General features: G+C 42.4%; 4 protein-coding genes across 4 annotated transcripts; 1 reads left to right on the forward strand and 3 right to left on the reverse strand.

The window, feature by feature from the left end:
• The first annotated feature begins 4,407 nt into the window (after positions 1 to 4,407).
• Positions 4,408 to 20,802, forward strand: ywhaba (tyrosine 3-monooxygenase/tryptophan 5-monooxygenase activation protein, beta polypeptide a). Its single transcript, XM_076745136.1, has 7 exons — positions 4,408 to 4,540; positions 9,746 to 9,905; positions 11,877 to 12,017; positions 15,359 to 15,482; positions 16,717 to 16,880; positions 17,412 to 17,507; positions 17,967 to 20,802. Exons 2-7 carry the CDS (start codon positions 9,753 to 9,755, stop codon positions 18,021 to 18,023), a joined length of 735 nt encoding a protein of 244 aa, XP_076601251.1. The 5' UTR covers positions 4,408 to 4,540; positions 9,746 to 9,752; the 3' UTR covers positions 18,024 to 20,802.
• Positions 20,803 to 21,832: 1,030 nt separating this feature from the next.
• tomm34 (translocase of outer mitochondrial membrane 34) lies at positions 21,833 to 28,758 on the reverse strand. Its single transcript, XM_076745125.1, has 8 exons — positions 28,454 to 28,758; positions 26,918 to 27,067; positions 26,438 to 26,537; positions 26,078 to 26,230; positions 25,761 to 25,933; positions 25,276 to 25,423; positions 24,777 to 24,903; positions 21,833 to 23,824 (listed from the first exon to the last, which is right to left on the reverse strand). The coding sequence occupies exons 2-8, from the start codon at positions 27,045 to 27,047 to the stop codon at positions 23,723 to 23,725; spliced, it is 933 nt and encodes a 310-aa protein (XP_076601240.1). The 5' UTR covers positions 27,048 to 27,067; positions 28,454 to 28,758; the 3' UTR covers positions 21,833 to 23,722.
• A 1,280-nt stretch (positions 28,759 to 30,038) lies between these two features.
• LOC143331653 (protein-glutamine gamma-glutamyltransferase 5-like) lies at positions 30,039 to 45,314 on the reverse strand. The gene is made up of 15 exons (XM_076748750.1): positions 45,231 to 45,314; positions 43,044 to 43,214; positions 42,328 to 42,582; positions 42,002 to 42,120; positions 40,917 to 41,045; positions 40,200 to 40,377; positions 39,157 to 39,292; positions 36,296 to 36,405; positions 35,458 to 35,573; positions 35,191 to 35,317; positions 34,801 to 35,096; positions 33,735 to 33,909; positions 33,413 to 33,576; positions 31,894 to 32,027; positions 30,039 to 31,506 (listed from the first exon to the last, which is right to left on the reverse strand). Exons 1-15 carry the CDS (start codon positions 45,253 to 45,255, stop codon positions 31,338 to 31,340), a joined length of 2,304 nt encoding a protein of 767 aa, XP_076604865.1. The 5' UTR covers positions 45,256 to 45,314; the 3' UTR covers positions 30,039 to 31,337.
• Positions 45,315 to 47,710: 2,396 nt separating this feature from the next.
• Positions 47,711 to 56,317, reverse strand: ccndbp1 (cyclin D-type binding-protein 1). The gene is made up of 11 exons (XM_076745147.1): positions 56,157 to 56,317; positions 55,325 to 55,384; positions 54,829 to 54,908; positions 54,618 to 54,699; positions 54,158 to 54,254; positions 53,785 to 53,858; positions 52,693 to 52,769; positions 52,354 to 52,613; positions 51,912 to 51,972; positions 50,685 to 50,731; positions 47,711 to 50,216 (listed from the first exon to the last, which is right to left on the reverse strand). The coding sequence occupies exons 1-11, from the start codon at positions 56,242 to 56,244 to the stop codon at positions 50,108 to 50,110; spliced, it is 1,035 nt and encodes a 344-aa protein (XP_076601262.1). The 5' UTR covers positions 56,245 to 56,317; the 3' UTR covers positions 47,711 to 50,107.
• Positions 56,318 to 71,089: the final 14,772 nt, after the last annotated feature.

The raw sequence follows: 71,089 nt of genomic DNA on the forward strand, positions 1-71,089 counted from the left end.
AAAACGGCAACATCTTTAAGGGCAGGAAGTATTTTTTTTAAATAGACCGCTGATGAATAAATTCAGACCAACCTTTCCAAAATGAATGTAGAACATCTTGAGATTAAACACTTCCTGCGGAGGACGATGATAATCTAAATTTAATACACTTCTAGGTCACAGCAAACTGGCTAAGCTGTCAGAAGAATGACAACCAGAACATGCATTTAGCATCTGCGGGGTTTTTGACAAAAGGGACGATCTAAAGGCTTATTTCCCAAATGTCATATTGTGAAAAAATAGGATGAATGCAAAGAAGCTGATCCGTCACCTCCAAACTACCCAAAAGTTTAAGTGTGGATGTGTTTACAGAGACAACGTACGACTCCTGCAGCAGGTGTGAACTAAAGGTTTTCCCTCACTTCCCTTCAGTTCTATAAAACATTATCGTGACAGTATTGCCCTAATTTTGATTTATTCACTTCTGTTTTGTCTGACTTTGATCTTACATATTTAATCTCTTCGCATTCTATTTTGTTTCTCTTAATCTTTGTACTTTTAACTGCCTGATCCTACCTGTCTCATCGCTACATTTGTAGATTTGAAATGACAAAAGCACCTTATAACTATGCATTGAGAGGTTCTATGAACTAAGTGGAAAAATAATAATAATAAAAGAAAAAGTAACTGAATGAGAGAAAGCTTGTATGATTGCAATTGTATGTTTTTACAAAGAAACTTCTTTTTTTCTTTTTTTTTGTTATTGTATAGCCTAAAATGAGTAACTAATCCATACGGAACTACAAGAGCCACCACGGATCAGACTGAGCGGCTTTACAACTAGCAGCAGTCTTTACTGCCATCTAGTGTCTGTCATCATGAGGTGCAGCATGAGGATGATTACGCAGGTATCAGCTGGTTTACTTGTTTTTTATTGAGTTTATTTCTGGATGAATACTAAAAACTCATGCATTCATTTTTGTTTATATTTGTGTTATTGTTTACAGTACTTAACACAGCTGCACTAAACACACACACACACACGCACACACACACACACACACACACACACACACACACACACACCCACACACTCTTTGCACTGCTTGGATAATAAACTGCACGTTGTTATACAGGATCTTTGCTGTGACACTAAAGTCTATTAAATTGAATGAATAACATTCATCCTTCCACAGAAAAAGTTTTAGACTTTATCACTGCTGGTTTCATTATTGAACTGCTGTTCAGTTGTACTATAGATGGATTCATAGATATTTGTCTTGGGCTTTGTTGCCCTGTAAATCTGCAGTGACTCAACAAATAAAGCATACAAATCACTAACAGTTGACAGTAATTATAATGAACAATTAATACAACACAGCCCTGTGAAACACATGTATGCACACACATGCACAACACTAAACAATCTCATCTCATCCATTCGTCCCAAACGCCTGCATACCGACAGGTGCATGGAAGACGTTTTGGACGACCCTGGTGACAAACAGAAACATTAACCTGTGGCGTTAAGTGGCCTGACTGCAGTAGATACAAAATGACTGCTTATATCGGTTTAGCTTACACTTCTAGAAGCTGAAGAAAAGGATGAGTCAGATCTGCCAGGAGTATCTGGATGTTCACTCGCTCCCAGCATTTTCAATGCAGACTGCAGCAGACGAGCAATCTGAGTTTATCTGTGCTTATAAATGACCATACCACGGTGTCATAAGGCCATATTTTTGTGTACTTCTCAGCAGTATAAATCTAAAGTCTACATGCAGCGTCAGATCCTTCCACCGTTCTATACAAGACTTCGATCAGAAATATGTGGAGCTTTAATAATATATTCTACTGGGGGCTTCTGCAGCTGCATTACAGGGGAAACAACCAAACTGGTGCTTGGGTCAAATCTCCAGTTATTCATTTATGATGTATAAAATTTTCAGCCACACATGCACGTGGACGGGTTATGAAACAGTAGGCCCCCGTAAAACAGCCCCAACACACAACACACAGAGGAGCAACAGCCCCGACTGGAAAAGACACAAGACGTCCCTCTGTGCTCATTTTACAACACTGTGTGTCTCACTGTAGTCTTTTGTGTGTCATTGTAGCATTTTTGCATATTTTTGTAGCTGTTTTATGTCTCTTTGTAGTCATTTTGTGTCTCTTTGTAGTCGTTCAGCATGTCGTTTTAGTTTCTTTGCATCTTTTTCTCATCATTTTGTGTCTCTGTGGTCATTTTGTGTGTGTGTGTTTGTTTTATATATTTTTGTACTTGTTTTGTCTCTTTGTCATCATTTTCTTTCGATCTTCCTTGTATTTTTGTGGTTGTTGTGCATCTTTTTCTAGTCGTTTCTACATGAGTCATTTTGTGTCTTTTTTTAGTCATTTCGGGTATCTTGGTAGTCATTTTGTATGTTTTTGTAGTCGTCACTTGCATATTTTTGCAGCCATTTAGTCTCTTTATGGTCTTTTTGTGTCTCTTTGTCATCGTTTTGTGTCTCTGTGTAGTCATTTTGTGGGTCTTTGTAGTCGTCTTGATCAAACAGGCTCTGGGCCTGTGCCAGGTGAGCCGGTTCACTAATCCACCCATGCATGCACGGAGAAAAACAATATAAATGTAGAAAAGCAGATACACACACTCACTGGGCTAAGCAGTAAATACAGATCTAACCCTAACCCTTTTTAATTTTCCTTTAACTGTATTTTATTTTTATTTTCTTATTCTCTTCTAATCTCTTTCTTTCTTTCTTTCTTTTTCTTTCTTTGAAATGTATGATTTTAATGTACTTTTCTGCTTCTGTAAAGCACTTTGAATTGCCTGGTGTATGAATTGTGCGATACAAATAAATTTGCCTTGCCTTGCCTTACCTCCACACACACACACACACACACACACACACACACACATACTGAGCACAGGAAAAACAAAAGGTTTTAAGCAGGTAATCTATCAGCTGCTGTCCACTTGCACATTCTGCTCTCAGTCAATAACTTCTGACGTCACTGACTGATTGGATTTATCGATTTATTGATTTATTGATTGTTGGACTGATTAATAATTTCCAGGTTGCCTGCTGACTTTAGCTGATTGTCTTTTTTGTGCCAGCTTTCACTGCGTCTTGCTTTTCTTGCTGATTTGATCAACTAATTATTTGATTCTTATTATTGATAATTTTCTTTTAGATTTAATATTGTTTTTTAAAATTCGCTCAAATTGGTAAATCAGTGTCTGGTTGATCGATTGACAGACACTTGTTCACTCTGGTCCAGACTTAAATATCATATCAACTACTGGATGGATTGGCACAGAGTTTGGTGCAGACATTCATGGTTTCCACACAACGAATCTGAATGGCTTTGTGGTGGACAATTTGGGCTCAAAGTGAAACGACTGGACAAATATTGATCAGTGCAGACCTCAATGTTCCACAAAGAATTCAGTGTAATTTTAGGTCATGTTTAAAATGGCTCCTGATTTACTATATCGTCCTCTGAAAAGCAGGAATAACACTGCAGCTGTCAGCGATGACGTGAAATGTTGATGATTCACTCAATTTACTGCTCACTAGAACAAGGCTCTCAAACTCAAATTATGTGAGGGTCACTGACCAAATTGTAGGGGGCCAAGGGCCCCGCTTGAACACTCAGCTATCAAAGTAGATAAATGAATCATGAATGAATGAATGTTTGAATGAATGTTACAGTCAAGTCAGGTCAACTTTGTCTGTATAGCACATTTCATACACAGGAAAACTCAATGTGCCGTACAATAAAACGTTGAAAATGTTCAATAAATGAGACCGAAATCACATATGAATACTGATATATAATATATAAATCCAAAAGAAGAAATGTTTTAGGACTGCTTTTGATAGAAGATACAGTAGCTGCAGATCTCAAGTCAGCACCATAACACCTAAACACACCTTCACCTGATTCTGTTTTAATTCTAGGCACATTCAAGAGACACATGCTTGATGATCGGAGGGATCTGATTGGGTTATAAACAGCAAGATGCTAAAAAATATCTACAGTTGCATAGCTGCCATTTTCTTTTAATGTTTTGCATGACAAACATCGACCAAACGGTCAGAAAAAGGTCTGTAGGAAACATATCGTGAAGCTGGAGTAATGACTGCTGGTGGACAGTGAGCTCCAGGGTTTGCAGTGGTTGTGTAGGTGGCGTGGTGGGAAGAACAGGCCTGCTTGTTGTAAAAGAAACCCACACAAAGCTGGATCAGCTGACACGACGCTGGACTCAGATACGGCAGCAGCGGCTTCGTGGAGACAGTTGCCATGGAGATCGGCGCACGTCATCCCGTCGCGGTTGCCATGGTCCTCCTGACGTCAAAGCCCCTCGCAAGATGCTCAGGAAACCCCCTGGCGCGGTCGCCATGGATACTGGCGGGGGAAGGGGTGGGGTTTGGAGGAAGCGGAAGTGTCAGAGCAGGCGGAAGTGGTACTGCCCTGAATACCTTGAGCAGCGAGCGGAGGACGGCTTGATAAATTCCCATCGTTCAGAGAATAAAATCGGGATACCTAGTACGCTCGAAATGTGAGTTCACTTGCTTATCACTCGATTATTGACTTCTGTACAGGATAAAGAGGGTCTTTCGGGGTGGACAGCAGCCCCAGCGGTGGCCCCATTCCCTGCCTCTGCGGCGGAAGGTGCCTATTGTGGTTAGGGGCTGGGTGTGAGGATTTAGGCCGAGTCTTGTGGCCAAATGGCGAGTAATAACCCACAAAACACCTGCTATGACATTGCATGTGCTTTTTGTGCTGTCGAATGTGCTTTAAATCGTTGATTTTGAAGGCCCAGACTCCGGTCGATGCCATGCGCGGTGCGCGTTGACCGTGTCGGGGGGGAGAAGCAGCACCCAAGTTTGGCCATTTTGACAGCTTAGCAGCCGTGGCCAGGCCGTCGTAAGAGCAGCCCAGACATGTTAGCAGCCAGTGCTAAGTACATGACACGATAGAAAACTTAAGGCTACTGCTGAGCTGCTGCCATACCCGAACTACCGACATATCTGGCCTCATTATTTGCAGAACCGACAGCACAGCGTGTTTGGCGATGTCTTTAGCTCAGATCCGTCATGGCGTGATGTTAGTGAAACGATAGAGATGCTAACACACCCTCCCTATTTCCCGGGAGTTTCCCCGCAAATGCGACTGCATTTTTAAAAACGCTAACTTTCGGTATCATTTAGCTGCTATGGGACAGTTGTGAAATTGAACAGATGCCGTATTTAATCCTCTATGATTCCGCTCACAGCTCGGTGTTTGCCAATGTTGGATCGCCATTCAGATTGAACTGGGTCAGGTCCCGTTAGCGGCTAAGCTAACCGTTAACGGCCGTGCAGTGACGTTCTGTTAGCATGCTAGCTGGCGGTAATCTATCTCTCCATCTTAAAATTCCGCAGGGGAATGCGACAAGGAGGGCGTAGCTGTTCGCAGGCTGACTAAACGCCAAACCCTAATAATCATGGCCTGGAGCCTCTTTTTAGCACTCATGTCAAAACGTTTCCTGGGGCGCTGGTTTTTTGAGCTGCTCGGTGCGTCTCGGCCGGGTTGCTGCTGAAAATGGTGTTCACAATTTTTCTCTGTGCGCATAAGCCTGTTAACCTCAATAGTTAGCTCGGCGGTTGGGTAACAGCATTGCTAATGTTATGTTGGTGGTGTGCCACACGATGGGAGCTGATCGAAGAGGCCAATTTGGATTAATTTTAACCGATGTGCAAGCCGCTGCGGCAGTCGAGTCAACAAACGCTTCCTAAATGCGCATGTAACCGCAATAAGCGGCACTGTACCAAATGCTAAATGCTAACATTGGGATGCTAAAATGTGCTAAAATCAGACAGATTAGCCTCGAAGGCGTAACACGGTTGTCGAAATGACAGCACTGCGTGAATGCCACATGCAGCCTGAGCATTTTCAGGATTCACGGTCCATATAACTCACTATTTCTTTCTTTTATTTCTCTCCCCTGCACATACTTTGCTGTCTGTGCTTATTAGTATCCTGTCAAATTCCGTGTTCGATTGAAAAACCCGAGTGAAGTCCACTACCGCATTAAAGGCACGTCAATAAAAATATATCTTCTTTTGTAGGAATTTAGTCCATTTAATGGTGACAGAGCAGAATGTGAACCTGAGACCACTGACAGATGAAAATAAGATTAGAAGAAAATGCTTGAAAAGGGCAGCTAATATTAAATGCTTGTCAGTGTAGTACAATACAATAAATTACATTCTACAGTCAATCATTGTAATTGCTTCTTCATAAACATGATGTTTTCATACAGAATTAAACAGTGTCTTGTCTATGGTTATATCATCATCATTATTATTATTATCATCAAAAGTGTAGCACATAATAACCTTTTAAAAGTACACATCAGGTTGATTTTGTAAACAGAAAATAAACCACCATTCACCAATACCTCCAGTTTACTAGAATAATACAATGTGATTGAAAAGCACTGCTGACAGATAGTCCTTCACCTCCAAGAGCAGAGGCTGTCGACATATTTGAGCTGCAGTGAGCAGTTATTTTCATCACTGATTAACTGGCTGGTTATTATCTTGATTAATCAGTTAATAGTTTGGTCTGTGAAATGTCAGAAACTGTTGATATACTCATTGTTTTGTGCTGCTGAAGCCAAATACAGAGCTTTGGTAAACTGTCATGAGGCATGGAAAGCCAGCACATGTTCTAGCTTTTGGCATTTTGTGTGAAAAGTGACTTAAATGATGTATTGGTCATCAAAAACTAGCTGAATTTTCTGCTAATCAATGAACTTATGTTTGAGATCTAAGTTACATGAGGATGTCAGATATTTAAAGTAATGCTTGGCTCAGTGTACTATTATTTTGGGGTTAAAAATTCCATGAAGTAAATGCCGCCTTTCCCATAATCATTATTATAACTGGTTTGGTGTTTCAATACAAAATCAGCTCTTGTATGTACAGTTGTCAGTGTGGAATGTGATTAAGATCCCTCACAATCTCTAATCAAGAACTGAAACTGACCTCTTAGTGATGCCCCTTTGAGGATTTGGTCAGTACAGAACAACCAGATTTGCCTTAAATCAACCTCAACACGACACCGTGGACTTCCGTCTTCTTCTCAGTGAGTGTTGTGATAATGGAGGAAATGGGTGTCTGAATTTATAATGATCCCATGCACTAATGGTTTCACCATTTTGGTTTTTTGGTAAACAAATGGAACGGCACTCAGTATCAGCAGATAATTGATTTTGAGATTCAGCCTTTAAATCAGCACTGGAAATGTGCCATCGTTGAGAGGCTAATAATTACTCTGAGGACCACAGGAAGTACATAAGAGGGTCAAACTTTGAATGATAAAAGTTTAACCCCTACTATCTTTTCTCTCATGAGGTCTGCGCTCACGTTGTTGATTCACACTTGACTGTTTGTTTTGCAACAACTTTTATTAAATATGAATTACATTGAGAAAATGTGGTTAAATTCAATCTGTCATTTAGTTCAATAAAATATTTGATAATCATCTTTCAAACAGAACATTCCTTATCATACCAACTGAGACAATTTCTTTTTTTTAATGCTATACACTATACTAATAAAAACAGTGATTGTTGCTCAAGAGCACTTCCAACGTTGAAGTTCATTGGATGTAAAATACAGTTATTTTGATTTCAACGCTGATCATCACAAAGCAACTGCAATTTTTACAAATTCACCAACATTTAGAACAAATACCAATTTTCACAAGTCTGCTAAAATGGAAGGTGCTTGGGTAAAATCAAGTTGTGGCAAAAATCATTAAAATGTTAATTGATAAGTTAAATAAATTAACACAAAAGTCCAGTAACTCTGTAAAGTGCTCCTGCTCCGTGGTTCACAACATTACACATAAACTTCAATCAAAGCAGGAGCTACCACGGAATGGCAACCTCTGTGATGGTTGACGTGTTTATATCGAGTGGTGGTCAGTATTGACTGACGATTGGTTTTTGAGTCGGGCTGGAACCAGTGATTGATTAATCGTTTATCCGTTGATTATCTTTAAACAGTTAAATTGACTGACTGGTATTTTTACACATGGAGAAAAAGACTCTTCTCTGACACCATTAATTCAATGAAAGATAACATTTAAGCCACAATTGAAGCACCTCTTTTGAACGTCATGATGGGTACGCTTAACCTTGGCGCACCAGATGCTTTGTTCCACAGAGCCACCATAGAACACACTGTGTACACAACAACTATTGACAGGCGTTTTAACCGGTTGCAACTTAACAGCAGAGAGGGCCTAAAGGAGAGAAAGCTGCTGTTGGGGAAACACATTTCTTGATACCTCATCTAGTGTTTTGCAAGAAGATATATTGAAACAGACACGAGAAAGGATCTTTGTGACCGTTGTGCTTGAACCAAGCAGTGCACAGCAGCATGAAGCCTGGTGGTGGCATGTCGTGCTGTGTAGATGCTGCTTGTGAAGGTGGCAACATGACCATCAATGCAATAAAGCAAAAATCCAAGAAGAAAGTCTGCTGCTGCCTCTCTTTTTAGAGGACTGCAATCTAAGAGACTTATTTTACAGCAAGAGAGTGGTTCACACAAACAAACGTTAATGTACTACAGTGGACATCTGAGGTATCTGGTATCTGAGGCAACATTAGTAATCAGGGTCAGACTGGAAACTGATCTGATATCTGCCACCAACATATCCAGGTGAAAATGCAAATCCCAAAAGAATTACCAAATGATACAACTTCAGTTGAAAATCAAGATCTAACTGATACAGAAAAAAGTATTTGAACTACACTCAGTACTTCATTGTTGTTTTAACTGTCATAGCTTATACCTCTTTTGCCCTCCATAGGGAAACCCCATCCTCACCCCTCTGCTTCCACAGGGAGGCCAGAGGTCAGGTAAGCTTCAAGGACACTTGGACACAACAAGGTGGTGGTTGAATTTCCCTGTGGTGGAAGGGTGACACTCAGCTCAGCATCCAGACCGACGGGTGCAGATGTGAGGGGAAAGACGGATTGTGGTGGAGGTGTATTAACATATTTTTCCTCCCATGTGATCATGTGTTAGTTTATTCCTTAGCAGCTTGAAAATAGAAATAAAGGATTTGCAAGTTATTGAAGGAAATTGAATATGCAAGCGTAGACGCTTAAAGCCCAGTGTGAAGAGTCTGTAGTGTCATGTGTAGATATAAAGGAGATGCAGGCGAGGCTGTGGCCTACTTAGACCTACAGATTCATCTGGAGAGTAGAAAGTCCTCTGGGATGAAGTAACCGGGAGCAGCCACTTTGCTGGAATTGAATTGGGTTTTTGACAGTGTATGAAGTAAAGTAAGGTCTTTGCTGGTGTATTTTATGTTTTTTTTTTTTTTCTTGTATGTGATACCATCCAACAGTTTATTAAACCTAACCAGTACTAATGGTTTCATTGATGGAACAGTTCAGCATCTTTATACATGTGTCATCTTTTAAAACATGACCAAAGCCCAACTCTGTACCTTTCCTACTGTCGTGGTTTTCCCCTGCTGTTGTTTCTTTCCCCTCCTCCATCATGCTAATTCTGTACCTCCGGCCCTCAGATCTTGCACACTCGTACTTCTCTCACGTCTTTCTGTCTTTCTCAGTGGTTCTCCCTACTTTTCCCCCGTCCGTCCTCCTTTCTTGCCTGCCCCAGCTGGTAAATGGAGAGTCTCGATGCTTAAGTCCAAACACTAACTCTGTCTTGCTGTCCCTTGTTCTTCTCCCCTGCAGCCTAAAAATGGATAAGAACGACCTGGTGCAGAAAGCCAAGCTGGCAGAGCAGGCTGAGCGCTACGACGACATGGCGGCTGCCATGAAGTCCGTGACGGAGCAGGGCCTGGAGCTCAGCAACGAGGAGCGCAACCTGCTCTCTGTCGCCTACAAGAACGTGGTATGGCATCTATCTCGAGGCTTTGGTTTTTTTGTCGTGCTGTACAGTCAGTCGTGATTTGGTTCAACTTGCATTCAGTAGAATTTTAGGTTTTATCTCTTAAAACTAAGCTGAAGAATAAAAATGGCTAAATAAGAAAATACATGTATTGAGTGATATCAGTGGTTAATGCTGCTGCTGAGTTGGATTTACAACACAAAAGTCCACAGTGTCCTTGGAGACAGAGACAACACAGAAGCAGACTGACTCTAGAGAGCAAAGATACCCCTGATTATATGCAGTCAAACGTTTCAACTTGAATAAAGAGTTGTTTCTTTGAGCTGTATGGCGCTGTGAATGAATACACATGAGGAAGGACAGGAAATCAAGACTGAAACTCCAGGGAAGTTTGCTGTTGTCACAATAAATATCATCGGAGGGATTTGGCCATTGACTGCTCGCGACTCGAAAAAATGAGAAAAAAAGTGATTTTTCAGCTCCGCCATGCACATTAGCACAGTTTTGTTTTCCCAAACATTGTGCCACGATGCGTTGTTACACCCATAACAAACACCCGTGGTGCATATCAGGATAATGATTGAACACCTATGGCAGCGAGGACCGTCTCCCTCTGAAGTCTGGTCTTTCTGAAATAACTGCCAGATTTGTCTATGGAAACATTTCCTGTGGTGGTTTTAGGGCGACCGCACATCAGGCACCAGCTGCAGCGTTTGACTGTATGCTTTAATTTATCCTCTCTTGGCTCATCACTTGCTAAAACGCCATTTTTGAAGGCAGAGCTGCACTCCAGTATGTGTTCTTATGGGAGGCACAGATTTTTAATACATAACAATCTGCTGTCGCCTGATGTTTATTCATAGAATTTACAATCTTTGCATTTAGCTTCTTTTCAAGTCATACATAGTCTGTCACTTGCTGACCTGCTGTAAAGATTTTTTAGTCTTAACTAGAAAAGCACACATTATGTAAGAGCAGCCCGAGGTTTTCCAGCACTGCTGCTCTATTTCTCATTGAGTTTTTCTGATTTTTTTTTTTTTTTTAAAGCTTGCCAGCATTGGGTACCACTCAATACTTCTTTTGTTGTATTTTTCACTGTAACCCAACCAGGAGGACAGACACTCTGTGGCTATGTTTAGTGAAGACAGGGAAACGGCATAAACCGCAGAGATCTCACATGATAAGGAAGCAGGCTGTTATGCTCGATCACATTCTAATGCTCGAATGAACAAGGTGCGGTTTGTGTTTAGTCGACGATGATCTTTAAATGCATCCGCAAGCAGCAATTCTGGGTTCAAACCTTTAATGGTCAACAGAAGCAAATAGTTTTATAGACACAGAATTAAAAAGCAGAGATATGTGTTTTTGGCATGTGTGGCGCCCCCTGTGGGTCAGACACAGTGCTTTGGTATGCATATGTCCAAATAATGTCACCATATCAACAAGATCAGTGATGATGGGACAAATGATCAAAAAACAGAAAGGTTAGAATGGGTTATGGCCTAATTCCCGCGAAGCCCCTGAAGGTTATTGATTGATGGCCAAAGGATGATGTCCAAATTGGTGTTAATTCGGTCAAAATCCACCAAGTAAATGTCATCTGTTTTTCAGATTATGCAAATTAGCTAAAGCTCCATCGTGGCAGACTTGTATGATGGCTTTTTTATTTTTATTTATTTATTTGTTTGAGTTGTTGCACATCATTTCTAGTTATGGGGCAAAGTTTACTGTCTCTAGCGTGTTCCAGGTCACAGCAAGTTGAATAAGACAATAAATAATGATGATAGTATTAATAAAAATAAAATAACTTAAAATGTAAATTAGTCTCAAAATTAACACCAAATAATTGTGGTTTTAGTCATGGTTACTCTATCACACTAATATGTATTATTTAAGATGTGTTCACTCAGTCACATACAAAATGTTGTCTTTTAATGTCAGTTTTTTGGTTGATGACGCTCTTGTTTCCATTAGGTGGGGGCCCGTCGCTCATCCTGGCGCGTCATCTCCAGCATCGAGCAGAAGACGGAGGGGAACGAGAAGAAACAGCAGATGGCACGCGAATACCGTGTGAAGATCGAGTCTGAACTCCAAGAAATCTGCCAGGACGTGCTGGTACGGAGATGGATGGGAAAGGGCAGAAAGGGAGTGAGGGGATGTGAAGATGGAGAGAGAGAAAGGACAAGATGGGTGGTGGTGATTGGGCGGGAAGAGCGGGACAGAAGGTAGAAAGAGGGAGAGGGAACGATGGAGGAGAAAGCACACTGGAGCTCTTGGCTGAGGATGGAATAACAGTCACATGGCGCTAACTCGTGGAGACACTAATAACGTTGCTAGCAGCGGCACTGGCAGCTGTTTAGAGTTGTCAAACAAAGATTTAATTTTCCTCTGCACTTTGGTATCTGCTTCATTTTTTGTGTTCAGTAGATGCGGCGGCGAAAGCTTGAGTGGAAAGGCAGCAGAAGTCATGTGAAGTCGCCTGTAGTTTGTGTGGGCGGGGGGGGGGGGCTGGATGTAGATTCCAGAAGGACATGGGGTGTTTTTAAATGAATGCATTTAATGAACTGTTTGCACTACATCTTATTTTCTAAAGTGGCCACTGTCAGCTGAGGCCTGAGCAGGTGTTCACACTGTAAATAGAAAAAAAAAAAAGGTGTGGGCATGCAGCTACAGATAAGAGACGAGAAGATGAAATATGATCCAGGAAGGCCATTTTGAGTGTTACATGCACGAGTTCGAAGGCTCATCAGATGACGGATTTTACAGCGATCATTCATTTTTTGATTACACCAGTGTCACTGGTGTAACTCCACCTGGAATGTGCGTGCATTTGATTGGTCGAGGCACTGCACTGCCGGGGGACGTTGCATTGTGGTGAAAGTAAATCCAGGTGCTGGATGAGTCACAGCGGTTTGATTGAAATGACTGCTGCTTTTCTGTTGTTGCTGTTTTGCTATTTAAACCTTGTCTGGATTGGATGTGACTCTTCCATATTCTTTAGTCGTCCACCTGTCAGAACACTTGTTTTTTAGGCTCTGTATCTGATCAGGATCGGTGACTGAAACATGACAAACATTGTCAAAACACTGATTGGCTGCATGTGCTGCTTCTGGGAGATACAGTGAGGAAAACTCGCAGTTGAGAAGCAGTGAAAATATGTGTAGGTTAAATCTCTTGTTCAGTTATCTTTAAACAGTTGTTGGCTGATGTAAAGCTCACAAATTGTGCCTGAACGTAAGACAGCCTGACATGATGGGAGCTACACTGAGTGGAAAGTCTCACTCGGCTGCTCAAACCCAGAGTTCAAAGATGCTCCTGTCAAAAAGTGTTGTGGAAAATATCTCGTGTAGTTTTTCATCAGGAGGCCTTTGATAGTTCTGGCCGTCACGAATTACCCCCGCAGTGCCAGGTCCTGACTCGGCTACAACACAAATTGCTCAAGGTCAAACCAGACTCAAATTTTTAGCGCCTGAGCAGACTTCTAATAATATCTTCAAGGTCAAACTGGAAGCCTCTGCAGTGATGTGGTGCTGTAGGAATGAAGGGAGGGAAGGACGGGTGGAGACACGCTGTCCTTAAAGCAGCAGGAAGCCTGGGAGCTGTGATGCATCTGCAGGACAGAAAATATGTCAGGAACTTAGACCTAGAAGAGCTACCAGCTGATGAAAGTCACAGCAAAAATTGAATCTTCTCCAATACATGTTTGTTTTATTTTGAAACAGGAAACTGGTTGTAGATATTTTATTGTTATACATTCGAGCACAGGGGTTCACAATGGAGTCGAAAACAAAACCGGCATTGAAAAATGACAGTCCAATGAACATATAAATTAATATATTTGCTGTCAAAGTAATGAATGGGTAACGTAGAAGGCGCTCTTGTTTCATAAAGCTTGTCATGGCGGACCACCAGAATGGGCGCAACACAGCTAGAACACCCACACAACCTGGTGCCGACTGCTGGAAACGAGAGTGATGATTGTGCCTGTCATCCTCTGGTTGAGCTGCAGCGGCTAACAGACCTGACTGCCTGCTGTGTCATGCTGAGTGGAAGTACAGATGGGTGAAAGTGGAGGAAAATGTTTCTGAATCAGTTTGACAGAATGGATGGTGGTCCTCAGGTGGGAAACCCAGGGGGGCACAAGTATATGGACTTTTATATTGCAGTATTGGCATAAAGTCAGATGACTCATTGCTTGACTTTGTTGTCCCCAGTAGATGAATACAGCGATTCAAAGCTGTTTTATTTCACACAAGTAGCTTCTTTGCTCCTAATCTGCTGCGGATTGTCAGCCATACTGTAAGAGGTCATTCACAGTTGATGAGTTGGTCGTTAATCCGGTGATTTCCGCCTGGTTTAGTGTCTGCATGACGTTCCCGGGCCAGGTTACTAAGTGAGCAGATTAAAGCAGGCTCTCTGTGGTAGAAAGTTCTTAATGAAATCACTGAAACAAAGCTGGTCTCAAGATTTCACCTCCGTCTGGCTCCATCCCTCAACGTTCAAAGGAGTTCTTTCTGAGATGTTTGCTTGGACTTATTGTGAGCGTGCAGTTGATCAGTTACAGTCTATAATTGCTGTTTTCCATTCATCATTTATCACTTTAAAGCTTCTTTCGTACTGTTACTTTGCCAGAACCGCTGCTCCAAATTGTGGTTGGGGACCTCTGGTGCTAATTTAGCCTGGCTCATAATGGTACCGCAGCTGGTAATTGAACAGATCTGCAGAGACCGCTATAGCTGTGCCACTGTAAACAGCCGGGCTGCGTCTATGTACTGGCCTTCAGACACGTTCAGGCGAGATGCTCGTCTGGCTGCAACACAGGTACCCACACAGTGACCCTCTTCAGGGTCATGAGGGCCAGGTTATCCAAGAAAAAGAAGTGCAAAGTTGGAAAGTTGTGGAAAAAATGAGGGGGGAGGGATTTCTGAAGCTATGCCACCACCTGACAGGCACTTCTGAAGACGCATACTGGCAGCTGAAGTGTGCTCATGACTGCCAAAGACCGCCTGTCCTCTGCAGCCCGTTACTAGCTGCTCCGGTTAGCTCTGACAGTCGTGAGCATACATGGGGTTAACCATGCTAGCTGCGCCGAGTGGTTATGGTCAGTATCCCTTGTGTGTCCTCCACATTATCAGACACTTGATGGCCTTGATACCCCACCTCATAACGTGTCCCTCTAAAAGGAAGTGTTCTCAACAGAACTTAAGGGTGTGATCAATTATCCAAGAATGACTGAGGTGAAGTGGTTCGTTTGTTACTGATGGTGTTTGAGCTCGTCTCAGGTTTGGTTCTAGCAGAGGCTGCAGTGCAGAGACGTGTCAGTGAAACCATCTGTAGTCAAATAGGCTGTGTGCTTGTGCACTTTGTGTGTGTGTTTCCCTGCCGTTGCGCTATGAATGCAGCTCCTTCTGGCCTGTATGTGTTTAAAAACCCTTCTGGTCGTCTGTCTGTTTCAGAACCTGCTCAGCGATTTCCTCATTCCCAAAGCAACTCAGGCGGAAAGCAAGGTGTTCTACCTCAAAATGAAAGGAGACTACTACAGATACCTGTCAGAGGTGGCCTCTGGGGACTCGAAGAAGGGTGAGTGTCAGCGTTTTAGCCATTAAAAGTCTACTTCTTCTCTCATTGTGCTTCCAGGGAAATATAGGGTAGAGTAATAAAGGTAGAGCAAGCAGATACAGTACTTATCACTGGGGATACTCAAGCAGCAGCAGCAGCAGCCCTGAACTCACCAGGATTCAGTGTCTTGCTCATGGACGGCTGAGCTGGGGGATGTTTGTTGACGAGGGGCCTTGAACCCGGTTAAAGGGAGGATTCCTTCGTCAGTGTAGCACCTCGCTAATCAGTGCGTTTTTACTGCTCAAACATAAAGTCAGTTTGCTGTGTTGCTCAGAGTAAATATTCCCTTTTAATAAACAGACCATGGTAAACCTTTTTACCACTTGCAGTAAAGAAACCACTTTATTACCAAGAGCTCAAAGCTCATTTTTAGTGCTGGCGAGTCTGAGCCAACTGTCATCAGAGTTGAATGATGAATTCTTCAAAATGAAGAGGTGGGCTTCATAGGTTCTTCTAGAATTTAAGGAGGTAGTTAAATTATTGTAGAATAATAAGGCAGTTGTTCAGAAGATGGCCCATCATCCAGCGTCCACGTTGCATTGTGGTGCAGCAAATGAAAAGTGAGCGAAAGACATTTTTCCTCGTGTGTCTTCTTCAGTCAGAGGACGCAGGAAACACCAGTGTTTATGGGAGCAGTCTCAGCCATGATGTCATGTGCTCACATTAGTCATACCAAGGTTTTACAAGTGACTGACAGTGAGACTGACTCGTAAAACTGACACTCAGCCTCCAAACGGTTCTGTGCAGATCATCAGAGATCACAGATGAATTATCCAATCATTCATCATGCTCCGCTTCTGTCTGATCGCGCTGACCTAGATCATTGTCCATTTCCTGTCTGATACTTTGGTTTATGAACAAGTGCCTGCAAGCTCAGCTGTGCTAACACGCTAAGCTAAGATGGTGTATTTGATAAGCATTATATACCAGCTAAACATCAGCTAGCTGCCATTGTGAACATGTTAGCATGCTAATGTTAACATTTAGCTCAAAGCTGCCAGTGTGGCTGTGGACTCGAAGTCTTCTTTGTTCCCATATACCAAAAAGTTGACAGGATGGCTTTGACTGCAGGTCACAGTGAACGGGTCCTCCTGTGACGACAGTTTGTTGATGTGCAGCGTGTCGTTGAGATTTATGTTTGAGGTCACGGCGTGCAGCAAAATGAAAGTGACTGTTGTGTGTTTGTGTTGTAAAGGCACGGTGGAGAACTCTCAGCAGGCCTACCAGGACGCCTTCAACATCAGCAAGAAGGACATGCAGCCAACACACCCCATCCGGCTGGGCCTGGCCCTCAACTTCTCCGTCTTCTACTACGAAATCCTCAACTCGCCCGAGCAGGCCTGCTCTCTGGCCAAGCAGGTGAGTGTATGACACTGTGTTCATTCATCAAAGAGCTCTGAATTTGAATGTTTTATGGTGGTGCGGGTCGTGGACAGGTGGCTCCTCCCCTACTGAACAACTGCCAGTTCGCAGTCAAGATGGAGGACTGCCTTGCAGGTTGCTGAGCTGCTGCTCTTGGATGAGATTGTTAGATATCAAAGCATCAGAGTCTCCGGTGACTTCGAGTGTGTTTGAAAAAGATGTGCGGGCGGCGCCCACGATCAGGACGACTCTTCATGTGAAAGTGGACCTGACAGAACCACTCGAGTCATGCGGAGCAACAAAAGTCAAGTACATCTGAAGTGAAAGCTTTCCCAGAATCCAACTTGATCCGACAGCAGTAATTTAAAATAGCTCAAAAGGCAACTACACGTTATGGATCGCAAGCTGTACTTTTATTGGAGAGCGCTCCAGAAAGCACGCAGAGAAATGGAACCGGCCAAGCGAGACAAACCCAGTCTGTGTGAGAAAACGTATCCCATCAGCTAAACTTCCCGTTCCTCCCTGCAGGCTTTCGACGAGGCGATCGCCGAGCTCGACACCTTGAACGAGGACTCGTACAAAGACAGCACGCTGATCATGCAGCTACTAAGGGACAACCTGACTGTGAGTATGCAGCCAAAGATCTACACTACTACTACTACAAACTACAGCAGGCGAAACTGTTTGGAAGACTTGTTAAATATTCATGTGATTAATTTGACTGCACGCGCATAAAACATGCTGGAATTAAAGGAAAACAGTTGGTGATAGATGCTGAGCTTCAGTCAGTAATGAGGGCGGCGCTCTACGTTTATTTAGTACTGACATATGGGCCTGTTTTTAGAATCAGTGGAGCCGTTTGGGACAGACGAGTGAGACACATGAGGGACAGACAGACTTCTGTTGTGGTCTTTTCACGGGACTCTTTAATAACAGAATACCTTCTTAAAGAAAATGGACTTTTCTCAGGGGCTCCTGATCGTCTGCTGTGCTCAGAATGAAGTGAAACAAACGTCACGAGTTGTCACATCCTTGTTTACGCTGCCGGGATGACCCAAAGACATTTCCTCTCTCTTTCCGCAGCTGTGGACATCAGAAAACCAGGGAGACGAGGGCGAAGGCGGCGATGGCGAGAACTAGAGCGCACTTCACTGTTAACCCATCCCCACTCTCTCCCTCCTCCTTTTATCTCTCTTCCTCTTTCTTCTCTTCTTCCTCTTCTTCGTACACATAAACAGCCCGTTCATTCCCTCGTCTCACTTTTTCAAGCCCAGCCTCCCGACCTCCCTTCTGTATAACCAACAGCATGAATAGTACCTGACCTTCACAAACGGATTTTAAAGAAAAAAAGGAGGGGGGTAAAAGAGAAACTACTCCATCAGCCCTCCATCCCTCCATCCCTCCTCCCACCCTCCCCTGATGATGGCACTCCAGGGCGTCCAGCAGGAGAAAACCGCTGGTCAGTCTAGTCTTATAGCGCACGGAGGGTTTTAGTCCCAGACCACAGATCATGACTTTAGAGCCCGCCTTCCCCGTTTTTACCCTCCTCATTTAATCTTCCTCCATTCCTCCTGTTCTTCCCTCACTCCTCTTCCCTCCCTCCTAACATCTCAGTACGTTCTCTCACCCTCCCCCCTCCTCCCCCCGCCTCTCTCTAGCGAGTTAATGCATTTATATAGTTGTCCATCCCTTCTCTTTTGGCTTTTCTTAGTGTACTGGCGAATGGCTGGTTTTATTCCACTTTAAACAAAACAAAAGGTTATTAAACTGTCCGTTTATTTTCAACAAACACTGTGATGCTTAGTTTTTCCTCCACTTTGCCACCAGATCCTCGTTTGAGGGCAGAAACAATATTTGGGAGGGGGGGTGTGTGTGAACAGCAGTGCTATTCTGCTGAGGTTTATACAGAAGGGTCCTCCTAACAAGGCTGTATTGTGACACTGACAAATCTAAAAACAAGTGTTTTACCCGCCGTGTAATCAAACACTCACCGTTTTTATTTCACTTTCTAACCGGGACCCCGACTCTTTCGTTGGACGCCATTCTGCATATTTCCAGTTCGGAGCTAAAACTGAATTGAAGCGCGATGAGAAACGAAAAGCAAACATTCCATCTGAACGTTTGAGCAAACCTTTCACCACAAACGGGACCCACATGCTTCCTCGGATCCGCCTCCCGTCGCGGCGGCGCTGCTGCGCGTCGGTCAGCCGCCCTGACGTTAATCCCCGAACACGTCATTTCCCTTCGCGGTTGCGTTTCTCCTTCTCTGTGTGTGTTTAACAAATCAAACTCTTCTTTCCAGTTTTTGAAAATTGTAAAATTGTAAAACATTTTTAGAGCTTAACTGTAAATCTGTCTTTTGGAAAACGAAACGGTTTGTCGATGTTGTTCGTTAACACCTGCTTGCAATGAAACCCTTGAAGCCGTTACTGTCAGCTGCTGTTTGACGCTTTGGCATTTTTGCCCAGATCATTTTTTTGGTACCCCCCCCCCCCCCCGGATGCCCCTTAACTGCTTGTACAGACGAGTCCAGAAAAGCCCCACGTTTCCACTCGCCGCCCAACGCTGTGATTGCCAACAAGGATGCATGCCGACATTTATCACCACGTAAATCTGCTGCGAGCGCTGAGTGGGGAATCACACACCCTGTGGATCCACACTTCCTGCTTCCTGGTTTCCAAATCCTGAACAGCGGTTTGGCCAGGTTTCGTCCCTGCATCGATATCGGCTAACTGACCTGACGTGTCAGGTGGTTTGTGGCACAGAACAGGAAGTCCACCATGTTTGGAAAAGATCAGGCACCTGTTAAAAAAAAAAAATACTTGCAGGTGATTGGACGAGCCATCTATCGCAGACAATCACAGCCAATCAGATGGTGATGTTGGAGTCTGGTCAGAGTGAGGAAAGCCTTCAGCGCCGCTCTTCCTCCTTTCAGTGAAGATTTAAATTCAAAACCAGAATGAAGCAGTGATTTTTAAGTGTCACCGAACTTGTAGTTTGGATCACGTTTGATGATTTCAGGCTGAAGTTCACAAACATGTTTCTGTCAAATCAACCTTTCAGATCTTTCGACCACATTTGGAAAAGAGAACAGTTACCAGTTTTTTTTAGATCGGATCTTTTACAGTGTGAACATTTGAGATAGAAAAATCAGGCCGATGGCACGACGCTGTCCGTGTTCACATCCAAAACTTTGGCCCCAAACTTCGAGGAATATCGGCCGACCGGAGAGCAGACCAGCGAGTCTGCAGACGTAGTAGAAATAGTTGAGGAAATATTTTTCGTCTCCACTCAGTGTCACAATAACCTTGTCATGAACCATCTCGACATTCCACTCTGTAGGTGTAGAAAAGTCATGTGTCTCAATGTTTTTTTTTTTTCTTTCGCTGGGGACAAATGTTTTCATGCACTGAAGTTTAAAAGGTTAAAAAAAAATCCTCCCTGCCGCTCTTTTTCTCGTTAGCTGAACAAAAAGGCAGTTATTCTACGCTTTCTAAGGAAAAAATGATCCCATGCAGTAGTGAATGTGGCACCGAGCCTGTCTGTATATCTGGTATCTCAAATCATTTTGTTTTTACTGACCAGTATTCTGCTTAAAATAAAAAGGAAAAAAAAAAATAACCCAAAAAAAGACAATTTTTTTTCTTTTTTTTTTTTTGCTTCTGTGACGGTTTTATTGCTTAGCGCGCACGTGGTTGTGAAAATTTAGACTTAGCTCAAGGACACCAATAAAAAATGAGAAAATGACAAAAAAGAAATCCCCCTCGACCCCCCCACCCCCACCCTGGCTATTGACGTAATATTAGATTTGTGTATGTCTTTTAAAAAAAATGCAGCTCTAGTTTCACCTTACATGTTATAAACAGGACAAAATGTAAAAGACAATTTAAAGTGAAATAAAGGTTTTATCAGTTCCGAATCAGCCCTGTTCTGTTTATTACCTCCAGCCTGTTAATGCCGCATGTTTTTTAACTTTATCTCAGCAGAAAGCCTTTAAAACACACTCAGGTGTTGATGTGTGTGCTCAGTTTTTGGGTGTGACGTTTGGGACAGAAATGCAAATATTCAGCTTGATAACAGAAGGCTGTTCAGTTCTCTTGGACCGCGTTTGCTCTCCAAACTGTTTTATGCAAATGCAGAAAGATGCAAATTTTTTATTCTCTTGTGTTTTTCACAGAAGACGGAGTGAAAACACGTCTGCGGGATGACTCGGGTTTGACGTCGGCCTTCTTTTTCATGTCACGCAACCACTTCCTTCAGTTTTTGTTGAGTTGAACACCACGAATGCCTTCGAGGAAAGCTCGTGTGTGTCCTCTGTCCCCGTCCGATCACTGCGTCTCGCCCCTGTTTTCAGTTTGCATGTAAATATAACATGAGTGCAAATTCAAAGCTTTTACGCTCAGTTAAGGTGGAAATGAGGGTTGGATTTGTGCGCGCTGGTTGGCAAACTTCTGCTTGTTGTGACCCTTCGTTTAAAGCGTTTGTGCCTCAGCCTGAGGTCACACAGCTTCAGGCTCATGTGGAGTTTTACTGTCCAGCGTGAATCGAAATCTCAGTTTTCACACTCGACCTTCAGCTGCTGTAATCGTGCCCTGCGCTCCTTCCTCAATGCTGCCCCTCTTTGCTTGGATTGAAGCGAATCTGAGTGTGCTGCCAACGCAAACATCACTTATCTTAATTTGCTAGTTGCACTTTCGACTTGAGGTTGTCTGCACACGCAGAGGTCGGCGCAAATATTTAAACAAAATAGTGATAGTGAAGGTTTTTGCAGTGGGCAACAAAACGTGACAACCGTTCCCAAAATGTGCATCCGGAGTGGGAGGACTCAGGACATGTCTGCACTCCAGGGCGCCTGTTTCAGGAAGAGCGTGCTGCTTTCACGCCTGAAACGCTTCCTTTTCAGGTGTGAAAGATGGCGGACGTACAGAACCTCAAGCAGCACAACATGTTAGGTCTCGTTTGTTTAATCTGTACAAAAACTGAAGCGTAAACACAAAAGCCGGCCAGGCCAGTGACTTCCTGGAGTAAATCCAGCACATCGTTCCATAAAACAGTGAATTGTTTTCACACGTGAACACGATAATCAGTGAGTTGTAGAGGTGTGGCAGTCAGAGGTCGTCCCCTTTGGACAGAGCCAGGCTAGCTGCCTCCCAGTCTTTATGCTAAGCTAAGTTAGCAGCTGATTGTTTCATTGAGTTGTATTGATCCTGCTGCCACAAATGTAGAACTTCTGCTTTAAAGATCCAGAGAAGACATTGTTCATCCGTTTGTCAAGTTTATTTGCAGTTTAAACAGAAGCAAGTTGACAAAAAAACAGCAGAAATGTGATAAAAACAAAGGATCTCCGTGTCCAGGAGCGCCGGGCCTTGGCGGCGCTGCGAAGCTTCTGGGTTCAAACGTGAACGAGTGTAGACGTGTTTCTAGAACTCTCCCTGCATGACCAGCAGAAGTGAAGGTGCGATTTTGTTTTGTCTGAAACCAGAAAGTGATGTTTCACACCGTCGCTGTTCATCAGAAGCGAATCCGGAGCAGCAGACGGAGGATGAAGACAGGCACTTCAGGCAAGCTGGAGATCGCCAAGCTACAGCAGGACCACAGATTTGACTCGTTTCACAGTAATACAGTGACGTAAAAAAAAAAAATGAAGCTCGTTACATGAAGAGGATACTTTAACTTGTTTCAGGTGTGTTTCAGACATCTGGATCAAGGCAGGAAAGAAGGTAAGAACGCACCAACATACTGAAGACGTCCGCTGGCTGACGCCGCGTTACGTCACGATCCAAGTCGTTATTACAGCTCCAGAAGTCAGACTTCTTGGAAAATAATCCAGACGTGCACGAAAAGGAGGAGAAGCGTGCGCTAAAGTCTGCCGTTGAAGGTCGTTAAACACCTGGACGTACATCGTAAATGGTATTTTTAACGAACACAATAATCTTACTGGTCTAAAACACGGGACTCTTCTGATCGTCTCTTTCATCCGTCCCATGTGACACAAACACTGCAGGAACATCAGAAACTTCAATAAGAAACACACACTCAACACCTCAGGAAACCACAGAGGATAAATAAAGGACCTGAGTGTAGAACATTATCTAAAAAAAATGGCTGTTTACTTGTAATTCAGATGCAGAATAAACCTTTACGATCACCAGTGTTCAGGGAGCCGAGCTGTTACCCCTGAGAGGTGGGCCTTCCATCTTAAAACAGGTCTCTGTGTGATGGGACTAACACTTTAGCTTAGGCTTCCATGATGTTCTTATGGGCAATTTTCTGACTTGTTTTAGAACAAGAATCAGAATGATCAGTAATGACAGCACTTATGAGCTGAAGCTCTGATTAAGAGCGAGAACTTGGGTCGCTCAGCGTGACGGTCCACGCTGTGAGATCACTGTTCCAGAAGTGGACCTTGAGTTGAGATCGTTTCCTCTTACACACTGATTTTAATGTCAGGAAGAACCTCCGGGCTCAATTAAAGTTTCAGTGTCTCCACCGGCTCGACTTTCCCAAACGGTGATGGTAAAAGCTCATTCTCCGAATTATGACGTCGACCACGTCAGCTCTTAAATAATCATAAATACTCAGCCACTTTAAACTGCCAGTGACACTAAAACGGGTGAAATACAAACATTCTTCTCCGACCAGAGTTGCGTTTTCCAGAAGAGTGAGCTCGTGTTGGTCTGGCGTGGAGGAGCTTCTGGGAGACGCAGGCCCGGCCTTCCAATCAGAGCGGTTGAATTGTGCCACTGCTCGGCTGGTTTCCGAAACCACCAGCGGTTCGTCTTCCTCTCTGAACGCAGTGGCAGATCCTTCCCGCCGTCTCCGGGGTCCCCGGCGCGTCGTCACTTCTTCTTCTGCACCTCCTGCAGCAGCTTCAGGGCGGCCGTGTTCTTTGGTTCCACTTTGAGCAGGTCGTTCAGGTCGTCCACGCAGGCTTGGACGTCCTGCAGGGACGACAGAGGTAAAAGCTAAGCGGGGTTGAGGAGAGCCAACGGTGAGTTTGTTTGGGAATTATGGGTAATTCTACAAGTTTGTACCATGTGTGGGCCTCAATTTCAATACATTCATCACTGAAGAAGACTTTTATTCTGAAATATTTGTGTAAAAAACATGAATCTCGGGCACACTGGACGATCAGTGGAGATTCTTCTGCTCTAAATCTCACTGCCGACATGACGGCGCACAGATCAGAGCTGAAAGGTTTACATTTAAGACTTATGATGGGAAATCCTGCATCTGTCATCTGCTGCTGCCTGATCCCCTGGCAGGATCCCACTAATGGATCCTAAACCTGGCCTTGCCTGATGAGGCGTTTGCTGTCAGCTGGTAAACTCACTTTCCTCTCGTGGCTTTTTCTTGACTGATGGGATTCGTTGTAATAATTTTAACTATTAAATCTTGTTTTACATCTTCTGTTTAGATTTCATTTACTTTTATTATTTGTTTTGATCATAAAGCACTTTGTTACTTTGTGTGAAAGGTGCTGTATAAATGATTATTATTCATGAAGTTAAGATTTACTGCAGTTAACATCCCAAACTGTCCGATATTTTTAATCTAAAAACAAAGATTTAAGTTAAAGTTTAGATACTGACCAAACACAGATGAGCACAGCGATGATCAGCTCATCTTTTTGCTCTTTTTTAGATATTTTTCACACAGCTCAAACCTCGAAACACCAAGTCGATGCTGTACGGAGCTGCGAGCTAACGCGTCCTCTCAGCGTGTGTGGAATACTGATGAGATGCTGCCAGGGGGAACATCAGCAATTATCGAGGCAGGAAACGCTTTTATTTTGTCACCCGCCCTGAAACCCTCCACACAGAAACACGACGGCTGATTGCTCTGTGTGGGAATCAGAAGCAGAAGTGCAGCGATGAAGACTCAGCCTCTCACCTTGAGCTCCTTGTGAGCCTGAGCCCTCCTGTAGAGAGCCTTGACGTTGCTGCTGTCAATCATCAGAGCCTCGTCACAGTCTCTGACAGCGTCTGTGTACTGCTTCACTGACAGGTAACACAGCGCCCTGACAACACACACACACACACACACACACAGAAAAACCAGTCAAACGTTACAGAGCTTATATGAAGGATTTTCTATCCCAAGATCTGCTGGTCTGTTTTAACTGTTGACCCAAAGAAGCTCACTGAATAAGCAAAATGATTGTTAATACAGTTCAGTATTACAGCTACGACACTGTACAAATATCATGTATTAAAAGTGCATTTTAAAACTGTCAAATTACAGTATAATAATTGTAATTTCCTAAATCTAATACATCTATGTCCACAGGAGATTCTGCTAAAAAAGGACACTTCACACATGTTTCCTGTCATCACTCTAGAGGCCATTACAGGGCTAAAAACATGGCTGTGTGAGCGGCGAGCTGACCCACCGGTTGGTGTAGGTCGCGACCTCGGCCGGGTTGTGTTTGAGGCTCTGGCTGTACTTCTCTATGGCCTTCTTGTGCTCTCCTTTCTTCACCAGGGCGTTGCCTTCTTCTTTCAGCACTTGGCCTTTCTTTATGTCTTTATCACTGGGAGCTGACAACAGGAGGAGCAGGGAGTGTGAAGGAGAAGACAGAGAAGAAAAGAGGTCAAAGAGACGGACTTCAATCTGAATCCGCCTTTCAAAGACTGAAGCCGCTCCTGACTCTGACTACGAGCACAGAGGAAACCATATTACTGAGTGAAATCACATGATGTGTTTACATGCCGCTGCTCATCTCCAGGTGAAATATGAAAAACAGCCTGTGGGTCATTTTTGGAAAAATGATTTCACGTGATGCCAGTCGCACGTAAAAATGCCTAAAGTCACAATGCTTTAAAGACCTCCTGCAATGAAAGTCAACGGGACAACAGGAAACAGAAATCTTCTCACCAGCTTTGTCTGTTTTCGTGGTGCCGTTCTGCTGCGGCGTGGCGGTTGTCTGGGCAGCGGTGGCTGTAGTTTTCTGGGCGAGTTTCTCTCTGACGGACAGAGGAACGGCGGGGATGGGAGGAAGCTTTTCTCTCCATGACGGTCCGTCTGCCTCTGTGAGCGCCTTCGTCATCCTGAGAAACAATCAAAAACAGTGAAATCAGTGTAAAAAAGGAAAGAGTCATAATGATACCAGTTCTTCTCCTCTCTCTGAAACTTGTCCGAAATGCTCATCAGAGTGGGTAAATGTGAAGACTCTGCGTCACTCCGCCTCGTACCTGTTGGTGCCATCGTGAGCGGCTGCTATGTTGCAGTCGATCTGCAGAGCGGTCTTGTAGTCGATGTAAGCCAGCCTGTAGCGCTCCAGAGCTTCATAGGCCGCAGCGCGACGCAGCAGAGACTTGACATTGAACGGGAACAACTCCAGAGACCTGAGAGGAAATTTATTAGTTCGACCTTCAGCTGACACTCAACCAGGTGAGACACACAGAAGAATAGGTTTGATCTCCAAGTGTGACGAGGTCAAAGCTGTAGGAGACCACCGACGCCTGAACGACGTCCTTTCTAGTGACGAGACTCCATATGACATGGTGTCAGAGTCTGAAAGTAAACTATAAATTACAAACAAACACACTTACATGTTGCAGTCTTTCACACATTCTGCGCAGTTGCCATCTTTCAGGTAGGCTGCTGCACGGTTCGAGTACAAAACAGCCAAATCCTCTTGTTTCCCTTTACCTCAAGAGGAAATAAAACTCGTTAAGAGGAGCATTTAACCAAACAGGTAACGGAGTCTCAGTCAAAAACCAATCACAAACGTCCATTTAGAAGACACATGAAGAGGAAGAAGAGAGGCGGCCAGCTGACAATGACATAAAAAAAATAGAGAGCTAGTTAGCGTCACAGATAGTATTTTTTCATTAATGCTGTTAGCTTTGCACCTCCTGCACGTGTTGTGGCTGCAGCCTTCTTCTGCAAACTGCATCGCCGTCCAGATGGACATTAAAATGACACAAAGCTTTACATACTGTGTGATTAGACGGTGCTGCTATGATTGCAAACAAACACGGTTGTGTCCAGACTGTGTGGTCCACAGGTAATGTTTAAATCTCACTTACTTTTCTTCTCCAGCTCTTTGATGGCCTGGCTGTAGAGACTGGTGGCCTCTCCATACTGGCCTGTCTTGAAACATTCATTTCCAGCCTGTTTCAACTCCACCCAAGACCTGGACTTCTGTTTCTGAGGCATCTCTTCTATTTAACAGTCGTCTGAAAAGATGAAACACTGGTTACCATCTGTGCGTGAACATAATATCTGTGAACTCACCATGGTGCCAGTACCAAATGTATCCTGACATTCCCCAGACAAAACTGTGTGAACCTCCTCTGAAATAAAGACAAGTCATCCTGCCTCCATATACAGTGAGCTCTCATACACTCCACTGCATATACTGCTTTCAAAGTACATACGTCACTGCTCACATCCACCTTTAAACTTCATGTGAACTGTTACTGCAGTGAGCAGCATGCATCAGTATTCACTGTGGTATTGTTGATGTGTTCAGTGTCTTTAGGTGTGGAGGTGGACAGATTGGTTGCAGGGAACAGACCAGGGCCAGATCTGTGCTCCCCCAGCAAACATCAGACAAAACTTAAAACACAAAGTGTATGGGTGCAGCAGAGGCTTGTGAGCACTAAACACGTATAAGGACATACACATATGTCAGTTTTAAGCATACTGGATGGACCTGCTTTATAAGGCGGTAAAGTATTTTAGCTGTCATGTTCCTGATGGGCCACAGTCTAACCTGCTCTGATCACACTGTACACAACTACATCTCAACATGCTGACTGCAAGTCATTCAGACTGTCTGAGCTGTACATTCAGCAGTGACAGTTGATTAAAAACATGGATTCCTGATAAAACATGCAGCTGACGTTACACAATTTGGATTCACTTTGTGGTCAGTTTATTAGGTACCCCAAGCTAAAGGTTGTGGTTTTCAGAAGGTTATATTTTGTGGTACTTTTCAATTTCTACTGCGTCATAGAAAGGTGTTTCTGGTATTTATTATATCCTCCATAATATAATTGGGGTGGCTTAATCAAAACCACCTAGTTTCAACAAAAACTGAGCTCATAAAGGTAACTTAGATTTTAACGGTTAAAGCTAATGCATGACTGTTGTTATTAGTTTTAGCTAGGTGGACCAAATAAACACTCACCCGAATGAAACAAACACTTCCTGTTTGCTTGTGATTTCCACCCACACTATTTACAAGAATTTGTCTTTAGACAATTTAACCCTCGTTTTCCACCACATCGTGCGGACTTTCCAGCGTATCCAAAATGTGTTAGCTTACCTAGCTGCTAATAGCTTAGTTGCTAAAACACATTACGATTTTGACAGGTTATCAAAAGTAACACTTAAAGTTCACTTTAAAAGGAGGCGCACCTGGGTTACGTTCCCGAGTTTCTACTTATTTCAACAAACGTAACTTCCACTCTTTTGTTGCTCAAGTGCTAAGTTAGCACGCCGGCTAAGTTGTGCTAACTCAAATGGCATTCGAGTGCTGTTTAAAGATAGCTTACTTAGCAAGCTAGCCACACTGCCACCGCTAGCTATGCTAATGTTCGGAAGCTCACATTTCTTACCGGTTGCTGGTTCTCAGAGTTAGCAACACCGCAAGGAGTCCTCTTCACAACACAAATGACTCGGTCGAAACGACTACCGGCACCTGAAACTATCTGCACCCCTTGTGTACGTACTTAATGTTGACATTACTCTGTGTACTTTATCTTCTCCTGGTCGATCGGACCCACGCGGCTTCCCTCTGGATGTGCGAGGAGTTAAATGGGGGTAAGAAACTTGCCGGCAGGATCTGACAACTTCTTTTTGCTAATCAGGGGGCTGCTGCTCCGTGTCGGTTTCGCTTCTTTGTCACGCTATGTTCAAGTTCCTCGGAAATTGTCTACTTAGATGGCTGGAGCGTAGTGCTCCCTCTGGTGGCCAAATTGAATAACTCATCTGTTGAGAGATGACAGGAAGAGTCAGAGGTGACGAAACTGTTTACATACTTAGGTTAAGTTATGAATAACACATTATTACATCACTTATATAATGTCAATACTCCCTCGGTGTGGGATCAATAAAGTCCTGTCTATCTATCTATCTATCTATCTATCTATCTATCTATCTATCTATCTATCTATCTATCTATAGACACTTTACGTTGTTGGTCATTGTTTTATTATATATCTGTATATATACATATACAGTATATGTTAGTTCTAGTCTACAACTCCAGACGAATTAATGGGCCAATAATCAACCCGGTGAACACAGAGATGAGCCTTTGTGCAGTTTGTTCAATTATAGGTTGCGGCTCCGTTTCCCATAGTCTTGAACGCATCTTTAGACAGAGCACAGCAGTTGGTCGGTTTCTATTTTAGAGAAGAGGGCGAAGATATCAGATGTTTAGAAGCAAATCTCGCGATGTTACAGTTTGTTCAGGTCTGAAGCAAAAACTGCTGCTTCATCCTGCCTTTGATAAATCTCTCCTGAGCTTTTGACTTTTATTAAATTTGTGGAAACTTGACTTCGCTAAAACTGCATTTTGTCTTTTATTTTTTGCATATTTTGCTGTATTTATTTATTGAGTTTCTTTATTGTGCTTTTACTGAAATTTGCCTCATGTAAAGCACTTTGACTTGCCTCTGTGTTTGAAATGTGCTATAAAAATCCATTCCTCTCATGTAATTAATTTTTACTTTAAAGCACCTTTAAATGTATGTTTCCCTAAAATCCAACACACTGTATCTCCAGTATGCATGTATAGGTTTTATTTTCTCCACCAGGGACTTTAAATTTGTGTCAGCCTTTATCAGATTTATGTGGACCTTCGTCACCGGTTTTAGTGTCGATATGATCTGTGAGCAGTTAAACCAAAGAGCTATTTGGGATTGTTTCATTTAAGGATTTATAGAGGGGGTCTGTGTAAATGAACATAATGTTGTGTTAAAGAAATGTCTTTTAGCTTTGTTATTCCTTTAATCATCTGCTGACCCCTCAGATTAATGTTGGGAACCACTGGTCAAGTATAAAGTGACACATTTCTTATTATTACATAGTGTGAATACAGAGAGCATCATTGTTAACACACACAAAGGACACAGGGCTTTCAGTAAACATTTTATTTGTAGTGCTTTGCTGAGATACTCAATGAAACAGTGCAAATAATGATACAGTCCAGCTAACACAGTATTTGGTCTCTTATTTTGTTTAGCCACAAGGGGACACCTTCCACCAGCTCGCTCAGCTCCAAAGACTGCATTTATGTCACAGCAGGAAATTCTACTTCTGTCACTGCAAGCTGAACATATTAATGCATAAAAGATTTATTCTGTTTTTTTAGAAAGACTTACACTTTAGACATGTGACTCTGAGGGCAGGAGCTCTAAAGGACACATACTTAGATGCTTATTCTTCCCAGGAACAGGAATAGCATGTATAGAGAATTAATGGATTGATTTCGTCAATGCCGTTAATGCTAAGAGTTTAAAAGACTTCAGGTTTAACCGGACCCCGAGCGTCCCTCGTGATTGAGAAAAGAGTCGTGTGTGTGTGTGTGTGCATCAGGTTTAGCTGCATTCTTCTGTTATGTAAACATATAAGAGTTTGAACCTGAAATGTCACCGCCAGTCTTAATGCACTACTTATAATACAGCTTTATGACAGATTCTTTTATTAAAGTACATGGAGCCAAAAAAGTGCATATAAAACTTGAACAGACGTCGTCAGATCTACGCTTCTACAGTCACCTGGAAATCACTGCAGCGGACGAGCGTACAGTTGAGTCTTTGTCATCCCAGTGTCTCAAAAATGTCTCCCCATAAACAGCCACAGATGTTAACCGCCTCAATAAGATTCAATGTCAAAATGTTAAAAAATGAATCGTACCTATTTAAGTAAATACCATCAACTTATACTGTTATACTGTGGTAAGTGACCAATGTATGAGGGCTAAACTAACATTTCAGGATTTGAAAGATAATTCTGGTGCAGCTTTCTCAGCTTTGGGCAACATGTCTGCTGGTTATGGCGACGCTGTGCTTAGCTGGGAACAAATACGCACATACGTTTTGTCACCTCTTTCTCATCAGCTTTTCATTCAGAATGATCTTCTGCTAGTCCTGCTACCAGGCTATCTTTACTCAATCTGCACCCAGATTTGATTGATAATAACATGTTTAAGCTCTTTCTTATGAAAACAACTAAATGAAGTCAAAATAAAAAGAAGCTTTCAACCAGTAAGTAAGAAAACCACACCTGCAGATGCAGACATAATAACAGAAAGTAAATAGTTCCTTGAATGTAGCACCAAAGACTGTATCTTAGATCCTGTAAAGGGCACCTCACGCATGCTGACCCACCCTAGCAAAGATGTCTTCATACATAAAAAGCTGTAAAAATTCAGAAATGTATGCGTCATAAAGAGTTCTAACTCTGACACTTTGTTTCTGAGTAAATATGTGACTCTTACGAAGCGACACTGAAGACTGATGGCTTGACACAGACAGTGTGGCTTCTTTTGATGTCTCTGAAGGCGGAGCAGTCGAAGTCGATCATTAGAGTCTTCTGTCCCTCCTTGTAGGGAAAAAAGCTGAATTTGACACGTGTTCGGTTCTTGGCCTTTATGTCTGGAATCCTGTGGGTAACACAAAGAGCAGTAAGAAAATCAGCTGTCCGGAGTTTGGATTTGCAACTCCACCTTTAAAACCCACAAAACCCATTTGGTGTCATCTAGAATGCGTCCGTAGCACCAAGTATGAAAAACTGTCAAATCTGAAATGCTGGCGTCAAATGCTGCCTCAGATTCATGACTGTTGCTAATTAAGGTCAACTCATAATCACTACTTGACTAACCCTAAACAGCCCTCAGCATAACCCAAGATTTCACGATTCTGTTACAGAGACTTGTATTTTGTCCCTACAAAGTTGACGGACCCGGTACCATGAGTGGGCCTCCAGTGCTGGGACCCCATAAATACAGACAAACAAGCATAAACACACACACACACACACACACACTCACTGGAATTCCACGTCGTCCTTAAACAGACCACTTCCTGAGAAAGTGATGGAGCAGTTCGTCAGCGTCTCGTTGACCGGGTTCACGAAAACCACTTCCCCATTTGACTTACAGTTCAGTTTGACCGTACCGAACACCTGCAACACACACACATTTCTGTTGACCTGCTGAAACAACATTACCCATCATGCATCAAGAGAGAAAAACAGACAGCAATACTAGAAATATACTGCCTGAAGCTCTAACCGCACAACACAAAAAAAAAGGGCTGATAATCCAAAAGCGCATGAAATGTTTGCCCCAGTTTAAGTTTGTGGAGCTTCAGGAGCTAAAGAGCAGGAATTTCTGGTTTCAGGTTTGTGAGTGTGAGCTGACCCTGCAGCAGCTCTCAGATCCAGCTCTCACAGGAGTGAACACATTGCTCTTGCATAATAATCCCACAGTGGAGAAAAAAAATCATGGATGATTACAGCCTGCAGCTTGCAGGCGAAAACCCACAGACATAAACAAAGCAAGCGAAAAACAACTTCAAGAACATTTTAATGAAATACAAGATTCTGCAAGCAGTGGTGGAAGATGGTGGATGAACTGTAGACTTTTCTCAAACATGGCTGATCTATTTCAGCCAACTTTATGTTAATTCCAACTTTGTCTGCCAAAGTAGATCTCAGGGGTTCGACCATTTAATTAACACGAGAACCAAAGAAAACCTCTTATTTAGATCTACTGTTAAAGATTACTTGCGTGTTGATGGATGAGGAGCAATAAAACCATGTGACTGATTGTGAAGCTAATCCTATTTTCAGATCGCGGCTCCACAGATGACAACATCCACCACTTACATAAGACTGAAATACCTCAACCTTTCAGTGGATTGTCATGTAAGTTTACACAGACATTCATGTTATAAAGAGGATGAAGCCTCTTAGCAGGTTGACATTTGTGGATTGCCATGAAACTTCGTACAAATATCTGCAGTTTCAATACTTTTGGCGATCCCTAATCTTTATTCCAGCAGCACAAGTAGGTCAAAGTTCTCATCGTTTGAAATATCTCAATTTTGTATAGACATTGATGGTTTCCAGAGGATGAATCCTAATAAATTTTACAGATCTTATGACTTTTCCTCTTGTGCCACCACAAGTGTAACATTTATGATCATAAGCAAAATATCTCAACATCTATGGGATGAGCTGAAATGAAATCTCCTCAGGGTGAACTGCAATAACTTTAAAACTTTTTATCAACTGGTGTGCTTTGTGTTTAGGGCCAATAGTGGCTCAGATTTGTTCGCATGCTAACACTACACTAAGATGGTATCAGCATGTTAACATTGCCAATAAGCATTAAGTTAGCATTTAGCGTGACTGGCTGCAAACTCTCAGTGTTGTCTTATGTATTATTATTATTTTGAGATTGAGTTTTTTCTTCTTAAAGCAGCTTTTTGTCAGCTAATGTGACAGACAGCTGGACAGATGACAGACAGACAAACAGACAGACAGACAGGTTTTTTTTTACTGACGGTGATGGAGATGGAAGGGTCTTTCAGGACAATGTCATCCTCAGCCAGGTATATGTTGTCTGGCTTCTGTTTGTCCGTGATTATGGCTGACACCTTCATGATGTCACGGTCCACCATGTGTTTATGGTAGACCAAGTATGGGACCAGGATTGGGATGGACAGATCTGCAAGAGGCAGTGGAAGAAAGGGGAGATTTTATTTGATCATCTAACCCTCGTGGTGCCCACACATGCAGACAGCTTCAGTTTTATTTGTCCACCCTCTGATATAAATTCAACAGCAACATATCTGTCCAGAGAATTATCCACAGAAGAGGAGTCACCTTTCCCAGGCTGCAGTGTCTCCTCCTTCACATTAGACTGGATGTTTGCAGCTGATACGCCGTTGTAGTTCATGGCTTGGACGCTGATGTTGACGGACAGCGGCCTGGCAACGCTGCTCTTGCTGTGCAGCACCAGCTTCAGGCTCACATCCTTGCCGTTCACCGGTTCGGTTACCTGTGGCATCAAACAATGAGAAATCCTGTGAAATTCAGTACTATAAACAATATTTACTTGCTTAAGAACATCTGAACAATGGACTTTGTAATCTTCTTAACCTTAAGATGCTTTTGGGAAATGGAGCCTGTTTCTTTTTCATAATGCAGAGCAAAGAGCAACTTGTGGGAACAAACTCGAGCCTGTTCTGCGCCGTGAGATAACAGAATTGTTTATGCCTCCAGCCACTGCACCACAAACATCAATGCCAATATCCTACATTAAGGTCCAGAAACGCATTCCTTATTCGGGCGTGCTTTATATCCACAAACAAGCACAACCGCTAACATAATTGTAGGTCAGATTGTTCTAGCTGTTAGAAATGTGTTAACGTAGGTTGAACCGACATGTATACAGCTAATATATGCTTTCACTCAAAACTAAATGTGGGACACTGTTTCTGTGCATGCACTGTAATTTTTACTGTCTTATTCTATTCTATCTTCTGTTTCGCCTTTATGTAAAGCACTTTTAACAGCCTTGTTGTTCAAAGGCAGAGTTCTAAAAAAAAGCAATCCAATATATCAGTTTTATGGAGTTTTTTCTTCCATGATCTTTTTGGTTGTTCTTACGACTTTCTTCTGTCTCTTTTTGATAGAACAAATTTGATATTTTCAAAGGTTAAATTTGCGCTTTTACAAGAAAATTGACAATAAAGAAGTGGCTCTAAATATAGTAGATATGGCAAGAAAGGTTCCCGGCGGGACTCGAACCGGAGACGGCGCGATTCGTGCTCATCACGTTAAACCCTCAGACGAACCGAGTCTTATTTCAAAACGACTTTTATAAAAGACAAAAATCCTGTTCAGTAACTCTACAGGGAACTTTGGAAGTGTAGTTTCTGTGCTGTACCTCTTCAAATCGTATGGACACTTCAGGCAGTGGAGGGATGTTTTCTGGGGTTACTTCATCTGTACTCTCTGTGGTCTCATGGACTCCCTCGTTGGTCTCTCCAGACTCCACCGTCTCCTCCATCTCTTCATTCTCCTCCACCTCTTCATTCTCGACCATCACCTCCGTCTCTCCATTCTCCACCATCTCCTCCATCTCTTCCTCGTCGACGTTATCTTCACCCTCTTCTTCCTCGTCATCTGTGCAGTAGTCTCTGGTGCAGGCGTATTTGAAGACTGACCTCTCCTTTTCTGATCCTGTAAAGGGTCATGATTCAGTCAGTTTCCAGAGCCACTGCTGTAGAGTGTGAACAGCTGAAGTCTGTGTGACCTGTTCCTCAGCTGGACTCACCTTCTTTGTGTTTGTAGCTGTCGGTGATGTCCAACCTCCTTGTGGAGCCGATGGACTTGGTGGAGATATTCTGACCGACTTTTTTAGTGTCAGACCAGATTTTCACCATTGAGCCGTCAGCTTTGACCTGACAGAAGAGAAGCAACAACAAAAAGAAACATTTTACTAAATAAAATCAGGAATAAACCCTTTGTTGAAGCTCAGACTTGCTTCGTCTTTCACTGGATGTTATGTAGATGAGGTTAGGCTGGAGCTCTGCTCACTGACCAGCCAGTCAATGCAGTCGGCGTTGACCTCAGCGAAGACAAATGGGATGTCATATTTGAGGTCTGTTTGTCCATCCAGGATGGCTTTGACCGGGGCCGGACCACAGCAGTAAACCCCTGCAGGAGGAGAGACCATCATAACCATGAGCTGGAGTGGGAAACCTCCACAGACTAGTTTTCATCATGATTTATTACGAAATGTGACTTAAAGCCACATCATGTCAATACATGACATACAATTTTAAAGAAACATTCAAAAATCTGGTGTAATTCGGCGGCTGCGTTCAGAATGATGATGAAAGGAACGACTAACCGGGTATACAAGTGATTTGTTGGGTGTATTCATGAGAGGACTCGTGCCCTCAGAGGATTAAACCCTATGTTTTTAATGATTCCTGGTCTTGTTGCATCATCAGGTCAAGGTAGGCTAACGGTGACTGGAGAGGCCAAAAAGGACAAGAGTCGCATTTCAGCAGTCCTTTCTCACATTTCCTATACCAAACAATGATGGCATTATAATATCCATTATATATTACGTAAGTATTCATAGTTATTGTTTATTCTATTTGTTATTATTATTATTATTATTGTTATTGTTATTGTTATTATTATAAGACATAATTTGCTTTTCAGTTGAGTTATATCTAAATGTCAAGGAAATCTATAGTCAAAGTATTGTTTTTTTTAAAAAGTTCAATGAGAATTCTTGCACGACACTCTCAATAAAATCTGAGTAGAAAGAGGTCGGCATGTACAATTAGGACAAGCAACAAGGCCATCAGAGCAGGGAGGAACATGCGTCCCAGTTAAAGTTTATGGAGATAAACAAGAGTCTGTACCTTCACTCTTCTCCTGTGGTGTTGGATCCAGAACTTGCCAGCCATCATACTTGCCATCTTTCGTCAGGTCTGGCCGCCTCATCCAGCACTCCACCCAGACGTGGAAGTTCCTGAAACACAACACGACGTTCAGACTCTGCGACAGCACAGTGACACACAGAACTGATCTATTTCTGTATCACCTCCAAACGACTCAACACACCGTCCGTCACTTCTTCTGGCTCTGGTATATTTTTTGGTTGAAAACAACATACACACGACAACACCTCAAGAATATTCTTTAAAGAGCTGTAAGACATATAAAATGATTTCCATACTGGTCCATGATTGGCTTTCGATTTGTGCTCGTACATGCACATGTTAAACTCAGATTTAAGGTGAGCACAGAATCAGCAGATGAATATGAAACCAGGCTCCTGGTGTCAAACTCTGCACATGCATCATTGGGCACAGTGAAGGTCAAACTTGTTTCTGTTAGAGAAATTCTTATACTTTATGTCCAGTTTGTGTGATCACCTCGTAGTGACCTTGTGTGAGCGTTTTTGCTATCTCATGAAGACAGAGGCTGCGTCCAGGGAGTGAAGACCAGAGAGGAACAGAGCATTTCTGCTCCTCTCCTCAAGGCCATTTCACCTGTTTGCTCCTGTGTGACAAACAACCAATTGTCTTCACCATGAAAGTGGCGAGAATGCAAGCCTCTGCCCATTTGGCATTATAAAAGTTTCATGTGAACTCTGTATTATTGAACATTTACCTTGCAGGCTCTCTGTGGTAACTCGTTCCCGGTGTCATTTGTGTAATTGATGGGACAGTTATGTTTATGGTGTTGTGTCAGTTCAAGCAACTACTGCTTAAGGCCAACAAATCAGAGAAACTGACGAAAGCTGAGCCATTGTAAAAGGCCTATCGAACAAAAATTGCGGTCAAAGTAAACCAATACGATGAAGATGCAGACCTGACAGCCAAACAATGAACTAAACTCACTATAGGGTCCCACAAAGCTGAGTGAAGCTGCGGATTCAGGTGTCTGCAGGTGTCAGGTGTCGGTCTGTTGGTTCATTATAAAAACATTGAATATGGCCACTTCGAAACTGCATTTACACAATTCACATTCTAGAGGAAGTAGAGGCAGAACAAGCTGGAGTCATTTTTCAAACTCCAATGTACTGAACACTTTGAAATATCACTCAGCATTGTGAAAATTTGAAAGTCTGGAACAATCTTTTACAAACGTTGTCTTCTGGTAACAGAGTATTATATGTGTATTGTGACATGTTATAGTACCAGAAATAGTATTTAAAGCAACATGGAAAATTAAATCCTTCCCCACAATGGACAGTAATAACTTTCATTGTTGGCAGATCAAGAGCTCTTGGGTGTAATGACTTAAAGAGAATCACCGCACCCAAATAATATTAATGAGCACACTAAGTACTGTGGAAAACCACAGTCGATAATGTGTTTTCAAACCTTTTATGTAGTTGCAACAAGTACTGACATGTTGGCTTGATTTTTGGCTTGTGTGTCACGGCGCCGGTGCCTCTTCACTCTAGTGACACATTTCCTGCAGGGACACTGGCACACTGATCTGGTTTGTTCAGTTTTTTTTTTTTTTTTTTTTTTCCATCAGATAGCGGTTATTTGGTTAACTCTGATGCACGGCATTCATCTGGATTTACCGCACTGAGGAATTATAGTGTGAGCGAGTTCTAACCTTGGCACCATTTGTTGGCAAAGTAAGTTCAAAAGATCTATTTGCTGAATCTTTGCATGACTTGAAGCAGCTCTTATTTTTATTTTTATGGATCACATGACTGCTTTCATGTGAAAAGGTCATTTGCAAAAATGAACAGAATTATCACCAGAGCTTTGTGGAGTGTTTCAGTGCCTTTCAGCTCATTCTTTCTTCACTCTCACGGCTCATCATGCCCATCATGGCTTCACTTTTGTGTAACTATCTAATACAACATTTCCCCCTCAAAAGTATGAATTTCATATTCATTCACTTATGCTTATCCATCATTTTAAGTCAGAACGTTAACAGTCTTTAACATCAAACTTGAACAAACTCAGAACTTTGTGATCTGATATGAAAAAATAAAAATAAACCGGAGCACTACGCCAGTGTCCCTGAGGCAAACGGGTAGTCAGGTTTTATAAGGTCGTCAGGTTTTATAAGGTCAGATCAGAATAAAGCAGTATGAGCAGTTGAGAGACACATTCTCAAGCAAAAAACAAGCAATTAATTACAACAAGTAATTACTGCAATTACATAATAGGCTTGAAAGCGCATTTTCCATTGTTGCTTTGCAATTTACTTAATACATATTAATGTTATTTTTTGGGTGCGGTGATTCTCTTTAAGGTCATCACACCCAAGAAAGTTATCACCCTAAAGTGTGCAGCACACAAGAACGTAAGAGTCTGATATCAGAAAATAATATTTAATACACACTCTGCTGCCTTCAGCATCACTCTGCTCAGATAATTGACTGGTAACAGCAGTAAAGCTAATTCGACAGCAACGCGGCCCACAGAGCCACCGACCCACGGTTTCCAGTCTGACTCTGCCCCTGATGTTCGTTTGTTCAATGCTCCCTTTGTGTACCCGCCACTGTGGCTGGATTGATCAAATTCACCCATGTTTGGCTGGTGCATCCATTATGATAATGTAATGTAAAGGTGAAGGGTGACTGTGCTGTTTAGTAGATACGGAATCATGGTGATACATCGGTCACTTTGAGCATAAGAAAACCGGAAACATTCTGTGAAGGCACATTAGCTGAAACCTGCCTTGAAGCTCACGCTGTCTGAGCCTCCCCATCTGTGCATTGACAAAATAAGAAATTGTAGCCTCTCACCAAATACTGTCATGGGATTCTCTCTCTCTGACGCCGTAGTCAGCGTGGTACACATCAATGATCAGATTCCTGTTGTTGTCGTGGGCTGACACGAAGTTGGTGACCACGCGGCAGGGGACGCCCAGCAGGCGCATCACTGGAACCAAGAAAGACTAGAGTCAGTCGCAGAATTTTAGATCAGTGTGTTGGTTTCTCACCATTCTGCAGCTCCAACGGGCAGCAATTAACACTGAGCAGCTACTCAAATGAACTTTTAATACATATGCATATATACTGCTCAGTAGTGTGCTTTACTCAAAGAAAATAAGGTCATGGAGTGCATAAACTGAAGCTGGCAGGTTCAGTGGCATTCCTGGCTGAAGGACAGGAGACACTTTGTTTCAGTTCTAACATGTCCTGTGAGGGAAAACACAGTGTTGGCAGAGACACAAGGGAGGTGGCTGTCATTAACAGACTGAAGCTTCTCCAAAGCTCCTCCAAGAGTCATGTGATCAATGTCAACATGAGGTCTTGTAATAAGATGTGACAAATATGTTTCAGTGTTGTAGTGCTCTATTCTTAGTCATAGCACAACATATAACAAGGGACTGTACATGAGCATTAGCATTAACGTTAGCATTAGCATTCTTACTTACTCAATTTAGTTGTATAGACAGTATTTATTTTCAGCCAATCAAATTAAAGTTGAGAAGCAACATATTTTTTGTTGGGGCGGCTGCTATAAATAATTATTATGTTAAATAGTTTTTTTATTCATTGATAATTGTTTAGTTTATAAAATGTTAGCAAGAGAAATAGAGAAAACTGTCCATTACAAACCCAAATACATTCAGTTTACAATCATACAAAACTGAGAAAAGTGGCAAATCTTCATATCTGAGAAGCTGGCAACAACCGATGTTTGGTTGTTTCCTGAATGAATTGCTTAATTAAACAATTACTCGAGTATCAAAAATGTTGCCAGTTAAGTTTGTGAAAAGTGACAAATAGAATATTTGAGTAATTATTTCAGAATTAATATTTATCTTTCCAGACGTTGTTACCTGAGCACATCACAGCAGCGAACACCCAGCACTGGCCATACTTGACTGGGTGGCAGTCTCTTCTGTACCACTGTTTAAGGATTTCATGACTGCCAGTCCAGTGAGAGGGTGCCTTCCCGCCACTGTATGGACTTTCCCAGCGTCCCTCCAACACACCGTGGTCATCTGCACTGTTGATCTGGAGGGAAACAGACAAACAAGGAAATCCTCATTCCCATCATTTTTTTTCTCAAAATTACAACTTTATTGTGTCAGATTTTACCTCCAAAGAATGGCCCCCAGACTCTGTCACGTCAGAAACATTTGCCAAGTCTTTTTAGATCTACATCGTCTACATCAGCTCTTGTCTTCACGTCACGTTTATTGGCACATTGCAAACATTAACAAAACAATTCTACGATTAACTATCAATATCAAAAGAAGAGCTAAACACTCATGTCAGCATGCTAACATGCTTACAATGACAATGCTAACATTCTAAATGTAAAATAGGTATAATGTTCCACGCCTACCATATATATTGTGTTAGCATGCTGACATTTTCAGATTAGCACTGAACATCCAAGTGGTGTGCAGCTCAAAAATGCTATCACGTGGCATCACATCATTGCTGGATTTGGGCCAAAATGTCATCCCATTAATGTCTGTGCAACACAGCATTGTTGCTCTAAAAGTTTAATGGATGTATCTTTGAAAACCACACAGAACACGTCCTACCATGGCGCTGATCACACGGCTCACGTAGATGGGGTTACAGCGAGCAGAAACATCATCAGCTGGGTCGTCCATGTGTTTGTGGTTGAGATCCAACATCTTCATACAAATGTCCACCATGTTGTACTCAAACTGGAAATGGGAAAAGTTGAAAATAAATTAAGTTTTATTCACAGCAACACAGTAGCATTTATCTGCAGATGGGAATAGTATTTAAGCTTTCAAAGAGACATCATCTGCTATTGACAGTACATTACAGTAGTTGTATTCATAGTTGGCAAGGAATGGTAAAATGTCAAATGTATTTAAATTCAAAGTGACAAAATTTGTATCCCCTATCTGTACTACAAGCATGAGGTAATAGTGTATTTTCTCAAATGAAAAGCAGTAGTCAAATGAAAGGCAGGTCTGAAATAATGGCCGGGGCATGGCTGACACAAACAAATAAAAGCCAGCACTCTAATAGAGACTGGGGGAAAAAACAAGGGTAGATAAACTGTTATGTTATGTGCATGCCAACTAAGCATAATGTATATTTCCGTCACTTTAAATTAATACATTCAACAGTACGATCATGCTATTTTCAGCTGCTTGTTGTTATTGAAAAGTGTCTGGTTTTAGTCCCTGCAGGTGTGTGTTTTAATGTCTTTGCCAAACTGTATTTTGTAGTAATGGACAAGCACCACGTAATGACAGTAGCTACATTTGAGGGGCCACATGGGAAGGTTGCACGTCAACTGGTTTTTTCCACACTACATTTCTGCACAATAAAAGCCTTGGACCAGATCAAAATGACCAGAAATAAAGACCTGTCTGTAATACAAGCCTGCTTCAGATAAAGGCCTGTTACCTTCTGCAGCTGAGGCAGATAAACTGCCCGACCACAATTTGAAGAAATATGGAAATAACTGTTCCTTTTATCATGCAAGTGTGACATGAGCCTCCGGCCAAGAAATTATCAAGACAGTGCCAACTGTGCATCACACTGAAGTATGTAAGTAAGTGTGCATGTGCATGTGTGTGTGTGTGTGTGTGTGTGTGTGTGTGTGTGAGAGAGAGAGAGAGAGAGAGAGAGAGAGAGACCGCACCTGTCCAAAGTCCCAGCTCAAAGAGGAGATATAGTTTCCACTTCCTCTGAAGATTTTTCCCTGTTCATTCATCACATACTCCTGTTTTTCCTCCTCATCAGCCAGATACACCCAGTCACCTACAGAGACAATGAATCGATGCAGACAACAGACAGATGGACAGACGGATGATAGGAAGATTGATTAGATTGTGAAGATGTACAGCCACTTAAGTAAAAGTTCTATATTCAAAACAAAAGTAGAAAAAAAGTACAAAAGTAAAAGTACATAGCAATAGATAGATAGATAGATAGATAGATAGACCAACCACAGACAGACAGACCTACCGGGACACCAGGGGTTGAAGAGCACCGCCAGGGCTGCCACAGTCACTTCCTCATCCCTGTGTTTGGCACGCAGGATGTAATGCCCCACGGGGGCATCAGCCGGTGGGGTAAAGATCAGGTTCAAGATGCCCAATTGCAGGGAGGAGCTACTTTGAAGCTCCAGCTTCCACACCGCCTTTGCTGTTGGTGACCGCTTAACACCATCAGGGACACTGATACGTGACAGCGTGCCCAGGTCTTCAGATGGGTGGTTTCCTGTGGAGAAGAGTCGTTACTCTGAATCAGGGGGGCTGATAGTAGTTACTGCTACTCTGCTAAGTTAAGCTAACGTTAGCTGCCTTTAGCTACACTAATAATGTAACGTAAGGATAACAAACTCAATGAGCAAGACATCACTTCATCAAAAAGGATATTTTTCAAAAACACATTACAGCTAGGAAAAAACACAGAAGTATTTTTTAAATTAGCTTTAGGCTAATGCTAGATGTGGCTCCCTCCAAGCTAACTCATGTTAGCTAGTAGTAGCTAGCAAGGTTAGCTAGTCATCTATCATTGACAACTTTACTTGATGTTTTCACAGAAAGTATATATTTGTAAGATTTAAATGATAAAATAGATTCTAAATGTCACTTTTCTGTCATAACTCAATGCTGACTAAATAATTAGTTTGCCTTGTAAAAACTATTCAAAACAAATCATTTTTATGAAAGATCAACCTGTCTCTGCAACAATGTGGAGCGGGTGTTGTTGAGGGTTGAACGGTTTGGTCAGTTTAAGGGTCAGGTTGAAGGGTTGGCCTCGTCTCACAATCAGCTCATCCACTGAGATTTCACTGGTGCGGTGCTCAGTGTTGTTGATCTTACAGTGAAGGTCCACTTCCCCATAGACTGAAAGACATTACAAACATACAAACATGAACAAGTTAATAGAATCCCCAAACAGAATATCTGTATGTCAGGTAGCGAAGGAGTTTTCTACAAAACAATTTGATGGCAGTAAAATTAAACTTTATTTCTATTCACTTTTTGTACAGTGCTAATCTCAACGAAGGAAAAGCTCTTGTTCATCTGTGAAAATAAGAAAGGTGGTGACCATCATTTAATTTTGGTTTTTGCATCAACCAAATATAATTTTTAGAGCTACAAAGATTGATCCACTAGACATCAACTCCTGAATTAGCAATTTTGATACTCGATTAATTGGTTTGAGTAATTTTTTAAAAAGAAAAAAACATCTGATTCCAGCTTAAATGTGAATATGTTCTGGCTTCTATGATGGTAAACTGAATATCTTTGGGTTGTGGACAAAACAAGACATTTAAGGATGTCATCTTGGGCTTTGGGAAACACGGATTGACATTTTTCACCATTTTCCGACATTTTATAGACCAAACCACTCATTGATTAATCAAGAAAATAATCAACAGATTAATGGCCAATGAAAATAATTGTAATTGTTAATGTTTACATGACCATCTCTTTCATGTCCATAACTTCTGTATGACTGAAATGCATCAAAAATGATTAGTGCAATTTATGTGGTTGCCACAGTGGTCACGAGGAACTGTGAAAAAATCATTGCGTACATTATGCATTACGTCAGCACATAATTAGTTTCTAAGTCACAGATCACTTAATGCCCCTTTGAATGTAAAATAGAAAAACAACCAGCTGTGTGGATTAAAGTCTGTCTCAGACAGACAGACACTGAGATTCGGTGTTCCTGGTGCTGAGCCAGGTGTGGGAATTTACTCAGCTCACCTGAAGGTGTGGAGATACCTCAATTAATCTCATTTTAAAAGTTATGGTACATTAGTGGCAGAAACTAGGGCAGGGCAGGGAGCAGGCAGTTCAAATATGTAAACAGACTCAGCAGACTGTAAATGCCAGTGGTGAGTTCGAATATGTTGTGAAGAAATGTGTGTGTGTAAATTGGGCAAGACCCAACAGGACGGGATGAGACCTGAAGAAAATCCTCATTTCCACATGAAGCTCTCTGGGCGGCAGACTGACATGTGCCAAGATTTGTGACCAAATGGAGCGTTTACGTCTAAGTTGGCTTTTCATCATTCCTTTGTAACCACTTTAAACATTAAAGCTGCAACTCATTAACATTCTACACTAACAATGCATCGTGAAAGATTTTTTGGGATGAACCCAAAGAGCATCATCGCTTGACTTTTCAGCTTTTTAGCCTTTGTCTGCTCACTGTTTTGGTCTTGCAGTCTGCAAATTTCCTGTTTTCTTTCAGTTGCATCACTGTCATCAGCCTTGTTGTAGCAGCAGCAGCAGCAGCAGCAGCAGCAGCAGCAGCAAGAAGCTGTTTTTAGTGAACAAGCTTTGATGAACAACCAACTGCTAACTTTTTGCTCAGCATCAAATGACAAAGTTAGCAACTAGTTCACCCTCAGCTCTCACAGTGTTGTTTTTGGCAGCCGCTTCCAAAATGCCCTAAAAACCCACTGTACACTTCCTGCTCAGCGCCAAACAGCAGAGACACACAGTTAGACAGGTGACAGGTGATCAGAGGGGAGCATTAAGCAACAAAAGGCCAGATATCTCCCTCCAGCAGTGGCGGATCTGTCAAAACAGCTGTCTAAAAAACTGGAAAGGTGACAGGAACCATGTGACATAACAGCATTCTTCAAAATGTTTTAATTCACTGTTTTAAGTCCTCATTGAATTGAATGTGTCATCCCCTAAAATTGCTAGTATGCAATGCTGGTGTATGCCAGTATTAAAACATGTGCAACCAAGCATCATATACATTTCATTCACTCACATACGTACAGTGCATGCAAGCAGCTTTGGGCGTCTCACTGGATGCAGAGACCCACACAGGACAAGACACCATGACAGAGGTATTCAAACAGAGTCTTTGATTAAAATCACTGGTGTACTTACTCGATTTTTTACTCTCCTCTGTCATCTTTCCAGAACTTTCTTTCTCACAATGGGAGATGTAAGGGCAGCAGAATGCACACTGGCAGGAGGTCAACACTCAGACTGAGACTGAGACTCAATGTTTGGTCTTAAAATATCTGTTAAGCCCAACCCCGCCTCGAATGCAAATGCATCACCTCGTGTGACCTCTGTTTAACTATTCCCTGGGAGTTTAAGTGCACTCAGGCCACGAGACTGAAGATTATACAGCAATTATTTATGACAGATGTATAAGAGTATCACCCAGTATTATGATTGCATTTTAGACTGACTACTGTCTGCAGCTTGGACTACTGTGGCCTGTAAACGTCTGATCCAAGTTTCACTTTGTGATGTGTTCAGGTTCTTCCTCCACCCACATTATGTTACCAGTTAGTAAATCATTGCTTATGAAACTATGAATGTTTATGATGATAAACAATGCAATGATGGTCTGCGCACTGAAATGGAAGTCAGACATGGGAGTCCAGAGGATAAACTGTATTGTTGCTTGTACAACCCTGATTCCTAAGAAGTTGAAACGCTGTGTAAAACACTGTGAATTAAACAGCAAGTTGGGAGAGGAGCAAGAAAAGACTGGGAAAGTGGTGGAACGCTCCAGAAACACCTGTTTGGAACATTCCACAGGTAAACAGGTTGATTGCTAACAGGTGAGAGGATCATGATTGGTTATGGAAGGAGCATCCTGGAAAGGCTCAGCAAGCGAGGATGGAGCGAGGTTCACCACTTTGTGAACACATGGTTTTATAAAGGAGATTACTACATGAGCTCAGGAACACTTCAGAAAACGGTGTTATTTTCTGTGGAATCTGCGTTGTGTAAATCGCCGATTGGGCGAAGAAGGCAAATTCAGTAGTAAATTAACTAAACTGGTTCATCCTGAACGAACAGGGAAACTTACTCGACACAGAAATGACAGGGAGTGGCTGAGGTGACCAAAAAAAAAAAAAAATCAGAGACACTTTTGAATCCAGTAGATGTTCTGGAAGATCAGTCATGATATACCACAATTATAAAACTATCAATTACAGCTGCTTTGAGCACGCTTTCAACAAACACTTAAGATTAGTTATTTCTTTAGGTAATCTATCTATCTATCTATCTATCTATCTATCTATCTATCTATCTATCTATCTTATGACTACATGTGTTGCAAGGAGAACTATGCAGAACCCGGATGTCGTTACAGTAGCTGATAGAGATCTAAATAAACAAACAAAAGGTTGGACACGCATGAACGCCTCGTCACGTCACAACAAGCCATCAGGTTGGGCAACAATCACGTACGTGTTTTCCAGGAAATGTCAGCTTTTCTTGTTGGTGATTATGAGCTCATGAGATACTTCGCATATTGCTAACTAATGATTTAATGATAACAGTGATGTTTAACAATGAATAAATAACACATTCTGCTTGATATTAGCTTGTGTGTTGTGTGGTTACATGACTGTCAGCTTGAAATTTGTTACATCTCTTATTTTTTAGTAATATTGGCTGATACTGTGATGTGACGTAATATTATTCAGTAATTGATGTGAAACTTCTGTCATCTGTGAATCACTGTAAGTGACAGTTTCTAGTGCTGAACATGTGCATAGGTGTGTGTGCGTGTGTGTGTACGCGTATGTGTCTGGAATGATGGATAGGGCAGGACCGGAATTCTGAACAAAGTCTGAGTCAGAAAGTTCAGCAATTGAGAATTTCCAGCAGTTGGTGGCATCAGTGGAATAATGATCACATAAATAATCAGCAGCCCTGATTCCATAAACGATGGGACACATAAAAAAAAAAGATAAAACTGCAATCATTTGCAAACAAACTGAACAAACTGTGTTTCACAAAGTGTTCCTGAGCCCATGCATTAATCTCCTTCATCCAATCATGTGTTGACAAAGTGGTGAACCTCGCTCCATCCTCGCTAGTGAACGACTGAGTCTTTCCAGGATGCCCCTTTCACACCCAACCATGATCCTCTCACCTGTTAACAATGAACCTGCTTACCTGTGGAATGTTCCAAACAGGTGTTTTTGGATCATTCCGCACCTTTCCCAGTCTTTAGTTGCTCCTGTCCCAACTTGTTTGAAACGTGTCGCTGCATCAAATGCTGTTTGATTTACAGTATGTTTTACACAGCGTCCCAACTTCTTTGGAGTATTTGTCAAAAAGGATTAGCAAGTTATCACGTTCTGTTTTATAGATGTTTTACACAGCGTCCTAAAGTTTTTGGAATTGGAGTTGACACTGTTTTTATTTTCCTGGACTGCCGCAAATACTAGAAAACTGCAGCTGATATCACAGAGTGCAAGTGTGTAATGTAATTTGCTCTGTGTAACATCAAGACTGGATGAAGTATACATTTGGTGTTTGTTGTTGTAAAAATGTGATTTGGGTTCTAGATACACTGATTTTATTGAGTGCAGAAAACATGAAAATGTCCCATATTTGTTGTTAAAAATGAGCTTTTATTTAAGAAATGAAATGATTTGGTTTCTGTTACATCATTTGTTTGGTGTTTGTGTCCATTATGTGATAAACAAAGGAAGCAGCAAACTGTTTCTTATATGTATACACCAATAAATAGACAGGCTCCATTCTCTGACTTACTACATTATTCATCATTATGCTTTGACTGAGCATAGTTTATCTTGTTCTCATGAAAACAAAGTTTGGTGTCTTGGTAATTAATTTGAAAGCAGCTCCTCTTAGTCGTCTCTTTTGACCAGTTTGCCTTGGCGTTCTCATGAGGCGTGATTTTGTCCGCTCTAGCCAAAAATTTAGACGACATTTTTTAACTTGAATGAAGTAGATAGCATTTTAGGTGGCAGCTACAGTCCCGCTCGCTTAATTTAGAAATGAGAATCATTGTTGTGCGCCAGACCACCAGGAGGGAGCGGTGCACCAAAGCTTGGCAGCTTGTTGGCAATGATGAAGACGCTTGTTTTTCTAACCTGACTGTTTCAACAGGTGTGGCAAATCCTCCGTTCACTGACATCAACCTGAAGATCAGTGGGAGACTGTCGGCGTGAAGCCAGGCAGGACGGAGACACTCAGTCAGATTACTGAAAGGATTAAGTCAACCTTTCATTCATCAAACTACTTTCACTGTTTGCCAATGGTGGGTGGGCTGCTCGCTCTCAGTAACCCTCCCTTTACAGAATACACCTGCTCTTCTGAGTTAAATTTGAGGCTCAACACCAGGTATCAATGTTTGTCTACAACAAGGTTTCCCATTGACATGTTGTACCCCCAAATTTAAAATTCACTCCATATGAGGACAATATTTTACAGTGCATTATAATGCAGAGATGAGCCTTTTTTCACTACGTAACATCACAAAAAACAGGAACATATTGTCTCAATGCAGAAAAAAACCTTTGCATTTCCTCACTATCAGGCTGGCACAGTTTGCTGCTAAACGCTCTCCAGGTGATCCGGATCGTTGCAGCTTGTGTTCTGACAAAAACTAGGAAAAGCAATCATCTGGACTGGCTCCTGAAATCGAATTTCAAATCCTTGTCCTCACCTACAAACTCTACATGGTCACGCACCATCAAATCTTACAGAGCTCATTGAGCCCTTTTACCCAGCTGCAACACTACACTCCCAGAATGCCCGCTTTCTTATGGTTCCTTAGGTCTGCAAAACTAGAATGGGGGCCAGAGCCTTCAGCTATCAAACCCCTATCCTGCTGAACCATCTTCCAGTCTCAGTCCGGGTGGCAAAAACCATCTCTGTGTTTAAGAGAAAACTTCAAACTTCCCTGTATGATAAAGCTTACAGTGAGGGCCGGCTCATGCTTGTCTTGGACAGGCCTCTAGTTATGCTGCTATAGGTTCAGGAGACGTCCCATGACACACTGAGCTCCTCTCTCCTCCTCTTTGTACTGGACTGCATTCCATTCAGAGGTCTTTCTTCTATTCTGAAAAATATTCTGGACTCAATCGAGTACTGCTGTTTGAGCTTGCTGCTGACCTACAACGCACTGCAGAAGTTCTCTGTGGCTTGGTTTTCAGCACATTTTGTCTTCGCTGTGATATTTTATTCTCTATATCATAAATCAAGTAGGCTATGTGCTGCATCTCTCCGATCTGTATTTCAAAGTTATGAAACACTTAAATCCTCATTTAGTCTCTTAGGTTCATTCAAGACAGGCTTTTCAACATTACCTGAGCTGCCTTCATTTAGCACTCCTCTGATGTTTTATGATTACCTGTTTTTCTGTTTAAAAAAAAACCAAAAAACTGTTTATCCATCTTCACATTCGGGTCGTTAATATTTTCACATCATATCAACATTAATAAGGTAAAACTAATTCACAAGCACAAAATGATCCGTCATTCACTGTACTTTTAAATTTGAAGCTTAAGTTTGTGTCCTAATCTTTGTCAAATGTATCTGAACTTCTTTGTCGGGACAAAGTTACAAAAAAATGTCTGTCTTCTTTTCTTGCTGTTCATTTGTCATGAAGGTCAAATAACTGAAGACAATTACAGAGATTTACATGTTATTTTACTTAATCCAGTTAATCCAACACAGTCGGTCCTGAAACGGGTTGTGTACCTGGCAAAGAGTCAAATGTTCATTAACTGCGTCAACAAGGTTATTGACATTCAAAGTTATGCAGAATTGCATAATTAATCTTGTTTCTACAGAAGATTTAATGGGAGGACACGAGTCCTTCCTTCTGGGCTGTGCACCAACGCGCACATCCACACCCACAAACGCAGCACTGCAGCCTTTCCCTCCATACAACGGCACATAAAACCACACAACAGACACACTTCTAACTGTACACACACACACACACACACACACACACACACACACACACACACACACTAGCTGTCCTGCTGAATCAGGTCTTTGGCTTTCTGCAGGTTGTGGTCCACGGCTCCATCTAAGAACTGAACCCAGGACAGCTGTGATTCCCCGCACACGTGACTGGACCTGGCCGTGAGGAAAGAAGTGGAGGATTGTGAGAAAGATAAACAAAGACAATACAAAGAATTTAAAGATTAGGTTCTCTTTGCTGACGTCTCGTTTCAATCAGTCACAGGAGGAAACTGGCAGCGAACGAGTCGCCTGGATTTGTTCTTTGATCTGATAAGATTGATGACTTGTCAGATTTACAGAAACTACGCCCAAATTTCTCAACCCTCCTCGAACACACCCTCCAACTTTCTCTGAGGACATCTGCCCTTTCCCACCTTCACCACTGATTCCAGGAATTTTTACTCACCATTAACCTCACTCCTCATTGGTCCACTTCAGCTGAGCTACAGCACTGAGGCTCCCTCATGATTAGTCACATTTAAAGAACCGTCGCAGTGATTTTGCATGAACCTGTTGAACCCTTTCTGAAGCAAACCTCCAGTTTTTGAAACAACAATAAATAAACACGAGGGTGAATCTCACCTGATGATCTCCAGAACTTTCTTTAACAGCGCAGCCAGTTTACACACCTGTAGGTAAAAAAAGGTAACATTTATTTGTATTTCTTATTTATTTCAACTTGTTTTATATTTACATTAGGTAAATCTAATCTCTCTCTCTCTTTAAAACCCAAATGATCACACTGTGTGTTTGATTGTTGTTTCTGATTTATGTTTTATACAGCATCCAAACTTCTTTGGAATCGAGGCTGTATATCTGCAGATTGTACAACAGTTTGTGTGGAAACTGACAAGCTGGGACGTGTATATCAATTATTCTGAAGAGCAGCTGGCACAATCACTTCATATCACTTTACCACTGAACCCAGCCTGCTCTGACTGCTACATAAGCTTTGGCAGTAAAACCTGAGGTTTAACACCAGTTTGATAAGGACACAAAGAGCTGCTGATCCTGATCAACAGTTTTTTAAAGTCCCATAACAAAAGCAGAGGTGTGAACTGGAAACAGTTTTCTTTGGAAACATCTGAGAACATTAATCTGCATGTCAAAACAATGGGAACATTTGTCAAAGTGACTGAAACAGAAATGATTTATTATCAATGCGACAAAGTTGGACACAGTTTGGAGTGATCGGTTTATTTAGTTTTGTTCAATTTAAATTAAAATAATTCAATTTTTTAGGATTCAAATACGTCTTTCACTTGTTCTGTTCTTGCACACTGTTTAAAAACTCCATTATCGCTATCAATTAATGATTATTTACATAGTCGATGACCGATTCCCTAAAATCCCTGCTAAAAACACACGGCTGTGATTAATAAAAGTGCGACAGCCTTCTGTGTATTTTGTGTGTAGTGTTCATACTGGATTATTGTTTTTATCCTGCTGTGGAAAAACTCTTCAAGTGGGAACTTAAGACGCTCCAGGAATATGTCAGTGTAGGTATGACTCCTCTGTGGACCCGTCACTGTACTCTCATGGAATAAATACAGGCCTGAGAACAGCATGACATTTAAATGAGTTATCAAGGTGTAGTCTGAGTAACCTGTACAACAAATCTCGACTCAAAAAGATATTCTGACTGATACGCAGGAAGCTGAGCAGACGTCATCAAGACCGAGCGTCACAAAATATCCAGATTACTGACGAAATGTTCAATCTGTGGTGACAACAAGGAAACTCTGAACTTCTGACTGCGTTTCATTATTAATGACGGAGTGTGTGTGTGCGTGCGTGCGTGTGTCTTACATTGTTTTCTACTCCACTGTAGTCCATGGGCGGGTAGAGACAGAGAGCCAGATCATCAACACTGAGGAGAAAAGACAGCAGGAGGCAGAGCTTTGTCTTCATGACTGCGTTCATGTTGAAGCTCACTGTAAAAAGTGACGCTTCACTTCCATTAAAAATGAGCAAAGTGGGAAAAAACGATCGATTAAGCCTTTGAAGTGTCCAGTTGGTGTCTTTCAAAAACACACCTCAATCTAAGACAAAGTAATAAATATTTTTCCATTGATAGAAGTGCCAAAACAAAACAACAACAACAAAAAAAAACTTCACACTTTTATTCAAATGACAGAAAGTTAATGCTGCGATTTACCACTTTGGTCCTTTTCTGCTAAAATACATCATCGCATGACCGTGTGTGTGTGTGTGTGTGTGTGTGCGCGCGTGTGCGTGTGCGTGTTCCTACCTGGGGCTGATTTCCTTGGTGATGTCAGCCAGGTCGTCCAGCTGAGCCACGCTCTGACACGTGTTAACATCACCGTTGGCTTTGACGGCTGACGTCAGCTTCCTCAGGCACGCTGCCGAGGCCTTCATCAGCCCCTGGCACGGACCAATCACGAGCCGGTCCTTCTCTGACCAATAAGTGTCCTGGTTGCCTCGAGGCTCCTCCCCTTCCCGGTCATCATTGAGGACGTCACTGAAAGGGTCGTGTTCCTCAGATAACGCCTGGGTGGAGAGCTAGCCTCAGTTCATCTGTCCAGACTCAACACGCGGCCACATAAAGTGAAAATCAGTGAAAACACACCTGTTCAATCTCCTCGATGGCGTCTTTCACAACCCCAATCTGAGCGGACAGAACCACCAGCACTGCCGCCTTGTTGTCTGTGAAACACACGTTTTTCATCAAGTACTTCAAATCTCAGAACTCCTCAAACCAGGACAATGATGAGGACTGCATGACGTCAATTAAAGACGCTTTTAAATATATTATTTATTCTATGACCTCTAGGAAAACGGGATTGCCGAATGGTGAAGAAAAGCATGTGAAATTCTCAGTCTCAAAGTGAGTTTTGTGTGATCTCTTCATTCACGAGCTTCGTTCTTCATGTAGAGAGAACAAAGATTTGACAGAGCGCCTCCAGCCATACACGCGTTAAGATGTAGACCTGTCAAATGACAGATACACCTGATAGACGGTGTACTAGTCTGATCATATTGAGCTCTGGAATGAGGCCAAAGCTCACAACTCAAACTCAATCTCGCCCTGCAGCCAAACTGTGAGAGCCACATCCGGATCACCGAGTCCTCACATTTACAGCTGCTCTACGTGTGCGCGACACGCTCGCTGCTGCTGTCTCTACCTTCATCTCTGAGAATTTAATGTCCTTTATACTCGTTTAAAAATCGTTCCATGAGTAAACACCTTCCTATATCAGCGGTAAACTTTTATCTCATGCTTCAGCTGAAAACACTTCCTCTGACATGTTATGCAAAATGTCTTACGAGACATCTGGTGACGCCGCTTTCTCTACTGTGACCTCAAAACTGCAAACTTGTTTTTTACTCTCTGCTATTTATAGAATATTTCCCATTTATTTGATTGTTGTTGTTTTAACAAGCACTTGCGACACACAAACACACAGAGTGAACTTTCTCATTCGCACACAGACTCCTCATTAAATGTGGATCATAAAATAAAGTCTATAGAAAGTTTGGTTCATGTGGTCGGACTTTCAGTACAACATCACCACCTGCAGGCTGCCAGTAAAACCACTGAGCTAACACCAATACTTCCACTGCTACTACACCTTTAAAACACGCTAAAGAGCAGGATGTGAAGACTCCAGAGGAGAATTTATAATCTGAACATTTGGACTTTTCTTCTTAGTCTACTGACCTCGTGGCAACTGGGCAAACTGGTCGCAGGCTGACCACACACTTCCTGTTGATGTCAACTGTTCCTGGGTCAGACTAGAGGTGAGCAGAAGAAGAGGATGAGGAGGAGGAGAGAGGGAGGAAGTCAGGGAGCCGAAGAGACCGAAAAGGATCTGAATGCTTCTTAAAGTTTACTGTAACACCTATAAAAAACATGTGTGTCCTACTGAAGGAGCTCAACACTTATGCAAACATATATTTTGGATTTGTTCTGTTCATTCTTCTGTTTGTCTGCTGTCACTGACATTAAAGGGGCATTAATAAATTCAATACAAATATTCATTTTTCACAACAACAATAAACAGGTAAAACTGTGTGTTTGTGTGTGCATGCACCTCTGCAGCGGAGAGCTCAGTATGACCTCCAGCAGCTGTGCGACTCCCTCCAGGACCTCGACCGTGGCGTCTCTGACCTGTCGGCGCAGACTAACACCTGCAGACAGGAGCGATGACAGAGGGCTGAAGTCAAGATGCTGACAGAGATTTAAAATCTATTCACAAACTCTCAAACAGCAGGGACACCAAGCTTTCAGCAACATGTGCTTCTTTACTCAATATCAAGTCTAGTTTCACTCGAGTTTCACTGCACAGTTTTAACATCCTGTGAGAGTCTGCATGTATGTTTGCAGGGCTGCTGATCAGGATCCACAGAGAGAAACTAGTGACCTATCAAAGCAAACCACATTTAAGTGAATGAAATCAGGCTGAAGCAGGTTGTTCTTCTGAAGTGACTGCTGGACTAAAGCACAGCCAACCGGCTGATTCCTGGACTCTTCTGGTGATGACCAGCTGTTACCTTGGCTCTTAGGTAGCCAGTAGTACACCGTAGACAGAGTCAGGACGCTCTTCAGGATGGATTCTGCTAATTTGTCTCCATCCTGCAGAGACAAAGGAGGAAAGAAAGACAGAAAGCATATAAATATGTTCTAAAGTGTTTAAAACGTGCTGCTCTAATCTCAGTGTCTTGTTGGTACAGCATAAACTCAGGAGGGCGTCATTGTCCTGACCTGCTGTGATGGCAGTGGGGGTTTGGAGAAGGCCAGGCTGAGTTTAGTGGCTTCCTGGGACACTGCCTTCACTGCCTGGTCTGAGGACAGAAGAGACAGTTATTTCACGTGAAAAGGATCCACTAAACAGCTTTGAGATGATCTAACACCATGGTGGCTGGATGTATTTCTGGATGGAACAGGAAGATGGTGGGATGGTATCAATATAAGGAGGGTCCTGAGTTTTAAATGAATGTTGCTGAAACTTTCTCATGAAATCTTGAGTTGCTGGAAACAAAACCCTGTCCAAATAAATAAATACAAGCCACAGAAATGAGTGTGTTGTTTGATATAGAAATTCTGAATACATGTTTTTGATGTATGACATCTAACAGCCGATGGCAGAACAAAACATCCAGGGTAACAAGATGAGAAAGTTTGCATTCATGGGACCCTGAGAGAAGCTTAGAAGAGAGTAGGAGGAGAAGGAGGAGAAGGAGGCCAAGATATACTCAACTCAGAGTGTCCCAGAAGTTGGAGAGGTTGAAGGCTCCATCTGATTCATTGGACTCTCCATCTGTGGAGGAAAATGAGCATTTTGTTTGGCACATTTTTCCTTTTCCAGGTTAAATGTACAGACAAATGCCATCTTCAAAAGCCAAAGTGGAAAAGGTACCAAACCCAAGCTCCAAGCTCCTCAGCTGTGAAGATATGCAGCCTTTCTGTGTTTTAAATCTTTGCTAACTGAATATATTTGGGTTGTGGACTGTTGATCCGTCATTTGAAGATTAACTCGGCTCTCGTAACTTGCGATGGGTTTTTCTTTTAAACTGTTTTTGACATTTCATGGACTCAACAGAGCACAGGTAATGTTATTCCCTCTGTGTGCTTGTATTCAGTCAGCTGCTTTCCCTTGTTGTCTCATTCTTAATAACTGATGTTGCATAACTGAGGCTGCAGCCTCCAAAATGATCATGAATTTTAATCCACATGTGTCTAAAAACTGAACATCCTTCAAAAAAGAAGCTACTTAGCAAACTACCGCAGAACTGATAATGACAAGCTGCTCCAAGCGCTTTACAAGGAAATGACAACTTGCTAACAGTTTAGCAAACAAACGTTAACGTTATCACTGTGGCATAAACCTCGGTAACACGTTAAGTTCAAAACGGTCATTCTTAGCTGAGAAACAAAGCGTCAATAAAAAAAAAATAATAATAAAGGTTTATCTTGCGTTAAAGCTAAAGCTAGCACATTTAGCTTGACTTGGGCTAGCATGCGTACAGCTGGGTTAGAGGCTAACTTAGCTAACTATTTGTGCTGCGTCACATCTGCTGTGTCTCATTTACCTCTGACTCGGTCTCTAATGCACTGGATGGAGTTCAGGAGATTTCGAAAAGGCACAGACACATTTCCACCACGATTATCAGCACTCATGTCGCCCAAGTTTTCAGGCAGCTACCTTAACGGTAGATGCATGCGTGTTATGGAACTATAGGAAGAGCAGGACGTCGAGCTGGGGACAATTATGAAGGAGGCACCGGAACGGGGACAAGTGTAATGTGACACAATGAAAACGTTTTAGTGACTTCCTGTGGTGAAAGCTAAGTATTACAACCCATCACGTTAAAAATAATGTTTTTACCAATATGAACATGGTTTTGTTGATTTTTATTTCTTCATAAAAGAAAAAATAAATTAGAAGGAACTATTTTAAAACAACCAAGCTCAATGTGGATGATTTTTTTCATCTGTAGTCTGTGGATAAATCTAACATATCATCCCTAAGAAAGGATCTAAATTTAAAAAAACAGTTATTGAAAGGTTTACATTTCATCCAGATTAGATAACATACAGGACATCATCATATACTGTTTGTTAATTGCAGATTTGCACTACTGAATGATATCAAGGAGCAGTTCCTGCATTATTCATTTATTTCTGGCTCTGTCTTGTGTCAGAATTTCATTCTAAGACCTTAATTATTCTAATTTATGTCGTGCTCAACCACCACAGACAACCTTGGCCATGGTCATATTATTTCAGCATAGGTGTAGCCTGCTGGTATCACTCCTTTGATGCCCATCACATGGTCTGCTGTGGTCTCTGTACTGAATGGGAGCTTAGAGACACTGAAACTGAACAATGGCAGAAACAAGTCAAGCAGCTGCTGAGAGAAACAAACTGGCCTGTTAATTCAATAAAAGACTGAAACTCTATTCATCAAGCATCAATCCACTGTGGTGCTACCCAGTGACTGAGTGCGGCTGCAGGTTCTCCTCAATGTGTCACTCCTGTTTTAGTCCACTGGGTGTCACTGCCGCGCTGTCCAACAGTGGTACCAACCTGTTCATTCTGATCTTTGTGTCTCTTCATCCGTCAGGACTTTACTGGATTCTGAGGAGGAACTTCCTGCTTTCCTGCTCCTCAGAGTCTCACCAGCCTCCATGAACATGGTACGACCCACAAGCAGCACATTTATCTGCTCCTCATGTTCATGTAGGAACATTACAGAACAGATTAACTTCTCTGTCCTCCTCCTCTGTGTGTGTTTGCAAATGCAGATTATTCAGCATCAACACAGAGGACCAGTGAGGAAGAGAGACGCTCAAAGTCAACGCCAAAGTTTTGAGGTAGGCCTATTTGCTATTTGTAATGCTCTCTGGCTGTAACGGCTGAATTTCCCCAATGTGGGATCAATGAAGTCTTATCTTCAAACCACTGAAGCAGAACTTTCCAACTGTTGACCTTTAAGCAGCTAGTCAGATATGATTACACCACTGTTGCTGGGTAGAATATTTTATGACTCAGAAGCCTCAATTAGGAAGTTGTTGGACAAAAAGAAAAACAAAATTACATAACAGATCAGAAACAGAACTAATTGGTAGAAGCAGCTTTCAGCAGAACTAATTCACCTTTTTTTTATTTTTTAGAAATATCACGTATTGAGGGGAAAACTGAAGGGCTTCAGCGCCCCCTTGTGTCTCTGCACTGTGTGTTTCTGTGTGCACAAATATGAGTATGTGGTTTTTGTTAATATTATGAAATTATCAGCTTCATTATTACACCAATAATAAACTTTCATTTATTCCTGAGTGAAGATGAAAAAGTCCACATTGGACATCGCTGTGCAATCGAGACTTCACCTGTCTCTTCAGTGTGATCAGGTGCATCTAATCCTGCTGAGTCACTTTTGCAGTCAGCTGTGTACACTCACGTACCACCATGGCTGCAATGAATCTCATAATATTCATTTTGAGAGTGATGGATCCATCCGGGTTATTTTCAGAGTACATCTTGTCACTGAATTCGTAATTAAATCAGCTGCAGTTCTTTTAGTAGCAACAGTATGATACTTATATTATTAACTTTAAGTGCTTATCTCTGGTAACAAATGCAGACGCTGCATCATCAGTCTTAATGAGGAGAAAAATATTTGTGCTATACACCCAAAGACCATTTGGGGGCAATGTGCACCAACGGTTCCTGCGCCATGTTGGATTTATTTCAACAGATACTGGTGCCGACAGCCACCTGGGACTGATGACCAGTAGAGTCACCACAGTATGAGTTGGATGCAGATCTGTGCTCAACAGAGAGAGTTAAGTCAACATATGAAGAAGAAGAAGAACTACTTCTACCTCTAAAACCAACTGGTTGCACCAGTGATGATTTATGTGTGCGTCTAAAGGGGGTGAATACTTCTGCAAACAGGTATTTGTATTTTAGAAGAGTATCTAGAATGTCTAGACAATTATGTAATAATGACAAATACACAGCTCAATGTCACTGTGAGTACAAGGAAACAAACTTCTTTTCCAAGAGTCAGTTCCTGCTAAAATACTGTGAGCATTGTACCATTATCAATTAAAAACTCACAAATCAACATGACATTGTTCTGTAACACCTCACTCAGTGAATACAGAGTCAGAGTGAAACCAAAACTAGTTTTTGGATTTATACAGTAGTTAAGAGCCGTCCACACCAAGAATGGTAACTATAACAGTACCTATAAACATATGTTGTAAAAATTGTTATAACCAAACATACTCCAACTTTAACGACAATGACAGACAGTTTTAAGATTAAGAATAATAAGATAAGAGAGATAGTTTAGAAGTTAATTAACACCCAATCAAAGTTCATCTCAATTTACAGGACAGTTTAAAAGAGTTGTGGAGACTTTTCCATTATGATAAAGAACTTATTAAAAAGTTGTATAATATGATATTAGGCTGCAAATTTCACTTTAAATAAAGTCATTTACCTGAGACATACTGTGAAATGGTCTTTGGCACTGACCGGTTGTCTCACTTTTGTTTTGTCCTTACTGATGTCCCCCTTGATGATTACCTGGATCCAATCAAATTAATGCTGACTCATGAGGAAAGTATGAAGTGTTGGGTTCTAATAACTCCTGTACAAAGTTCGGCAGTAGCACTAACAGATCTTCAATACCCATTTTCCTAAACTGCCGACACAGCTGGAGCCTGTTTGGGGCCGTTCTTTTGCTTTTTGGCATCTTTTAATGAACACCATTTACTGTAAGCTCTACAAGCGAAACATCAGGGCTCCACTGAAGAGTCGAGTCCGTAAGTTGAGCAGCGACGGTTAGTTCAGACATGTCTGTTGTAACAGAGGAACAAAGAGCACTGGAGAGGCTTTTAGACCACAGAGACTTTAGAAAAGTGCTTTGATGGGTTTCATACATACCAGGTTACTTCAGTGTAAAGCTTCTCACAAAGGTTTCAGTCCTGAAGAGCAAGCGCTGAATCGGACACTGATTTGTCTTAGAAAATCGAAAAACTGCTTCATTCTAGCCAAGACATGATGTCATGACTTCAATGCTCCATAGTGGTCATCTGGCACTTCACATGCTAGCAGATTAGCTTGCTAGCGGTAGTGTTAGCTCATCTGATCCCATTGCTGATATGACCCTGGCTTCGCAGGTTGAAGTAGTCCATCAAGAGACTCCCAACCTGTTGGGTGCAGTGGGTTCCCATCCAGTTCTAGGCAAGAAAACCAATCGACATATTTTCTAAAATGTCAAAATATTCCTTTATTGTGAATTTCTCTTTATCCTCCTAGATATCCACGTACTGAATCCAGGTTATCACCTGCTAATCTTTTCAAAATGTCCTGACTTTCAACAATTGTCCTCACTCTGAAGGTCTAGCAAAGTGGTCCTCACAAAGGTAGAAGCACCAGACCACACACACACACACACACACACACACACACACACACACACACACACACACATTAGAAAATCAACCAGTCTAGACTGTATAGAACAAAACTAATGAATGTATTTCATAATGTCGAGCTGCTGTTTCTCCAAGGGCCTGTGTGTGTGTGTGTGTGTGAGTGTGTGTGTGTGTGTGTGTGTGTGTGCGCGCGTGCGTGCGTGCGTGTGTGTGTGCTTGTCAGACCCTTTAGTCTTTCTTATTGCTCCTTTCTACCCTCCCTCCCTTTTTCTCCCTCCCTCTCTCCTTCAATCAGTGTGTTTTATGTCTCAGACAGCTTTCCTTCTCAAACACTTTAAGGGGAGGAAAAAAAAGGCAAATCATTTTATCACCTCTCCTCTCCCTCTCTTCTGTCTCATTTCCTTCTTTGTCTCTTTTTTCTCTGCTCCCCCCATCGCTCGCTCTCTCAGGTGTGATCTGTGTGGGGAGTTTCTGTCTAGACAACCGATTATACCGAATAATGAGGGAGAGGGAAGGAGGGGGATAGATGGAGCATGAAGAAGGAAAGAGAGGGAGGAGGATGTGTTGTGATGGAAAGAGAGGTGTAGCATCAGACAGAGAGAAGGAGGGAGATAGAGAGGTGGAAAGGGGAGGATGGAAGGAGAGGCAGATAGGAGGAAAAACAGGAGGAAAAGCAATAAGCAAGGGATTAGAGATGAAATGAAAGAAGGAAGGAAAAAGAATAAGAGGGGAGGAGAAGGGGATGGAAGGAAAGAAGGACAAAAGAAAGGGAATGAGGGGAAAAGAGACAGAAAAGTGAGATGGATGAAACATAAGGGATAGGAAGGAATATGAAAGGAAAGAACAAAAGAAACGATAGAGAGGAACGAGGGAAGGGAGGGAGGAAAAAAGAAAGACAGTACGAAAAGGAAAAATGAAACGAGAAAAGAAAAATCAAAGGATTGAATGAGCAGAGAGGACGAAAGGGAACCAGCATGTCAGACACACACACACACACACACACACACACACACACACAGACTAAACACTGAGCCAGTACAGAGACACAGTCTGATCTGCTGTGTTAGGAAACCCTATCAGTCACACAGGCTTTACTTTCTGTGTGTGTGTGTGTGTGTGTGTGTGTGTGTGTGTGTGTGTCTTAGCTTGGTGATGACTGATCATCGAATCCAAAAATCTCCCAGACACACACACACACACACACACACACACACACACACACACACACTTGTTTCCATCACTTGTGGGGACACTGAACAGACTGACATTCATTTCTTGGAGACTTATTCTGCCCATAACCATAGCAACCACTTGCCCAACACTAACCTTTACCCTTACCTTAACCAAAACTCCTTAACTTAACTCACCTTAACTCAAGTCTTCACCCTAAAATTTAATGATTAACCTTATGGATACTTGTGTTTGTCCCCTTAAGAAAGGCGAGTCCCCACAAGGGGACTGTGTAATACATATCCACACGCACACACACTCACACACACACACACACACACACACACACACAGACTGTAATAGGCTTATCCAGTGCTGCAGTTTCAGCCTTTAAACTGGGACTTTTTTTCTTTGCTGTTTAGGATGAAAGAATATTCTCTATCTGCTAAAACAATATTGACTTCTAAAGAAACCGTCCTACGTGCGTGTGTGTGTGTGTGTGTGTGTGAGTGTGTGTGTGTGAGTGTGTGTGAGTGCGTTCTCATTTTGTCTGTAGTCATAATTGAAAACAGTAAAAGTGAAATGTGAGACAGGTGGTGAGACAGTCAGACAGTCAGACAGACAGACAGACAGACAGACAGACAGCAATTAGTAAAACATAAAAGGATGATGCGAGTGAGACGGATGGACGGCAGTGAAACGGTGAGTGTGATGCAGAGACAGACTGACCTTTGAGGGACAAGCAGAGAGTTTAGACAGAAAGTATGCTGTGAAGAAGACAGGCAGTGAGGGGAGATAGACAGTCAATTCATCAGAGAGACAGACTGAAAAACAGTCAGTCACACAGACAAACCCAGCAGTGAGACAGGCGGGCAGGCAGATCATCTTTAGCACTGAGTGAGAAAACGCAGCTGTCTCATTCACTTCGGTGAGGCTGCTCCTTTGGCCACGATGCAACGCAACGTCATCACGATGTACTGAAATGATAAAAGATAAAACAACGGCCACCAACATGAGGTCTCACTGTCGTCACTCATCTCTCTGTAGTACCACATAGTATCAGAGAGTGATTCAGACACAGTATAAAGTGCTCTGCAGTGTTTGAGCCTTCCATCCAGGAAGCCTTGAGCCTTCAAACTCTTCAGCTTCCTGGATGGAAACAACACTCCCCCAACGACGCAGCCCCTTGCATTTTTTATCATTATATTTACTTTTGTTGCATCCAAATACAACCAGGCAGGCAGTCATTTACATTTCAACGCGACATAAAACCATCATTTATTTAGACAGACTTGTGAGACAGGAATCACGAGGAAGATTGACAGGAAAGGGAGCAGCATGGAGGGTCAGACAGCTTCAGAAACCCCCTGCGGTAACTTTCCAGAACTCTCAATCCAACCCTCACGCTCACTTTGCACAGCGATTGGCTGGAAGTGCGAAGGTGAGACAGTGGGCAGGGTTAAACTCCTCTCTAAAGCTCTCTTTTCTCAGGCTTTAAACAGCTATTTCTGTCGCTTTTCGTGTGTACAAACGAGTACAAAGCTAAGAATGTCTTCCAGCAGAGACCGTCTGAAAATGTGCATCCCCATATTTAAACAATTATGGCATCCCTCCGCTCTCTGTGATAACAGGCTTCTGACTCCGCCTGCAAGTGCGGCCGTCTGGAAACAGCAGTAAACACTTTTGCTTTCCGATGTGGTCGGACAGCACGTCATACGGCCTAGTTCTTTTTAAGCACAACCCCAAGACAGACAGAGGGACAGCCAGACAGACAGACAGACAGACAGACAGACAGACAGACGAGGCTGTCAGTCAGCCTGCGTGCCAGACAAGCAGGCTGACTGTTTGCAAGACAGGCAGACAAACAGATAAGAGGCATCGAACCTGTTACACTGTAATCAGATTAGTGTGATCATACAATGACATCATTAAATCCATTACACACACCCCAAACACACACACACACACACACACACACACACTGGTATGAGTCCTGCACTGAAGTTAAAATAACCTACTCACTCTGCGTGTGTGTGTGCTGAATGCATGTGTACACCTAAACGTGTAGTGTCTCTTTCATGTGTGTGTGTGTGTGTGTGTGTGTGTGTGTGTGTGTGTGTGTGTGTGTGGTTGTCTTAAACACTGTGTCTGTGCCTGTGGATGCATCTCAACGTGTATTTTACCAGCTCGCCTGCTGTTTTTAATTTTCTGGATTGAAAGAAAGCGTGCATAATGTGCGTAGGCGAGTGTGCGTGCGCGTGCGTGGGCAGCCCGACTACCTCTTTTCATCATTTTAATTTGTCTCGCCTGCTTTCTCTCGACTTACTATGTTTTTATGCAGTTAAAGGGAAATCCCACTGCAAAATGGCATCTTTAGAGATAGAAACATCTTAACGCCCCCCAACATACACCCACACACACACACATCCTTCACTGTGACCTCCTACATTGCATTGATTTGCAATATAGTCTGAAATTAATACAAAGTTTAACAACAAGGCAACAAGTGATTTTCTCAGCGCTGGCATCAAAAATACAGCACACTTTCTAAAGTTTTGTGGGAAACATCTTACTGTCAGTGTTGCTCCGCTAACACCAGAAAACACGAGTCCATGAGATGCTAGCAGCTCTGTGAGGCTCTACTGCAATGGCGGCATGCTAACAGTGACAATGCTAACATGCTAAGCAGGTGAAATGATTCCCACCTTACTTTATTAGTTATTGCAGTTCATCCTGAGGGGGACATGAATGTGACATTATGGTGACATATTTTCACAAAAAAAGGGGAATGATTGATCTGCTGGACTGGAGGACAAGTGGGCACATCGATATCTGGACCAAATTTCAAGGCAATCCATGTAATAATAGAGGTATTTCAGTCTGGACCAAAGTGGTGGACAGCCGGCCAAATCACTGAAAGATGGATGATGAAGGAACACCGACTGCTCCAAATGTTCACAAACAAGTAAATATGACGAGGCTGGACGCTGAATCACATCATATCTGCAGCATATCTGAGCTCCTCTGCCTGTGCGATGAGTTCAACATGCAGATCCACACAGAAAGGAGACGCCACAGAAGAGGAGCCTCTTCACATTCATTACTTTAACATCTCACACACACACACACACACACACACACACACACACACACACACACACACACATTGTCTCTTTGTCAAGCATTTTAGTTTTGGACTTTGGAGTTTTACAGTCAGCTTGTAACACTGTGTGAGGATGTTGTCGAAATAATGACATACAGGCTAATTTACAGTGTTTCCGATCACATTTCAAACTTCAGATGAAGGCAGCATCAACACTATTCACGTTATATGAAATGTCACATGAAAATGATAAGTTTGTGTGATTTGTTTCACTCTTCCCTCTGGTTTCTTTGTTGTGTCTGTTTATTTTTCCCATTAATTCTTTCATTCGTCTTCCCTCTTTTCCACGCGATCCCTCTCCTGCCTCCCTACCTCACTGTTTCCCTCGTCCTCTCCTCCTCTCTTTGTTTACAACGCAATCTCTTCTCGACAGAGGACATTTTTAATAGTCTACTGCGTCTAGCCTCAAACACAAGCGGGGGAGTGAGGGGTGGGCGAGCGAGGAAAAGACGAGTGTAGACAGAGGAGAGAGACGGGGAGGTAAAGGTGGGGGGCAGACGGAAAGACAGGCAGAGGGTGAGATAATGAGATAGAAAAAGGATGAGAGAGAGAGGTGGATTTGTTATTCTTGCAGGGTGTTGCACAGACACAGACACAGACAGACATTACCTCACACAGCTGCTGCAGCGAGAGGAGAGGGTGACAGTGTGTGTGTGTGTGTGTGTGTGTGTGTGTGTGTGTGTGTGTCTGTGTGTGTGTGTGTCTGTGTGTGTGTAGCCAGGCGTGAACCTGTTTATAATATCCTGAAGCACAGGTTTTCGTCAAATGTCAAGCTTTTATCAGAAAGTGTTTTTCTCAGAGAGCAGAAACTCGACTCATATCAACTCGTGTTTGACCGTCGATTCTGTTGGTTATTAATAAAATCTCACCTGCTGTGAAGGAGCGTGACGGGTCAAGAAACACGAGCAGTCAGATGATCAGACAGGTTGTAAAAACAGCTGTTTTAGTCAGAATATAAAGCATTCATTTTGTGGTAAACCTGAAAGTCAGCGTGCCTGATATGAGGATGTTGAGTGTGCTCGTACGCTGAGTACAGGAGGGGATGGATGTCTGAAACAGGCAGTTTGGGTAAAAACTGTATTGTTAGCCTTTGTGTTGCCGTCCAAACTGGGAGTTTGTTTAAAACCTGTTTGTTTGCCTGACCATTTGCTGACATTACTCAGCCTGGTGGATAAACAGTGGCCGGCAGCAGTTTCAAAGGACAGCTCAGTCTGAGGACAGTAGCAGCATAATGGATGGATGTGTCAGTGGTGCTTCTGCGCTGCTCCTGTCTAACGTCTGGGGTGAATTCGGGGTAAGCATGTAAAGTATTGTCAGAACTGTCTTGCTCTGATTTGTGGTGTGCTGGTGCATTTCTTTGGGCTGTATCATTAACAGTAATGACAAAAACAGTGTTGCCCCCACTGTGCATGTCTTTCCTGATCCACCATGAGCTGCAGGCACCAGGGTGCACATGCTTATTGTCTAGCATGTAGTGAAAGTGGCACATTAGCAGCCCAGCAGTTTCCATCCGTGTCTACACAGGATGTGTTCAGCCACAGACTGCTGCATAAAATTACCCACAGCTTGGCAGTGCTCAGAGTCTGCTGCACAATCGCTGCAGACACACGAGTTAAGACAGAAGAAAATAGATTTAAAGCCTGAAAAGAGGCTTCGGGTCGTTGGGTTATGTTAATAAAACGTGAGTCACTATACAGCATCTGAAGAATGAGTCTGAAACGCCTCCTGTGCAGACACGGAGCAACAAGTCCCCCAAAATACACAACAAAATAAGCTGTTTGTCAGTTAACATGCACAACAAAATTAAGTCCAAATATGGCAACATTCAAAATTCAGAACGGATCGTGTAAACAGCATATTCCCTTTGGGAATGGAGCATTTTCCAATAAGATATGTGGGATCATTCTTCTTGTTTCGCAGCGACACAAAGCAGAATGGCAACAAACAGACGCAGCAGAGAGCATGCTAAATTACTGGGTCGATTATTAACGTTTATCTGATCATCGTTGTTAATTGTGCAGTGGTTAAGAAGCGTTCAGGTATGTTCACACTCCTCTCTGTTAGTACAGGAGTGTTTGACTGTGGACAGGTGAGTTTTAATTGGAAGAATTCTGACTCATCATCTTCTCTTGTCTTGTCTTGATCCACAGGGTTCACCTCTCCTGTTTTTCCCAGTGTTATGAGTGTGATGGAGAGTCTGGTTTGGCTCCATTTCTGTGATTGTTTTTAAATCAATAGTCTAGATCTTTCTCAGCACACCAGGTCTGAAAACAGCAAATGGACCTCAGTCTGTTTACTGATCGCGGCTTCATTTCTTGACTTTTCCAGCTCTTCAGTTTCTCTTTTCATTGTTTCAGCATGTCTTCTTCCATTTTCATCTTCCTCGTCTATCCTGTTGATCACACGTAGCCCGCCCAGCAAATCAAAATTCACTACAACACCTGACGTTTTGAAACAATTTGCAGTAATAATGATATAATGCAGTCACATATGTGTGCATGCAATATTTAACAATAGCATGTCAGATTCAAGTACCACAACTATTTGTTTCATAATGGGGTTTTTACTGCGGATTCCCTGTTTATGGGCAGCTCTTTACATTGAATAGCCAACAGTTTGCCAGGCTGGGGTGGAGATGCATGCACAAATGAAAAGCCCACATTTCTGGTCAGAAGGAGAAACACCTGCAGATATCTGAATGTCAAGACGGATACATGTTTTAAAAGCCAATAAACGATATCTGATGGGGTCTGAGAACGCATTTCGACCAACGCTTTCTGCCTCTTTTGCACTTCACACGCACTGTTTACCTGCATGCAACCAAAGCCCGCTCAAATATGATTGGTCCAAGCCACTCAGACCTCAAACGGACTACAAAAGGAAACCAGAATGCTTCCAGTGCCATAATCTTGTCCCTTGCCCGCAGGTTCTGCAGTCATATGCAGATATCTGTTTACAGAGATTACTGCCGGCTTTGCTTCTGACAGACAACAGTTATTATTCGCACGGCATCAAGAGGATCTTGACACAGAGACGTAAACACAGTGCAATATGAGTTTCTTATTGTCTAACATCGTCTGAAGGACAACAGACTGCAAAGAGGTGCCACTATTGTGTCACGTTATAACATCAAGCTTTAATAGCTTTTTGCAACCAGTCAGGAAGCTGAAAACAAGATCAGTGCGCATTGAAATAATCTTGATGGGAGCTGAAACTTTGGGCTCCTGATGTTTAATCAATTGCAATTAGTCAGCTGTATTTCTTTGCCAAAGGGAGATTGTCTTGTTTTGATGGTGTACTTTTCCACGGGGAACATTTTGAAAACCCCTCTTTGATGGTGCGTTTGGTAAAATCTCTGCCATCATTTGAGAGACAGCAGGGGATAAAAACTATTGTAATTGTAAAACCTTACCTGAAGCCCTAATCCTGACTGCGGTCTTCAGCCTAAACCCCCATCCTAAACTAACCCCCTCTAGACGTCAAGACCTATGTAACAGTTTGTTTTTCCTCCCTCACCTTTCTGTACTTCAAAGGACGTTTAGTTCCCATAAAGACAGAAGCACAAGAACATACACATACACACACCCACGAACACACACATACTGTACACAAAATGCAGTTGCGGAAGAGTGGGATTGCTCAAGCCTGCCGTTTTTCAGTACAGGGCTAAAGTCAGATTAGTGCTAGTCTGTCTGTCTGCTTTCACGGAGAAACATGCTTAATCCCTGTTTAATCCCACCTGCAACGGGATTGGCCACCGCCTAAGACTCTGACGGCTATTACCCCGAATACAGGCATTAGACACAGACTACCACACACCTGGGCCGAGAGACATAGCCAGACGCAGGGAGAGAGAGAGAGAGATGTACAAAAAATATATATTTGTTTTGGCAATTCTGCGTTTGTCTCGCTCGCTAATAGTGTATGTCGAATTGAATTGAATTGAAAAAGAGGGAGAGAGGCAGGGGGATAAGCAGAAAGAAAATCACAGTGTGAGGGATTTGGATGAGGATAGAGAGGCGGAAAGTAAGAGAATGAAAGGAAAAGATGAAGGGAGACCGAAAAAAGTCAGAAAAAGAGAGAGCAAGCACAGAATGAAACCGTGTTGACACTGTGGAAAACAGACACATGGCTTCATAACACAGGAAAAGACAAAGAGGTGAATGTGCACAAAGGTCACACACGTCTTGGAAAGGCGTCGAGGACGACACACAACCTTTCCACAGGAGACGCTCTGACATGTGAGAGGAGGACGAGCACATCAAATGAATGATGGGTGCATTTTATTTCTTGTTTTCTTGTGTCACGCATGCTGGCTCACTGAACACTCACCAAGTTTCCATCCAAATTTACTTTTAAACGACTGCAACTGGAAATGAGTACATGTTTTCATCCACTCCTGTTAAGTGCATTGAGATAAACAGTTGGTGGCTCCAGTTCTTCAGTCAAGTGCCATTAAACCGCTGCAGAAGAACACAACACGATGAGATGATGCGAATAAAAGAGCGCCTCCGACCTCAAACTAACAAAACTCGCTCCACATTGATCTGTTTTCATCTCTCCGGTGGAGCAGAAGCTTGAATGGGTGTTTAAATCTCATGTTTCATATGGATATGACATTTTGCAAGGCTTTGACTTCTTCTTCTGGACTTCCAGTGTTTCCACTCAGGCCTGGATGGAAATGCACTTACTGTCGTGGCTTACAGGAACACTTGAAGGGATTCAAGCCATTGTTAATCTTACTTGCAAGGCCTCAGAAAAAGTCAAAATGTCTGCAGTAAAATGACCTTTAATGGTCTTTAATGTAAAGATAGCAAAGATGCAAAAGTCCACGTGGTTCGGGGACAGTGAGAGCTGCTGTGGCGCCGTGGGGTTTCGACTCAGAAGCTCCAGCAAAAAACTGCAGGGTTGTCAGGCCAATCAACGATGTGAATTCATTGACATACGACTAATTTTCAACAATAATTTGCATTATGCTTTGCAAAACCTTCTATGTCTTGAAAACACTCAATAACAACATATTTCACTTGTTTTCCTTTCAGCCAACTAAACACGTTTTTTTTTTTAGGATTATGTTTAGGCAGCTTGGTTAAGGTTTGGCAAAGATTGTGGGTTTAATATAAACTAACTCTAAGCACACGGCATGTGGTGTTTACTTTCCGACTTTTAACCAAATCCACAATCTTTCCCTGACCAACCCTTAATCACAGTGTGTCAGCAGCCTAAACCTCACCACATGCGGGAGTTGTGGAACGCCGGCCTCTGCAGGACGTCCGTGCAGCTTCCAGTCGATTTTGGAAAATCATTTATTAGTATATGAATGTAATGACTGGGCTGTAATCAAATATGAATGAGCGCACCGTCCTGGTAAACAACTTTGTAACGGGAACAGCGTAGTTCTACAGCTCGTCTCACGATCGTCACGCTGGAGGATAAAATGATTTCCAACCTGATAAATTTCCACGCCTGTAAAATCTTGTGTCATATGCAGATATGCAGCTGTGCATTTGAGCTTGGCGTTTAAGCCTCCACACTCAGGGATCTATTACTCAGACTGGCGTTCCTGGATTGTATTTCATCTTCTCACCAGTTCCTGAAACAGCAGCCCCCCCCCCCAGCAGAGCCCCTTCCTTTAAAACAGAGTCATTTTCAGTCTAAACACCACAGACGCGATGATAAATAGATACGCTCACTCTCAAAGAGAGCCAGACGGGCAGAGTAAGAGTCCTCAACCCAATGATTCACCCAATTCAGTCTTCAAAGACAGGCTGCGATAAAGAGGCGAAGACGGAGACAAAGAATGACCACACCTGGGTGTCCGTGTTGGTGACTCAGACCCTTTAGACGGTAAACTGACTCACTGCCAGCTCGACCGTCATTGTCTCAGCCTGCTGCCTCTGCCAAGGCCTTCTGCAGATAACACAGACAAACAGAGGAGCTCTGTCTCTTTTGCTTTTACTATATTAAAATTTATGTATGAGGAGATTTTCAGTAAACAAACAGCATGTGTTGAACACTCACAGAGAGCTCGCTTTACATGGCGGTTCAGGCGCACCAAACTGCATTCAAATTTCAGTGAAAATAACACAAAGAGGGAAGGAAAGTGAGATGGTTAGTGCTCTACCTTTGAGATACGTCGTTAGCTAAAATATATTAAGTTAATATTTTAATAAATTCTTATTATCTGTGTGCAGGCGTTTATTCCCCTACAAATCCCAGAAAGCAGAAGACTGCAGTAGCAGTTACAGTATGAACTAATCATCTTTTCAAAGTGGGGCAGAAGATTTGTCATGAGGCCTCTTTTCCATGTTCACATGCCACTGTTTTAAATGTGTTCGTGTTTGTTAGCCTGCCAGAACATTTTAAGACTATTTGAGCATGCCAGCAAATATTCACATGGTAATACATGTAAATGTATGTAATGTAATGTAAATCAGAAAACATCTGTGCATTTGTTTGAATTCTAAAAAGCTGCACATGTTAATTTATTATGCTAATGAATTTTAGCCTGTTCGTATTTTATGCAGCATCAATGTAGTCACACAGAGAAGCAAAGAGTCACAAACTGCAATGATGTCGGTCAGTCCACCGCTTTAGGCCAGACTGAGATATTTGACCATTTACTGGATGGATTACCATCAACTTTGGTACAGATGGTGTTCTCCACAGGATGAAACATGCTGACTGTCACTTTGTTTCCTCTAGTGCTGCTCTGAGGTGCACTTTTTTATTTTTACTGAAA

The sequence above is a fragment of the Chaetodon auriga genome, chromosome 2, assembly GCF_051107435.1.
Source record: "Chaetodon auriga isolate fChaAug3 chromosome 2, fChaAug3.hap1, whole genome shotgun sequence".
NCBI lineage: Eukaryota > Metazoa > Chordata > Actinopteri > Chaetodontiformes > Chaetodontidae > Chaetodon > Chaetodon auriga.

Bases quoted from the DNA above. Each gene is read 5' to 3' on its own strand.
- ccndbp1 (XM_076745147.1), bottom strand. From the start codon at position 56,244: ATGAGTGCTGATAATCGTGGTGGAAATGTGTCTGTGCCTTTTCGAAAT. The intron at 54,255-54,617 runs GTAACAGCTGGT...TCCTGTCTGCAG, and splicing joins CTGGCTACCTAAGAGCCAAG to GTGTTAGTCTGCGCCGACAG. The intron at 50,732-51,911 runs GTAAGACACACG...TTTTACCTACAG, and splicing joins ACAGTGGAGTAGAAAACAAT to GTGTGTAAACTGGCTGCGCT.
- tomm34 (XM_076745125.1), bottom strand. From the start codon at position 27,047: ATGCCTCAGAAACAGAAGTCCAGGTCTTGGGTGGAGTTGAAACAGGCT. The intron at 25,934-26,077 runs GTACGAGGCGGA...ATTGTTTCTCAG, and splicing joins GCTCACGATGGCACCAACAG to GATGACGAAGGCGCTCACAG. The intron at 24,904-25,275 runs GTGGGTCAGCTC...GTGTGTTGTCAG, and splicing joins GTCGCGACCTACACCAACCG to GGCGCTGTGTTACCTGTCAG.
- LOC143331653 (XM_076748750.1), bottom strand. From the start codon at position 45,255: ATGACAGAGGAGAGTAAAAAATCGA. The intron at 35,097-35,190 runs GTGAGTCCAGCT...GACCCTTTACAG, and splicing joins CAGCTACAAACACAAAGAAG to GATCAGAAAAGGAGAGGTCA. The intron at 33,910-34,800 runs GTACAGCACAGA...TTGATGCCACAG, and splicing joins TGTCCATACGATTTGAAGAG to GTAACCGAACCGGTGAACGG.
- ywhaba (XM_076745136.1), top strand. From the start codon at position 9,753: ATGGATAAGAACGACCTGGTGCAGAAAGCCAAGCTGGCAGAGCAGGCT. The intron at 15,483-16,716 runs GTGAGTGTCAGC...TGTGTTGTAAAG, and splicing joins CTCTGGGGACTCGAAGAAGG to GCACGGTGGAGAACTCTCAG. The intron at 16,881-17,411 runs GTGAGTGTATGA...TCCTCCCTGCAG, and splicing joins CCTGCTCTCTGGCCAAGCAG to GCTTTCGACGAGGCGATCGC.